This window comes from Drosophila eugracilis, unplaced genomic scaffold (genome assembly GCF_018153835.1).
Source record: "Drosophila eugracilis isolate 14026-0451.02 unplaced genomic scaffold, ASM1815383v1 contig_2154, whole genome shotgun sequence".
In the NCBI taxonomy this organism is placed as follows: domain Eukaryota; kingdom Metazoa; phylum Arthropoda; class Insecta; order Diptera; family Drosophilidae; genus Drosophila; species Drosophila eugracilis.
Window position 1 is genome coordinate 10,175,746 of NW_024573038.1, and position 69,451 is coordinate 10,245,196.

The 69,451-nt window shown below is 39.2% G+C and overlaps 10 protein-coding genes across 13 annotated transcripts; 6 read left to right on the forward strand and 4 right to left on the reverse strand.

Annotated features, from left to right (window-relative positions):
• Nucleotides 1-1,331: 1,331 nt before the first annotated feature.
• On the forward strand, nt 1,332-2,682 carry LOC108114336. Its single transcript, XM_017225262.1, has 5 exons — nt 1,332-1,484; nt 1,547-1,710; nt 2,124-2,257; nt 2,316-2,386; nt 2,445-2,682. Exons 1-5 carry the CDS (start codon nt 1,404-1,406, stop codon nt 2,535-2,537), a joined length of 543 nt encoding a protein of 180 aa, XP_017080751.1. The 5' UTR covers nt 1,332-1,403; the 3' UTR covers nt 2,538-2,682.
• A 37-nt stretch (nt 2,683-2,719) lies between these two features.
• Nucleotides 2,720-5,868, forward strand: LOC108114335 (dynein regulatory complex protein 11). Its single transcript, XM_017225261.2, has 8 exons — nt 2,720-3,467; nt 3,525-3,852; nt 3,905-4,194; nt 4,256-4,412; nt 4,483-4,746; nt 4,806-4,963; nt 5,023-5,606; nt 5,666-5,868. Exons 1-8 carry the CDS (start codon nt 2,732-2,734, stop codon nt 5,768-5,770), a joined length of 2,622 nt encoding a protein of 873 aa, XP_017080750.2. The 5' UTR covers nt 2,720-2,731; the 3' UTR covers nt 5,771-5,868.
• Nucleotides 5,867-23,775, reverse strand: LOC108114334 (fat-like cadherin-related tumor suppressor homolog). Of its 2 annotated transcripts, XM_017225258.1 has the most exons (22): nt 23,568-23,775; nt 18,141-21,593; nt 17,975-18,081; nt 17,710-17,917; nt 17,588-17,649; nt 17,371-17,526; nt 16,934-17,306; nt 15,862-16,870; nt 15,610-15,795; nt 15,376-15,550; nt 15,053-15,315; nt 14,261-14,990; nt 14,020-14,197; nt 13,519-13,959; nt 13,057-13,457; nt 12,695-13,003; nt 7,345-12,640; nt 6,999-7,280; nt 6,744-6,932; nt 6,445-6,474; nt 6,182-6,313; nt 5,867-6,120 (listed from the first exon to the last, which is right to left on the reverse strand). In XM_017225258.1, the coding sequence occupies exons 2-22, from the start codon at nt 21,565-21,567 to the stop codon at nt 5,984-5,986; spliced, it is 14,091 nt and encodes a 4,696-aa protein (XP_017080747.1). In that variant the 5' UTR covers nt 21,568-21,593; nt 23,568-23,775; the 3' UTR covers nt 5,867-5,983. The 2 variants fall into 2 exon arrangements, with proteins under 2 accessions (XP_017080747.1, XP_017080749.1); XM_017225260.1 differs by lacking the exon at nt 6,445-6,474.
• A 2,509-nt stretch (nt 23,776-26,284) lies between these two features.
• Nucleotides 26,285-27,838, reverse strand: LOC108113992 (gelsolin-related protein of 125 kDa). 2 transcript variants are annotated; one of them, XM_017224736.1, is made up of 3 exons: nt 27,637-27,838; nt 27,432-27,581; nt 26,285-27,362 (listed from the first exon to the last, which is right to left on the reverse strand). In XM_017224736.1, the coding sequence occupies exons 1-3, from the start codon at nt 27,700-27,702 to the stop codon at nt 26,481-26,483; spliced, it is 1,098 nt and encodes a 365-aa protein (XP_017080225.1). In that variant the 5' UTR covers nt 27,703-27,838; the 3' UTR covers nt 26,285-26,480. The 2 variants fall into 2 exon arrangements, with proteins under 2 accessions (XP_017080225.1, XP_017080224.1); XM_017224735.1 differs by having other exon boundaries at nt 26,285-27,581; nt 27,637-27,837.
• A 20,406-nt stretch (nt 27,839-48,244) lies between these two features.
• LOC108114738 lies at nt 48,245-52,424 on the forward strand. Its single transcript, XM_017225851.1, has one exon. It carries the CDS (start codon nt 48,252-48,254, stop codon nt 52,344-52,346), a length of 4,095 nt encoding a protein of 1,364 aa, XP_017081340.1. The 5' UTR covers nt 48,245-48,251; the 3' UTR covers nt 52,347-52,424.
• A 922-nt stretch (nt 52,425-53,346) lies between these two features.
• LOC108114088 (protein HUA2-LIKE 1) lies at nt 53,347-54,703 on the forward strand. 2 transcript variants are annotated; one of them, XM_017224844.1, is made up of 3 exons: nt 53,347-53,407; nt 53,467-53,595; nt 54,318-54,703. In XM_017224844.1, the coding sequence occupies exons 1-3, from the start codon at nt 53,347-53,349 to the stop codon at nt 54,701-54,703; spliced, it is 576 nt and encodes a 191-aa protein (XP_017080333.1). The 2 variants fall into 2 exon arrangements, with proteins under 2 accessions (XP_017080333.1, XP_017080332.1); XM_017224843.1 differs by lacking the exon at nt 54,318-54,703 and adding an exon at nt 53,690-54,213.
• A 131-nt stretch (nt 54,704-54,834) lies between these two features.
• On the forward strand, nt 54,835-55,377 carry LOC108113935 (homeobox protein 5-like). The gene has a single exon (XM_041818153.1). It carries the CDS (start codon nt 54,835-54,837, stop codon nt 55,375-55,377), a length of 543 nt encoding a protein of 180 aa, XP_041674087.1.
• Nucleotides 55,378-55,971: 594 nt separating this feature from the next.
• On the forward strand, nt 55,972-57,947 carry LOC108113960. The gene is made up of 2 exons (XM_017224674.1): nt 55,972-56,153; nt 56,684-57,947. Exons 1-2 carry the CDS (start codon nt 56,003-56,005, stop codon nt 57,853-57,855), a joined length of 1,323 nt encoding a protein of 440 aa, XP_017080163.1. The 5' UTR covers nt 55,972-56,002; the 3' UTR covers nt 57,856-57,947.
• Nucleotides 57,948-66,426: 8,479 nt separating this feature from the next.
• Nucleotides 66,427-67,917, reverse strand: LOC108113936. Its single transcript, XM_017224643.1, has 3 exons — nt 67,904-67,917; nt 67,147-67,631; nt 66,427-67,088 (listed from the first exon to the last, which is right to left on the reverse strand). Exons 1-3 carry the CDS (start codon nt 67,915-67,917, stop codon nt 66,427-66,429), a joined length of 1,161 nt encoding a protein of 386 aa, XP_017080132.1.
• Nucleotides 67,918-68,077: 160 nt separating this feature from the next.
• Nucleotides 68,078-68,887, reverse strand: LOC108114713. Its single transcript, XM_017225815.1, has one exon. It carries the CDS (start codon nt 68,835-68,837, stop codon nt 68,151-68,153), a length of 687 nt encoding a protein of 228 aa, XP_017081304.1. The 5' UTR covers nt 68,838-68,887; the 3' UTR covers nt 68,078-68,150.
• Between the last annotated feature and the right edge of the window lie 564 nt (nt 68,888-69,451).

Sequence of the window (69,451 nt, forward strand, 5' to 3'; positions counted from 1 at the left end):
TGTATTTTCTTGCCTAAAATCACCTGACAAGAAAGACCAAGTCACTCTGTAAGAGGTATGTAGATGAAACCTTATCCACCCTCTTTCACTTTTAATGATTTGCTTATCCTAACTGAAAATCTTTCTGTTAGCGTATCAGAAAATTACAATGGAACTTAGCGATTTCCAGATAACAAACCACAGACATATGCACGCCCTTAGATGTTGCTGATCGATATCCTTTGGGGGCCTTGCTCATGCGAAGGATAATTGAATTTGAAGTGAAGCTGCTCCTCGTGGCAGTTATGAAATTTCTGGTTCGACTTCCGTTGCCTCCGAACGGAAACAAAAGCGAGGCAAAATGAAGTTACAAGTTCCAAGCGAGTGTGAGAGTGCGTCTGCGGCGATTGATGGATATGGTACGAGTCTGGTGGCGGAGCAAAGGTTCAGGATGTGAGGAGGGGAGACACCGAAGCACACATCAGTGCTGACTGCCAGAAGAGTGTTTTATAAATCGAAAAGAAAAATATTTAATAATGTCTAATAAAAAGTTTGTCTTGTAAGCTATGGTTTTACTGGTATCAACTTTTCGATACCTATGTACTAAATGACTTTAATTCAAGATGAAAAACGACAAGAGCTAGAAAGAACTTAAAGTTGTAAGACAAAACGACAGCACTGATACACATGTTTCCCCGTCTTGCAACCTCGGCAATGAATTTGCGTTTCCGCCTCGGTGCTTTCGCCATCATGGTTAGCCGCATCGTTGATTTAAGGGCGTTCCTTGCGTGGTGCTGCTGTACGCATCCTTCGTCCCTTTTGGCGGGAGCGATACAATTAAAAATATGCAGCCCAATTCATTTGATTGGCACGAAGGAAGAGTCGAGATAAGCATCTTCCGTTGGCTGCAATTGTGACATCTTCATTAATCAATAATGTATATATTTTGATGGGCCTGTGGTTAAAGGAAATGGGAAACAGCAGAGAAAATGTTTTCAAAGGTATTATATATGGCATCCGAAAGCAACTTAATTTAATATACATATATTATCAGTTGAATATATTGCTTTTCCAATAATTAATAACAATATCTTTAAAAATAAAACAACAATTGCGTTAAACATTTTGTTAGCTTATATACTTTTTATAAATAAATAAACAAATAGAACAAATAGAGAAATAATTTAGTGCTTTTAAAAATTAAATATTTTTATACCAATTTAAATAATAAATTTAATTTTTGGCGCCAACAGCGCTGCATGAAAATCTTATCGATGAGACAAAAATTTTCGATAAGGTAACTCGATTCTATAGCTAATTTGACAACTCTGGCAACATCACTAATATCGAATAAACAATGATTTTTGTTCCATCTCTAGTGGAACTTGCATAAAAATAAGAACTATTGAACAATTGCATTTAAAATGGATTATGTGCACTCTGTTTGGAGCTATTTTGCCTCGATCTGCAACTGCTGGCAATGCACCGAGGACACAGGTGCACAGGTAACACATATATCTGTCTATCTAATGAGCAGGCACTATAGTATTGCGTGTTTTTATTGCAGCCCAATGAGCCGAATGAGAGGACACACCTTCTGGTGGATCCCGTGAACCATAGTCCTGCCCTTCGGAGGAGCAATTCCGATGGCCTCAGCAACGACTACGCCCACTCTCTTCCCAAGAAGGACGATCAAAACGCCCTATCCAGATTAGTGCAGAATACTGCGATGTACGTAGCCCCAATGGGTGTGTTTTGATAGGATTGACTTGCATACATGTATATGTATGCGATTACATCTGTTGCAACACTATCATATATATGAGTGCTTGTGTTACCTTTGTTATAATACACTATAAACAGTAGGTTGGAGTATCACAATCCTCTGAGGAGTAATAGCAACTGATACAATCTTAAGAGTAGGCCTTAGATATTTAAAGATTTGAAATTATAGGCAGACTCCAAATTGTAGGAAAAGATCTAGAATTCATCTATGCTGATAGTTGCAGTTATAAGTAAAGATAAGTAAATCATTTGGAAGTATTCAACATATTACAACGCAGATTACAGATTATCGGCACTCTATAGGATTCCCAGTTGATAACAAATCATTATATACACATACACACTCTTCTGCATTCCAGAAACATGATAAACGTTGGAGCCATGGACTGCCACAGCTTGGAGCACCAGGAGTATGCCGATAGAATAAGATTGTACTCGCAGCGGTTGCATCAGCAGTGGAGCAACGTCCAGCACCCCAGTATCTCACTGAAAGGTTGGTTTATATGATTTCTGATTATTTAATTAGTAACTAATAAATTGTCAAACTGCAGGTCTTCTAAAAGATGTACCAAGTCATCAATTCTATTTGTCCAAGCCCATTTCGCCTGAAGACACTGCTCAAGTGAGTTAAATATTTTTTATAAATACACAATTTAACCCGTCTTGAATTGCATTTCCAGATGAAACTATTTACCGAAAAAGCGCACATTAGTGTCTCGCACATACAAATCGATCACAAAGAAGCAGTGGTTGTGCCCTTCCGGATTCCCTGATTACCTTTATCATAAGTGAAATAAAGTGATAAATTTATATAAAATCAAAATCTATATTGGTACTAAGTAACCCTTGAATAATCAGGTAATCGACTTATTTTTATTTAGTGTACAGAAACAAATAAATAGAAACTATATTCTTAAATCGCTAGACTTTTCTTTTTTGCAAGGTACACAAAAATTTAAATTTCAATATGTCTTTCGACTTAAATCATAAATTTTGGGTCTCAACGCGAAAAGAAATCGGACAACTTATTAAGAAACAGAACCGCTTAAAGAAAATCGAACCTCCCCAGGAAAAAGCCATATCATTTAAAATTTTTGCAGAACTCTATGTACTATATGTGGAGCTGCTCGATAAGTTAAGTTTCATTTACCACAATACTTTTCAAGTACAAAAGCGGGAGATAATCCGCATTTTAGTAGAAAGCGCTACTCAACAGCTAATGCAACTCAAAGAGGAGTTGAAAAGTTTGGAATTGAGTGAATATGTATATATAGACAAAGCTTTGATCGCCAGGAAGATGACTCCTCAAAACTTGGTCATATGGAGATCACCACAGTTTCTATACCGCCGCCCATTGGAAATTCAAAATATATTGGCCGACAACCGGTTGTATATGAATGATGAGGAAAAAGAGGAGAAGGCGGCACAAGATTGGGTTCCGATCAGTGATGCCGTGAAGCTTATTCAAGCTCATGAGAGGGCACGGCGAGCTCGTGTTTATAAGTCCAACATTAAGTACGACAAGAAGAAATTCCTTAAAGTCCATCAAAGGAAGAAAATCAATTACAAATTCACCTTTAAACCTGATCAAGCCATGAGTATTCCCGTCAAGAGAACCATATTTTCCGCTGATTTCTTGAAACCCAACGAGTCGTGTGAAAACTTAAAGAACAGGGATGATGTAGCGGAAGTAATGGATGGTAGTAAGTATTTAAAATTACTAAAAGATTTTAATAGCACATTATTTTGAAAATCTTTAGTTGACGAAGAGGAACTACAGTTAAAGCGGCATAATGCTGCTTCTAAGATCCAAAGCTGGTGGCGAGGTTACAAGACAAGGAAAATAGTTAAGATCAAGAAGAGGTTTAAAGAAGAACTGTATGGTATGAAGAAGATAAGAAAACTGAGGCGACCAAACGAGAAAGCTAATGCCATCATGGATATGTACAAACATGAGATGCTAAAAAGAAAGCTGGATGAGGATTTCATTAATTTGATCAATGACGAACGCACTAGACTTCTGCAAGTCCGAAGTCCGTGGATGATGGAGGATATATCCGACCATATCCGGGATTGGTTCAGGGAATTGTAAGTTAATTGTTATAGAGGAGATATCACAGGTGTAACATATACTTTGCAGCTACGAAAAAACTGAAAACTTCCATCCTTATCCTGATCCTGTAAAAAAGGGCACAGTCTTGGTTGTCATTGACGAAACAATGACCCCAATGGAATTTCAGCAAACCTTAGGTAAAAAACCCTTGTCGAAGGCAGAGAAAAAGAAAATTCGTGATAAAGAAAAGAAAGACAAGAAAAAGAAGAAGGAGAAACTTAAAATGGTACTAATGAAGGAGGCGAAACGCAGAAAAAAATTAAGAGATGCTGGAATTATCGACATTGGCTTTGAGTTGAGTTCCAGCAAGGCCATAGGTAAGTTATTATATTTTATATAATATAGTTTGTAATCAGTTTAATGTTCTTTACTTTTTAGTAAAAATTGAGGAAACAATGAAGAGATATTCAAAGGACTGGAGAAATATTGATGAATATCTTAACAAAAATCATGACCCCATCAAAGATTGGGTCACTGAGGAGGAGTTGGCAAAGATTCATCAGGAACTTAGAGGCTTGGTCGACGAATACATGAGGTAAAACTAATTTATATCTTAAATTTCAATATTAATCTTACAAATTTGTTGTTAAATGTTAAAATACTAGGGTGGAATATGAGTTGCTTCGGGAGGCGTTGGCTAAAGATAACAATGAGAAATACAAAGCCCTTAAAGTAAAGTACCCAAAAAAAAAGAAGAAGAAGAAGAAGAGGGCTCCAAAGGACATGACTGGCGATAGAACTCTGGAGTCCTTGTACAACGAGCTTAAAGACGGCGGTATAATAGAGAAAGTTGCTTATAAAGACTTTGATGAATTTATTGCCGACTTTAACTTTGTGGCCGACGACACTCGAAATGAAGATGACTTGACGTGCGTATTTGTTTTTTAAACAACAATAAATTAATATTATTTATAACTTAATATTCCAGTACTGTGGGTCCAGCCAAAGGCGATATCAAAATGGTTATCCAAGAGTGTATGCTAGGAATGGGCGAATTCGACATACCAAAACCGAAGTCTCTCTTATTAATTGGACCCCTGAATTGCGGAAAAAAGTTATTGTGCCAAATAATTGCCTCAGAATTGGGTAAGCTAACCTTTTCCATGTTTTTAATTTATTGTTTTAACTTATAAACAATTATACAGATGCTGTGTTTATGAATCTGAGTCCCGAGAAGACCTACAAGTACGCCGATGACATGAAATATTTTCTTCATGTTATTCTAAAAGTGGCTAAGGCTTTTCAACCTACCATAATGTATTTTGAGGAAGCTCATCGATTATTTTGGAAAAAAATACCCCCAGAGGCCGTTGATATAAAACCAAGGCTTCTCGGATCCTACATATCCAGTAAAATATTAAAGCCCCTAAAGAAAAATGATAAAATTGTATTAATCGGCACAAGCAACATGCCCTGGGCTGCCAAAGGAGCCATAAAAAGAGCATTCCAAAAAGTCTTGCTTATACCAAAGTGCGATTACGGCACTAGCTTCTTACTTTGGCTAGAACTGATGACCGAAAATGCCCCAGATGATATGAACGAATATGCGTACTCTGCATTGGCAAGAGTCTTGCAGGCTTATACCTCCGGCGACATCGATGGCAATGTAAAACAGACTTTAAATATTGACCGTAAAATGCGACTTAAGAATGAGGCATTGGATCCCCATGAGTTCTTAGAATATTTCCTGAGCAAGAATGAACCTCCAATTTTCCCTCCAGAGGATAAGGTATACCTATAACTTAAATATGTTTAAGAATAAACTTATCTTATCTTATTCTTTTTCAGATCATGCAAAAGTTTGACAAGTGGTTCGCAAGATCTAACAAACTGAAAAAAATGAGAAATGCTTATGATGCTCAAAAGTTGGCCAAGGCAAGCAAACGAAAATAATGGGTAAATTTTGTAATATTTAACAAAAATGTAAACTTACCTTGGAAGTACAAAAATTATGATATATCATTTTAAATACATATCTTAAGACACGCCTATATTTATGTATTTTTTATTGAAAATATATAACCAAAGTTTTTCCTATGGAAAATAGTATCTAACGAAATCAAATAATTTTTGTAAAATATAGTTCTTAAATATTTAGCTTGTCATTTAATTGTTTGTTTGTGGTTGTGGTAAAAACTCTTCCAACTCAGAATCTTCAATTTCACACAGTCGAACCGAAATATTACTGTTGGAACCAATTTCTCCAACAGCGCATGGAAATAGGTATGCCTCCTCTGAATTTTCTAATAGGAAAATATATATTGTTATATTTATAAAACATAGCAAAACATTTCTTATGCATACCACTTATCGTCCTTCTGGTTTTCATTTCCTTCCTTGAAATCGGCCCCTCGGTCATAGAGCTTTCCCCATCCGTCTCACTTGGAAAATGCATCGTCGGTAAATACGAATCAGGATGTCTTAAATATACTTTGCCTGTTGATTAAAGAAAACAAAGTTTTGTTAAAGGTGTATAGACTTGTCAGGGTCCCAATAAAAGCAAAAAAAAGTATTTGTATATTGATAAGAGCCTTTTAAATATTACTTATGATGAATCAAGAACTTACACGAATGACTAACTTTCGACGGTAAAGGCACTGATTGCATGAAATCAAGTAGTTATATAGATTAGTATACATAGATGTTATGAAAGGGTTAGTATTCAGATAGAAAGTTATAAAGAGGATTTAAATTTATAAATTATTAATTTCCAAGTTTTATATTTCTAAAAAAAAATCAAGTTAGGACTGTATAACAACCGATTAGAATACATAAACAAAATATATTTAAATTAAATAGTTAATAAATTAAGCTTCCCAGTTTACTTAACATATACAAATATAAGATTAAAAACGATTTACGTTACCTGTATTTGATTTATAGTCTTCATTCTCGATATTATTAAAAGAACTCAGTCTTGAAAGTGGCTGATTACTTGATCTCGGCAACATAAACGGCTCCAAACAGCTCTCCGCTTCCGAATCCAAATACTCCGATCCGATATCCTCATTTAACGCAGCTATATCCCTCGTCGGATCAACACCTCCGTCTTCCCCTATTAATTGTTAAATAAGTTTTAATTAATCAAAAATTGGTATTCATATTTTTATTATTAACTTACTGTGGACGAAAAAGGCTTTCTTCGACTTGGACTCGTTGCTGTCGTTGCTATGTAAGCTCGACGAGTCAGCTATTTCGGCTCCAGGAACTTCGGTTATATCTGGCAAGGGGTTATGGCTTTTGCGAACCCAGTCGGAACAGTCCCAATGATATTGACCATTGGCAAGAGCTGAATAATCAACGAAGTTCGCACTGGAAGAGTGGCACACGTTTGGCATTTCAACTTGAATGAGTTTCCCAGTTGAAAAGCGACTTACAGATGGTCCGAAATCCCTTTTAAGTTCTGAAAATGGAAACAAGATTAGATATTTACTTTTAAAATCTTTAAATTAACATTCTATACTAACCATTGTTTAGTTTGTTCTCACTGAAGGTTCTTAACTGCATTTGCTCACACCATTCTTGTTTATAGGCATTATCAGCATCAGCGGGATGACAGGAGTTTATGTTTACATGCTGCTTATTTCGATTCACCTTCTGGTACTCAAATGGCACATTTTCTAGCTCATCGCCAGCCGAACCGTAGCTTCGCAAGATATCCAAATTATTTACAAAATTCCTATTGCTCATGAAGAGGTTATCATTTGGGGCTGCAGTATAGCTAATGGGCCGTTGATTAACTTCTAAGTTACTCAGTTTCACGTTAGGCTTGCAGTAATTGTCTTTGTCAACCAGCGAATTGAGATTTGCCTCCTTGTACGACGGCTTGTTCTTGTCCTTTTCCAGTCGATTCCTTCGTTTTGATGAGGAATTCCTTCGAATGACCACGCAACAGAGGACTAAACTAATAATTACAAGCACCACGGCTACTCCTGATATTATTCCACTTATGTGCTCCAGGGAAAAGTTCTTTAACTTTGTGGAAATAGAGTTGGAGTATAGGGGATCTCCGCAACTGGCTCCTGTGAGGTACGATGGGCATATGCACCGGAAGCTTCCAGGTTCGTTAATGCAAGTAGCTCCATTACCACACGGCTGGTTTTCGCACTCATCCACATCGATTTCACAAGTAGGCCCCGTATAGCCACGGCACATACAGTGCGATATTCCATCGCCTTCCTCGCAAATGCCACCGTTTTTGCACGGATTCGGAGTGCAGAATTTTCCATATTCACACCTTCTTCCTGACAAGTGAATCGGACATGTGCAGCTGTAGTTGTTGGGACCGTGATAGTCGCATCTTCCTCCAAACAGGCAGGGACCTGATGAGCAGGGATCCAAATCGATTTCACAATGCTTGCCAGTGTAACGGGGCTGACAGGCACATTCAAACACATCCGTATCGAGTTCCTTGCAGATACCACTATTGGCACACGGCTGGGATCCGCAAATACCCAGTCGCACCAAAACATTCGATGGATCGCACTTGAACTCAACATTTGTGAACCTCTTCAAAGCAGCAATGGTACTTCCGCCAGAAATGTACAATGGCAGTGATTCTTTGGCTATTTTGATGTTGGCCATGCAGCCGATGAAACCGCGCTGAATATCCTCATAGCCAATTATCGATGGATGGGGTCGAACTTCTGCGCCCACGAAGATATCATTCGACTGGATATTCAAGATGCCATTCACACCTGGAGCACTGCCATGGGAAACGTGTTTGTTATCCACCATTACTTTGGCACTGTTCAGAGATCGCTCCAGGCTGATTAAATGCCACTCGCCATCGGAGATATTAATGCTCGACACACTGATAACTCCCTCGCCGGAACCCAAATCGAATCTATACTGAACAGCTCCGTTTATGATTTCCAGGATGTTGTAATCCACCTTTCCACTGGCATATAGCAATGTTCCAGTTTGCTGCACAGTTCTTATCTGCAGAGAATAGGAAAATTCGTTTTCCAGCGTAAATTTGGCCTTGATTTTGTTTATCTTATAGTGAGCATAGCTCTTTCCGCCAAAAGAAACCGCAGTGAACAGGCCAATGTCACAGGATTCATTAGTACACTTCGATGACTTTCTCTCGCAATAGGTACCCGAAAATCCCTTGGGGCAAACACATTGGTAACCCAAAACCGATCCAGATGGCATACAGATCCTCTGCGGTGAACAAGGATCCGTGGAACATGCATTAACCGTCTCATTACAGTGCTTACCATCAAATCCTGGCCTGCAGACACATCTATTCACCTGATTGTAAGACGGAGCAGCAAAACTTATTACATCCGTAAAGGTAGTGGTAACGTTGTTCTTCAGGATCCGCAAAACCTGTTTGCATTCCCCGTGAACACAGGCGTTTTTGTTGCTCTGACAAGCGGATGGTAGTATATCCTCCACAACCAAATTGGTTTCATTCTCAATCTCGTTCTTTTTGTCTATTAGTGTTTGTCGAATTTCGTCACTGGTAAAGAATTCATCAGAATCGGGAATTATTTGCTGTTTTCGCACTGCAAAGACCACATTCAAGTTGGAATCAATGGATCTTGCATAACGGTTAGCCACCGAGTGTTTTGGTGCTTCCGTTTGAAGGGTTATGAGGATAACATCCTTCTGACGACAACGCATAATATTACGAATGGAGCGCATGAAGGTTTTCCTGTGACTGAGCAGAAACTCTGATGCTGAAATCCTGCTGAACTGAATGACAACGGATTCTTTGAGCATGTCATTGGTTACCAGTTCCACATTGATCTTGACAATCGAGAAAACATGAAATTTGCCATCCGACACTGACACATTAAGCTTATACAGACCAATATCTAGGTTAGATATAGCATAAATCTTCCCGGTTTTGTTAGAAATATTAAATAATTTAGAACTCTGGAACATATCATCGGGACTAGACACCAAACTGAAGCTCAGCTCGTCGTACTTGTCTTGATCGGAGGCATGGACTTTTCCAATAAAAGCGCCAGAGAAATCATCCTCAAAGGAATTAATAGTAACTTCCAGGGGCGTAACGATGGGTGGATATTGACTTTCCTCAATTATTTTCACAACCACCCAGGCATCGGAATATAATGGCGGTGTTCCATTGTCAAAAACTCTTACTTGTATCACGAACTCATCTTGAAGCTTGTGATTAAACCGCGAGGCAGTGCTCAGCGAACCATCTTGCTCCAGCCGGAAAAGTCCGCCCTCATTTCCCGACCTTATATCGAATGTATATGGTGTGGTGTTGGGTGATTCGTCTGCGTCTGATATCTTGAAAGTTAGGAATATATAGCCCAGAGGTCGGTTTTCCTGAAGGACAACACTATAATTGGCGCTTGAGAAGATTGGTGCATTGTCGTTGGTGTCCAAAATATTAATATTTACTGGCACACTGTTGCAACTCTGGGGATCTCCCTGATCACAGGCTTGAATCTCCAGGTTGTAGTGTGAAATAGTCTCGCGATCTAAAGGCCTTGATACGCTAATGGTTCCATTATTCAGATCTATAGAGAACTGGCCTATGTTATCACCCCTTTCAATGTTGTAAGTAACGAGTCCATTTATATCTGAGTCTTCATCCGTGGCCTTCACATCCAGAATCTTGGATCCCACGAAAATGTCTTCATTAACATTAACACGATACAAGTTTTGCAGGAATTTGGGGCTGTTGTCATTAATATCCAAAATAGATACGTTCACATAGGCATTGTTGATGAGTGGTGGAGTGCCTCCATCGATAGCTTGTATGGTCAAGAAGTAAAACTTGGACATTTCATAATCCAGAGTAGCATTCAACACCAAGTCGCCTGTCATAGAATCCATTTTAAATTTTCCTTGCTCGTTGCCACTCATTATAAAATAGTGAATATCGGCATTTACCCCAATATCTATAGAAGCGGCATAAACTTTGCAGACTTCAGTGCCATGGGTGGCATTTTCTAGAATCTTACAGGAATACTGTCTCATACTGAATTCCGGTGGATTGTCGTTGATATCCAATATGTTTACAGCTACTGTTGCAATGGAATGTAATTTTGGAATGCCGCAATCCTCAGCTTTGACAGTGAGGTTGAACAAAGGAATAGTTTCACGATCGAGATTTTTGTCCAGCTTGATAATACCAGTCGTTTTTGATATTTGGAAATACTCATGGTTTTCGCCCATTAAGGAATACTTGATTTGTCTATTGACGCCAAAGTCCTTATCCATCGCGTGAACTTTCGTGATCAAAGTATTCAATTGAGCATCCTCGGGTACGCTAACTCTATATTGAGCCATTGAGAAAACAGGAGTATTGTCATTTATGTCATTCACTGTGATGATTATTTCAGAGAAACATTCTTGCGTAAAGTCTTTGCCATCCTGAACATGGGCTACCAGTTTGTATTTAGGCGTTGTTTCCCTATCCAGTGTGTTTGCCACTTTTAAAATTCCACTTTCCTTACCAATAGCAAAGTCGTCGGCACCTTTGCCAGACAGATAGAAACGAAGTTTGCTTTGCAAATCGAAGTCAACGGCCTTGACCTCGACAAGTGTAGTACCGATGGGGATTGATTCATTAGTGGAGATATGATAGCGAGGTTTTAGGCAGTAAGGTGTATTGTCGTTAATGTCTTTAACATCTATTTCAACATTAGCTTTGGCAGTGAATTTTCCATCAGTTGCAATTATGCTTAGGTTGTAGAACATGATTTGTTCACGATCTAATGGTTTGGCAATGAATAGCTCTCCGCTTTTACCGATCTGGAACTGGGCTTGTTTATCGCCAGAAACAATGAAGAAATCCATTTCCTGTTTCTCGATATCCGGATCAATAAGAAGCAGGTTGATTAAAACTGTGCCAGGCAGTGCATTCTCGAAAACAGAAAGTCTTTCGATAGGTAATTTAAATGCTGGTGCGTTATCATTATAGTCTACAATTTTTATAGTTACAGGTACTTTAGCATCATGTTTCGGATGACCATTGTCGGCAGCAATGACTTTGAAATTATATTCAGATTGAACTTCTCTATCCAAGGAGGTTAGTAACGTGATCCAGCCAGAGTAAATGTCAATGTCAAAGATATTTTGAATGTTCTCGGTGTCACTTTCTAGGTAGTATCGAATGTCTCCATTTGGCCCAGTGTCCGCATCCGTCGCTGACACTTTAACCAACGATATAACCTTTTCGCTGTTTTCCGCAACATTGGCACTGTAGAAAGTGTTGTCAAATTTGGGGTAATTATCATTTTCATCCCTGACATCAATTAAGACATCAACATAGGCGTAAAGAACCGGGACCGTTGATGTCTCCGCCACCACAATCAAATTGTGCGACTCTTGCTGCTCCCTATCTAATGTCTGCTGAAGGATCAGTTCCCCACTGTCAGATATCATGAAATTGTCCTGAGCTGCTGCTATTGAAAATTTAAACGTAAAGTTTCCTATCGTGTGTAGTTTTGTGAGCACTGTTCCTGGTGGCGTTGACTCTATGATCTTAAGTAAAATTGAGGACTTGTTGAAAGTAGGAATGCTAGCATCAGTCTCAATTATTTCAACTGACACTGGAACTTCCGAATGGAATTGAGGTTCGCCGTGATCAGAAGCACGTACGAAAAATTGAAAGGACCCCACACCATAGGTTCCGGCATCTCGCTTAAGGACAATATCCCCAGTGATTTCATTGATTTCAATTACATCCTTTGATGACTCGTCAACAGACTTTTGAACAATTTGGTAGGAAATTAATCCGTTATCGCTAATATCGTCATCCTTGGCTTTTACCTAAAGAAATAATCATATTATAATGTTATTATAAATCGATTAATGTATCCTTACCGTTAAGATAGTTCTGTTCGCTTCCGTTGTTGTGCTGACAACAATCTTGTATTCCTTTAGCAGGAAGTAAGGAACGTTATCATTTACATCAGCTATTATGACCTTGAGGGACGCAAATCCGAATTTACCGCCACCATCGGACACCTTTAGGAGCACCACATACTCATCCTTTTTTTCGCGGTCGAAGGTTACCTTAGATGTTATAACACCAGTCGATCGGTCGATAAGAAAGTATTTTTTCATTTCTTCCGAAACTATTTCGTAATAGAGACTTGAATAGGTGCCAAAATCTCCATCCGTTGCTTTGACCTAAAATAAGAAACTCCTCTTAAACAAGTCCACTATCTGAGCAAATAACTTACTGTAATAATATTATGACCATGTAATAAATTTTCAGGAATTTTCGCCTCATAAGAGCTCTTTTCAAATTGTGGGCTATATACGTTTTCTGGTAGTAAGGATATTTTCAAACGGGCATATGCTGTATGAACGCCATCCGAAACAGAAATATTCAAGACTGTGCTACTTTTATCGGTAAAATTTAACATATTTTGAAGGGAGATCACTCCGGTTAGTTTATCAATATTATATGTTTGCAATTCATTCCCGTAAACAATTTTGTACTCCAGATTATCAGTGTCAGAAATATCTTTATCGTACGCCTTGGGTAAAGCCACAAATTGTCCACGAACAGCTGCGACTGAAAGTTTTGTGAAGTAAGAAGGTTCCACAAAACATGGAGCGTTGTCGTTTAAATCTTTAACTAAAATAAAATATTTTTAATTAAAATATTAGTTAAAATGTTATATTTTACTATTTATTACCTGTTATGAACACATTTGAACGAGAACTTAATGACGGCGATCCATGATCTTTTACGTTGACGACAATATGATGGTTTTTCATCTGCTCATAATCCAAGGGAGTCTTTAAATAAAGATTTCCATCTGTGACATCAATGTAAAACAGCTCTGAATTGTTTTGTCCATTTATGGATTCAATATAATACGAAAGTTTTGCATTCGCTCCGGAGTCTTTGTCAGTTGCATTAATCTTTAAAATTTGTGTTCCAAATGAAGAATTTTCCGGAATGGTTATGTTGTAAATATCACTTTCAATTTCTGGATAACAGTCATTGACATCGATAATGGAAACAGATAGAACGACTTCGGCATAAACTCCAGAAAGACTATCAGTCGCTCGGATTGAAACATCATGGGAATTCATTTGCTCATAATCCAGTTCATTTACAACAAAAATTGATCCTGGAAGAAGAACTTAAATATAGTAATTTCGATGATTTATTTAATTTTAATATAATATACCTGTATTGTAATCAATTTCAAACGACTGACTATCCGAAGATATTGTGTAAATTAAACTCCTTCCCAAGGGACTTTCAGCTTCAATGGATACGGAAAGGGCCGAGTACATTTCCACGTCTTCCTTGACGCTGACGGAGTAAAACTGCTTTTCAAAAACGGGCATCGAGCGATCAATTACCTAAAAAGTAATAAAGCTTTCGTTATTGAAGTTATTGTATTTATTTTTCTAGGATAAACTCACTTTAACTTGAAGAGGAGCTTCAGAGGAGCAAGGTGTAATGGCACCATCATAAGCAGCAACAGTTAGCTCATAATTCCGGTTATGTCCTTCCACATGCTGCTTAATGGATAATTCTCCAGTTTTGCGATCCAACTTGAACAGCTCACCATTTCCCTTCTTTAATTCATATCGAACCTCACCATTCTCAGCACTATCCAAATCAACAGCCTTAACTTGCATTATAATCGTGCCTTTCGGATCGTCTATCGAAACCGTGGCATAATATGGCATATTGACAAACAAAGGGCAGTTATCGTTCACATCCAATACAGATATATATACAGAGGTAACAGCCCTACGCACATTCGAATTCATGCCTTCAAATAACACTGACTTGGCTTCCACAAAGAGTCTGTATAAATCTTTTACTTCGCGGTCGAAAATAACTCCAGTAGTTTTTAGCGCTCCTGAACTGATTCCGATGTCAAATAATTGGGTGGGATTCAAGATACGGTACTCAACATTTTCGTTCAGCGAGTTTCCAACCACATTAACCATTCCAATCGTAGCCACCTTTGTGTTATTTTCAAAAGCCGAAAATCTATATGATTCTCGTTGGAAGGCAAAGTTCGAATCGATGGCTGATAAAACCTTAATCTTTACTATTAAAATTGCAGAGAATATTCCATCGGAAGCACGGACGTGCAAAGTATAGTCCTGGTCGTTATCATTATTTAATATTTCGAAATTTCTGAAAAACATTGCAATAATAAGATTGATTATTTCATAGAACAAACTCAACGCTAAACTTACCTTGTTGTTATAATGCCGGTGTACTTTTCAATTTGGAAACATTCATTGGTGTTTCCATCCACAATATCAAACCTTAACGTATCGTTATCAGCATCCTTGGCATTAATTTGTGCAACAAACACGTTTTCAAAAGTTGGAAGGAATAATGTTACATTGAGTTCTCTCTCATTAAATACTGGAGGACAATCGTTAACATTAATCACACGAATGGTAACGTGTGCAGTTGTAGTGGAATGTAGTTTTGGTTTTCCCATATCACTAACCTGGAATATATTTTTTTCAGTTATAAAGAATAAAGCCAATTAGGTTAATATGTTCTATACCGTAACATCAAAAGTATAGCCAGCATTCGTTTCATAGTCCAAATGCCGTAACAGTTCAATAGCGCCAGTGGTCGAATCTATTTTGAAAACGTTCTTGGCCATATCGTCGTTTATGTGGTACTCAACCATTCCATTGACTCCGACATCAGCATCCTTAACTTGTAATGTTAAATGGCTGAAGTGTAAAAAATAATATTAATGTTTAAGTTTTCAAGTGAAAGTATAAATACATACTCTTTTGATGAATCATGTACTTTTAGTACATAAGATCCAATTGCGGCCGATTCAGATAATGCTCCAACATATTCATTTTGAACGAAATACGGAATATTATCGTTAGCATCTAGGATATGTATGATTACATTTTGGCAGGACGACTCTGCTGCCATATTGGTTCCTTTAACCGTGAGATTGAATACTCTAGAGAAGGAAAATAGAGAAAACTTTGAGAAACTCCATTTTAGTAGATAAACTTATATTACTTACTTGATCATTTCGTAGTCAATATTTCCATTGATAACAATAACACCGGTGGAGGGGTTTATGCGGAAGCTTTCGTTTATGTTGCCGGAAATAATATTGAAAAATATAGATGATGAAGACCGAGCGCTGACTTGAGTAACAAAAGTTCCAACACCCAAGTTTTCGAATATTTCGATGGCAATGTTGTTGGTTGAGAACTTAGGGGGGTCGTTCTCAGACATGGTAACAATGATGTGAACAGGAATCTGCGATGACAGCGGAGGATTGCCTTGGTCTACTGCCTTGACTTGAAGCATATACTCTTGGATCTTGTTGATATTCAAGCTGCCAGCCAATGTGATTATACCAAAAGTCGGGTCAATCTCAAAAACACTACCCACGTTACCCGTAATGATCGAGTACTGAATTTCAGCATTGTGACCACTATCTCGATCTATGGCCCGCACTTCGGCCAACTTAGAGCCAATAGCTGCACTTTCGGGTACTTTACTTTGAATAATTTTCGCTGTGAACTCCGGATGATGATCATTGTGGTCATGCACATTAACAATGATCTTTGCATAGTTTCTTTTTCCGGGTGCTCCTTGATCTTTGACAAAAACGATGAGTATGTGCTGAGCTGTCTTTTCAAAATCCAATCTCTGAGTTACAATAACATTTCCGCTAATGGAGTCGATTCTGAACAAAGCAAGGGATGACGGATCCTGAGTGGCATGGAGATGATAGAATAGCTTCTTGTCTTCATCTCTGTCGGTGGCATGAAGTTGCATTATGACTGACTCTTCTTCAATATTTTCTGATATATTGACACGATAGACATCTTTAGCAAATTGAGGAGGATTGTCATTAATATCTATCACTTGAACCAAGAGATGGGTATACGATGTTAAAGTGCCATCAGTAACGCTTATGGTCAAATTATAAGATTTTTGAGTTTCGTAGTCCAAATATTTTGATAGCAAAATGTTTCCGTTATCTTGGCCAATGTAAAATGTGTTTTCTTCATTGCCATCTATTGAAGTGCAAAGAAAAATTTTATTAAATATTGAAATTATTGAATATTTATTAAACTTACTGGAAATATTGTACCAAAGCTGGTCGTTGTCATCATCGACAGCCAGAACTTGAGTAACCAAAAATCCTGGTTTGTCGTTTTCCGTGAGATCAACAACATTATCTGACGTCTTTTTCACTATCAGCGGTGCATTTTGGGAGTTAGGATTAACAGGAACTACAACTATATTAACTCTAGCAGTTTGACTTTTCTTAGGAATGCCGTTGTCTTCAGCCTTGATGTGGATTTCAAACTCATTATCGGATTCCAATGGCTTTGCTATATAAATGTGGCCCCTTTGACTGTCAATTCGAAATTTGTTTTTACCCTTTCCGGACTTAATCGAATAGGTTATTCGTCCATTTTCACCACTATCACTATCAATAGCATGAACCTGTTAAATGGTATATTAGTTACCTTTCTTGGTCGTACCTTAGATTTGTTAGCCTTGAACTTACCTGAAAAATAGATTGATTGACAGCGGCTGAAGACGGAACTTGCACCTTGTAAACGCGTTGGTCAAACTCTGGGCCATTATCGTTAATGTCTAGAACCGACACAACAATTCGCGAGGTTGACGATAGCACTGGAGTTCCATTATCTGATATAGCAACCTGGAAAAATAAAGCTTAAGTTAGTTTCAAAATTTTTAAAAATTATTTAATATTATATTACCTCCAAAATATGTTCTGCTTGATTTTCTCTATCCAGCTTACGTTCAGTCGTTTTAATCACTCCTAAGGTTACACAAAATAATATATTAATTAAGTTTCAATCTAATTTTTTAAGTTTATTACCTGTTTTGGAGTCAATTTGAAAATAGCCGACCAGATTTCCAGAAACTATGTTATACGTTATAGACTGTGTGGGATCGATATCTGGATCTACTGCATTCAAGGTGATGATCTCGACGTCTTCCGCACTCGCTTCTGTAACGTTTACATAATACACTGGTTTGTCCGTCAGAGGAATGTTATCGTTTTCGTTTTCGACTTTGATGTAAACCTAATAATGAAGTCAATGTATTAATTAGTTGAGGGAAATATAAAAATGTTTACTTACTTCCACACAATTACTCAGAGGAACTATGGCACAATCCTGTGCACAGAGAGTGAGCCAGTAAAAGTTTTTTGTCTCCGCATCGAGTTGTGACAGTGAAGTTATTGAACCTGCAAAATATATTGACATTAATCCGATAAAAATCTCATCAGAAATTGCCAGTACAAACCTTGGTCATTGACCGCAAATATTCCCAGCCCATCGCCACCTGTGATGGAATACGTGATTTTCGAGTTCAAATCAACTGTATCCAAATCCCGCGCAGTGACATTCATCACAAACGTCCCCTTGGGCTTGTTCTCCTCTATTTTTCCCTCATATACAAAGTCATCAAACTCGGGAGCAAATCGGTTCTCGTTCACATCAATAATCATTATAACTATGGACATATCCGATGTTAGAGAGGGATCTCCGCCATCAATGGCACTGACAATTAGGTTATGCACTTGTTTGTTCTCATAGTCCAAAAATCCTTGAGTTCGAATTGCACCTGTGTGTTTGTCGATCTTGAAAAGTTCCTCCTCCTGGTTCTCCTCTTTCAGGGAGAAGAGAATCTCGGCGTTTGGACCAATATCGTCGTCCACCGCTTCGATTACAGCCAACACTGTTCCACGAGGCAGATCTTCGCGCACTTTAAATATGTATTCTTGGACTCCGAAAACCGGGGCGTTGTCATTGACATCATCGACCAAGACGTAAACTAGAGCCTCCGAGGATAACATGGGATTTCCACCATCCTTTGCCGTAATGTGAATGGCATAATTATCCTGTTTCTCGCGATCAAGTGGTTTACTCAGACGAATACAGCCCGTGGTCTCATTGACTGTAAAGTCACTGCACTCAACTGATAGGGCATAAGTCACCTGGGCATTGATTCCTGAATCCGCGTCCGTGGCATGAACGCAGTGCACCACAGTTCCTATCCTGGCGCTTTCTGTCAATCGAAACGTGGCCAATGTCTTCTGTATAACAGGTCGATTATCGTTGACATCGAGGATAGTAATTGGCAACATTTTCGATGTTGATTTGGTTGGGGTACCCAGGTCGTAGACGGTGATATTTAGAACATATTCATTTTGACGTTCTCTATCCAAGTAACCAATTATCTGCAGTTCACCTCGATCGGGATCAATTCGAAAAACTGAATCGTAGTCCCCATCTGAAATCGCAAATACCAACTTTCCATTGTAGCCTAAGTCCCGGTCTTTGGCCTCGATCCAAGCAACTGTTTCGCCCAGTTGGACACTTTCATTGATGGCAAGTTCTTGAGGGAAGTTTATAAATTCAGGTCTGTGCACATTTTGCCCATATCGACTGGGTGTCAGGGATAAGTCACTGAAAACGGATGGAATGACACTTTTTACGTTGTTCTTTTCGGCCAATGTTAACGTTTCCGCCAATCTCCTGGCGACTCCGGTTTCACGACACTCAAAGGATCCATAACCGTGCAGAAGGCTGGCATCTCCACCCAAATCCTCAGGCATTAGATGCACATTGATGATCAAATCGTCAGAGAAATGAGTACCATCCGTGGCAGAAACTTTGAGAATACGATTTGTTAAGGAGGTCTTCTTCAGATCACAAGAAATAGACAGAGAACCGGTTGTGGGATCCAAGTTAAAGCAGCCATCCTCGTTGCCCTCGCTCAATCGGTATGAAATTATATCGCCAGCATCAAAATCAATGGCTGAGGTAATGAAAACTTCAGTACCCATCGGTGCGGACTTGGTGACCTTACCATAACAGTTTACCCGTTCAAACTGGGGTCTGTTATCGTTAATATCCTTGACCACAATCGAGAGTTTAACTTCTGTCTGCCTTCGGTAAGGAAGTCCCCAATCTGATGCCCGAATTATTAATTCATAATTCCGCTTCATTGTCTCATAATCAATAAGAGATGTAGTCTTAACTATACCGCTGAAGTGGTCGATTTCAAAGGGAACAGTATTCAGATTGGCAATACTATAAGATATGTACGAGTTTTCTCCAGAGTCCCTGTCTTTGGCTGTGAGTTTAACAACAAACGAGCCAGCCAAATTGTTTTCATTAATGCTGATGATCTTATTTACATTCTCAAAAATGGGATCATTGTCATTCATATCCTGTACACTTATTTTCACCTTGGCTGATGATTGTTTTCGAGATCCAACGTTTGCCTGATCAATGGCCGAGACGGTTAAGGTATAACTTGATTTCTTTTCGGCATCAAGCTGCTTGGCTGTGTACAACATTCCGGAATCAGGATTAATACGAAACTCATCGCCCTCGTTTCCACCCACAATTTCCAAATAGACCAATGCATTTTTACCCAAATCTGGATCACTCACTTTCAGCCTTATCACTGGCATATTAATGGGCGCCGTTTCTGGAATGGAGACTTCATATATCTCTTGCGTGAATATGGGTATATTCTTGCTCTCTGGCTTTATTTGTATCGCTACGGACTTATAGGAGAATCTACGGGGAGTCCCGAGATCTTCGGCGCGTAAAGTTAGATTATAAATAAAATGTTGTTGGCTTAAATGCGCGAACTCATTTAATTCGATATAGTATTCGTCTTTAGTCTCTGCTGCTTTCAAAAGAAACGTGCCATCCGGATTTCCATCGACGATTTCCAACTGTCCAATATTACCATTAATCCCAGTATCTTTGTCATTAACTCGGACAATTCCGTAAATCAAAGGATTTGAAGTTGGCGTTACACTCGAAAAGGTTTTTGTGAAAATTTCTGGAGCATAAAAGTTAACCTGTTTCACCGAAATGCTGACTTTGGCTTTGCTCGCCTGATGGTTCTGATGGTTTACCCAGGATCCCCGATCATAGGCCAATACCGTGAGCTCAAAGTGTGAGTTCTCTGCATACTGAAGCTGCTGCAGTAGGGTAATTTCACCTGTGGTTGGGTGAATAGCAAAATATTCACTATCTATCAGAAGACTATAGTAGATTTCTCCATTGATGCCTAGATCAGCATCATCAGCGGTAACCTTTAGAATACTTTGATATTTTGGAGTATCCTCTGGAATAACTACATTATACTGGGTTGGATAAAATAATGGACTTAAGTCGTTTCGATCCAATACTTTAATGTGAATATTCGCCTCCGTTTCATAGCTTGATATATTTCGGTCGTGCAAATGTACATGTGCTTTTACTCTTATTACGTATTCCTCAGTTTTCTCTCTGTTTAGCACAACGTTATTTGTTCGAGTTCGAATAGCTAAGAAGGCAAAGTCTCCGACCAGTTTTTCCTCAGCTTTAAATAGCTTCTCCTTATCGCCACTTATTATCCTATACTTAACCTCTGAGTTCAAGCCAACTCTCATGCCGGCCAGTCTTTCATGCAATACTCCCTTAGCGTAAGTCTTTCCCAGACTGTTTTCTGGTATCGTAACATTATATACATTATGGCTAAACCTATATAGATTCTCCAATTGGTTCTCTAGTCTATATTCGAGGGTCGATGTGTGTCTTTCATCGGATTTGCTTTGTACAGTTGGGATTAACCATAGACTACACAGCAGTGAAATCCATTGGAATATGTTGAAAGCTTTTCTTTTTACAGGAGTTACATATTTTTTAATCTTCATAGTAAACATATACTGCTCTTATTTCACATAATATCCTGTAAATAAAAAGAAATAAAATAAAATAAATATTTTATTGTCTTACAATATAAAAATCAAAGCAAAAAAATCGTTCAAAACTAATGAAACCCCAAAAAACAATCTAGAACTAATAGAATAAAATAGAATGCAAAGAACTGCTAAAACTTGGAATTGGTAATAATTTATTTCTTTTTATTAACCGTTCTAAACTGCTCCAAAATTATTATATCTAACAACAATAGTATCCTATTATACTCGTATAAGCAGTATCTCATTTAATTTCGGCGAAGAGAAAATTCACAGAGGAGTCTCTTTTTATTAAGCTGACAATAGCTTTTCATAATCACTGGGTCACAGACACTTTTGTCCAAAATTATATTAGCATTTTCTAATGCACATGAATTTAATCTAATCTAATATGAATAAACATTGTATAATCCATTAAAAAAGAATAATCTGATAATAATATAATTTTATTTTAAGTTTCGTCTAATGAAAATCTGCAAATCTCTATATCGTAAATTAAATATATTTTTGTCAAATGTTTGTGTCTTTGTGTTTTTATAAAAAAGTTAAATGAATTACAAAATTAAAGTAATAATAAATTCTCCATATTTTGGCTTATTTAAATTTTACAATTATTTTCCATCAAAAAACTATAAACCCCGAAACTAATTTGACCTAGATTTTACATTAAAGGGCCACAGACACCTTATCAACCAATGTTTTGTTCCATTTAGTAAGAGGCTTTAATTTTCAGCTTGCTTCCAATTTATGCTTAATTTAGCAGTTAAACGTTGTTTTAATTACATCAGTTTGTAAATTATATGCATTTTTTGTATTATTAATTTTATACATTTTTTCCTATACTTTATTGCTCCGTACAAAAAAATTTATAATATACTTAAAAATTGTCCGACAAAAAAAAATAAAATTTTACAAAAATATTTCTGGTGTCTAGTGTCTTTGAGATAACCTGACAAATTCAACTTATTTTTAACATCGGCACATCACATTTTTGATTATTTTTTAATATTTAACTATGTAATTTATTTAACAGTATAATTAGAGTGTTAATGCAAGATTTTCAAAATGTAAACGTTCATTATAAAGAGAATTTCACTATAACTTGATATTTAACCACTTAGGCTTATAACAATGCCTTTTTCCTAACACCTTCAACAGATAAGAAAAACTAATAAACCAAAAGTGTGAAAAGTAGGGCTTCATTTCCCTTTAGAAGATCTAAGGGACACATTGTTTGAGCATTTTCTTCAACTCTCTTTTTTAAAGATGATTTATTATTGTTAAAATGATTTTATATATATAATTTTAAATTGATTGGGTTTAGGAAGATTCATCAAGCATAATATTTGTCACTATAATCACTCTATTGAAGAACCACTTGTTGGCAGAAGAAATTTCGAAACGATTCATGAAAATGTGAAGGTTGCGAAATTGGTGCGGCGCGTAGGTAATTATGAGTAATAAAGCCCATAATATATATACATATGAGTATGTATATAAGCAAATAAGAAGTTGAAACGGGCTGACATGCTTAGAATATATGAATCAGTTAGGGATTTGAGTTAAAGAAGGAAATTTTCACATTTAATATTGAATCACAGATGTCGCAATATTAGAAAACCCTTTTTAACTTGTCTGGTTTCTCACTCCGAAAAAATCAGTTCACAAAGTCACAATTACGACCACTAACTCCAGTTTTCATATGGGAGTGCAGCATTTACATAGGTATGTAAGCCATACATATGTACATCGGTGTACACAGATAACATGTGTCTCTTTTTCCGTGGGCCTAATTTTCCGATAAGGTAAGTAAACACACACTATTAACCGTCGTGATAAACTTCGTGTAGGCAACCAGCTCATAAAATATATAGAAATGCACAATCCACAGTTAAATCTCTTTGAAAATGTTTGACCAACATACAAGCGAGCGTAGGTAGGCACATAGATATGTGTGTGTATACCTTTATATTTCAAAGTTGATCTAAACAACTTTGCTGGAACTCGCTAATACTCGATGGTTTTCGTTGGTTGTTCGTTAATTCAGGTGCGATCACTTTCATCGGCTTTAAATTTCATTCATCACCGATTTCTGGAGCACTTTTCGCGCATTACACATTAATTGCCAGCTGCATGTATGCACCATTAACTACGATCCTCGATAACTCCGCCCGCAATAGCTCTCTCTCTCCACGAAAATGCCATCATCGATTACAACAACTGTTTTGTTTTGAGAAATCGAATATCATTGGACTATCGAATTTAATGAAAATCGATTATTTAGGAATCGATCAAGAAAATAGGCGGGAACCATAAACAAATTCAAATCTGATATAATCTTTTTTTTTAAGGAAAATTTTAAAGAAACCTAGGTATTAAACTTTATATATTAGAACGGATAGCATTTTTTGGCCTTCATTTTCTACATATTATTCTGTGACACAAACAATTTGTTTATTTAATTTCCTTTTAAAAACTCTGTTTCTTTTTTCTCTTAATGGGAATTGATGTATTCAAATCAAAAAAATACTCTTTGACTATTCGCAAATTTGGCCAAAAGCCAAGACACAAAATATTTAAACATTTTTTAAGTTAATAAATAGCCAGTAGAGAAGTAATAAAATTAATAAAAAATTGTCTGTCCATAAATTAGATTCTTGCAAAAATTTTAAAATTAACAGTAAAGCAATTGTATATCATTTAAATTAAAAATGTTCTCATAATTTATGAAGTGGCGTTGATTCATTTAAATAATTATATTTAGCCTAGTGAAATATGTTTTAGTTTAAAATGCATCGTTTCAAAAAAAGTTCGTAAAAATAGTTTTGAATTTCAAACCCGTCCCGAAGTTGGCTAGGTAAAAAGCTTGTCTTCTTTATGAAATATTTTTCATTGTATAAAGCATATACATATATTAAATAAGTTAGATCCTGAAGGGAACCCGAAACAAAATTCATTCCCCATAATCCGCATTGCAATGGCTTCGCAATTTAAGAAATGTAACCCACTCAGTTGGGGGAAGTTTCCTTCGAAAAGGTGTTTTTGGTAGCTTATTCCACTGATATTTGTTATGATATATTCCGTTTGAAATCTGCTTCACCACATGGGGTTATGCAACCTTTAATCACTGTTACACTTGTTTATAAAACAATATTAATATGTTAAGCCTTCGACATGAACGTATTTTTTACGCATACGTACATATTTTTGCATTTTATAGACGAACATCACTAGCACTGGGAATGCGTATTGGCGTGGAAATATTTATTGAATCGCATTTCGTCGCTTATACTCGCAGTCGTATTAAAAGGGCACCGCGACTTTCGATTGAAACATACTTTTCCCTCATTCAATTTCAGACTACCGACGAACGAATTACACCGAGTCCTTAACCAATATAAACCGCAGTCAATGAGAACAGAAATTCAACTGATTGGACTTTCTGTCACTGCGACTAGCAGGTCCTTAGATGTTGGATGATATTTGAAAGCAACATCAAACTGAAACATTGAGCAAACACATGACCTGGAAGGTTTGAAACAACCACTATTTCCCCTGAAAATTACAGTCACACCCTTATGTTATTATGTCCTTTTACTTTTCTATCAAATATCCCAGTTTTTTAGCATAGGTCAGTTCTGTATCTCAGAATGCGGACAAAGAAGGAATATGTTATTTAAAATATGTTACAGTTGCATATATCCTGAATTTCCCCAGATGTACAAAACATTTCCCTTGCTTAATGTTTCCTTTTTATTTAACAGAGGAAATTTCTTCACTATTCACCGTGCAAGCTTTGCCGTATAGCTATTATGTTTATATTTTTTATAAAAAAAAGTTCTCATGGCCCTTTTTTTGTGAGGACTTAAGAATTTTGCAAAGATTTTAAATAATATATGTAAAATATATAATTTCCAAAGAAGTTATAAATTAGACTTGCCCAACTCATGAAAAGGAAATCATACCATAAAAAGTATTTTTACGATATATCCTAAATTCCTATTTTAGGTGTCGTAGAGCTCAGCTAATTGTCATTAGGTGGCGACATCCGGCGAGATTTCTTACCAACTTTTCCGTGAGGGATATTATGAACTCGAGGTAAAAACCTAGTTTTCTGAAATGCTATAAAATACTTGGAAATGTAAGGATCAGAGAACGGCAAGGGTACACCCAGACAATGAGTGCACCAGAGAACGGCAAGGGTACACCCAGACAATGAGTGCACTCGAATCATGTGTGCCTTTTCGGCACTCAGAGTGTGATCGGCACCCTAAAATAAGGGTGTGTGCCTTGCACAAGCTCATTTCGAATGTGCACTTGCGCACCCAGTACTCTTTTCAACAGACACCCGACACACTCATAGCAAATGAAGCGAGTGTCTGAGACACCCATGTTTTTGGGAAAAGTGAGTCGGGTGTCTTGAAAATGAGTCGAGTGTCTTGAAATGAGTCGGGTGTTTCGGGTGTCTTCGACTGATCTGAGTGTTTCGGGTGTCTTCAGCTGTATTGCATGAGCAGGTCATTGAGGGTTGACCGAATAATTTTACATGAAAGGAAGGAAGGAAACTATCGCAAGATGGCGCCATCTTCCCTACAAAAGGCTAGCGTGTATAAAATCCTTTTTACGGTCAAAAATTATGGTTGTGAAAAAACCTAAGGGATTTTCAGTGAAACTCGGCTAATGAGGTACGAGACGAATTTAAGCAGCGTCTCCGAATTACGATATTAAATATTCAGGTAATTCAATTTTTATTTATTGCACTTTTAAATATAAAATATTTGACTTTAATTACATTTTTCTTAGAATCGTGAGTATAGAGTATTAGTATGAAACTTAAAAAAAGTTTATAATTTGTATCCTGATTTCTTGCTTATTTTTTATATCCCCTGAGGAAGAGGTTGATCGATTACATTGCCAATCAGTTCATTCAAAAGTTCATCTTTTTCCTTGACTTTCAACGTCTTCAAATTCAGATCCAACTCTAAAAGGGTTGTATGATGCTCTTTCTCCACTATCTGAGCCTTAAGTGATGCCACAAGTTCCTCTTTTTCCATATCGATTTGATCTTTCTCCTTTATCTGAGTCTTGAGGGAATCAATTTGATCTTTTAAATCTTTTTGTTTTTCATTTTTCTGATTTATCTGATTCTTGAGAGAAGCTATAACACTTTTGTTTTCGATATCTTCTTCATTTTTCTTAACTATCAGACTGTTTAGGGAATCTATAAGGCTTTTATTTTTATTTTCATTTATTTTCTTCTTACTTAACTGAGCTTTGAGAGAAGCTACGAGATCTTTATTTTCTTCCATTTTTTCAGTTTTCTGTTTTAGCTGATTCTTCAGATTAGCTATAAGTTCATTATTTTCCCTCTCTGTTTCAATTTTCTTTTTGATTTCTTCCTTTAAAGCAGCAATGCCATTGTTGTTTTGTTTTTCTTTAACACTTTTCTCCTTTATCTGATCCTCCAGAGAATCTTTAAGATCACGATTTTGCTCTTGCACTTTAGCGATCTCGCTTTGATGATAGTTTAATACAAAAACAAGGTATTTTTCTCGCTCCTCTTTAAATTTTAACTGAGTTTCAAGCGTATTTATAAGTGTTTTACTTTCGTTTTCAGCTTGCTTCATAGAACGAATTGTGGATTGTAGTTTTTTCACTATTGCGTTATCATTGACAGATTTTTCGTTTTCCTCCCCATTGGTTAACTTTTCTTGATTCAGTTTGGCCAGCTCCTCCTCCAAATCTCTAATTCTGTTTGCCTGCGAATCAATCTTATCTTTGTAATCCGATTTATTGAGATTGTTGGACACTTTTAGAACTTCGATTACTTCGTTTTTGTCCTTAATTTTCTCATCGAACATTGCAATTCTTTCGTTGGAAATTTCCAAATCCATTTCAGCCTTTCGCAACTTTAATTCAAGTTCGAGCATTCTGGTATCAATTCTATCGTCCAGTCCATTACAGTCAAAACAGCTGGCCTAAGGTGGGATAAACTTAACAAGTAATTTGGTTTGAATAATAATTATTTCGTACCTTCAAAGAGGATCTGTCCTTATCTGACCCAGAATACAGGGTTATGCTTTTGCTTCTTGAATTCATAATGCTAGAGCGTAGACAGACCGCATTGATTGACGGAGAGCAGTTAACTAAATGGTTTACTAAGGCAGGCTTACTGATAGACTACCAGGAAATTAACCTTATCTTAAGGTAACCGAACATTAAATACTCTTTCTGTAAGCACTTTCATTGCAAATTGTAAAAGAGTATTGCAATTTATTGCATTTATCGTATATTTTATACAGATTTTAATACATTTTTATTGATTGGTTATGAATGTATGCATACCCTTTGTTAGAGTAGAAGAAATGTATTATCTTATCAAAAGACAGATTAGATGTTGTACAACCAATAAGGTATTGACTTCAATTCATTCAAAAGAAAATGATTCAGTGTCACATTTCTTTGCTGTTTCTTAAATTTCATTTCCTACCTCTCCTTTCCCCGACTTCTTTCGAATTTAGCTATTTAAATGTAAATTTAAATGAATTAATATAAAAAATTTGGTTTCTTCTTTAATTACGAACGCAACGCCGGGGCATGCTGGAAAATGAATACAAATTGAATCAATTAGACGGAATCCGCCTGGAAATGAAAACCCAGAGATAAAGCCTTGGGAAAACGGGGCCGATTGGCTTTGGCCAAATGCAAATTTATTTATTCTTTCTTCACGTTCTTTTCGGCATTTTGTTTCTTTGTAAAATCAATGGGCGGCGTTTTCCCATTTGGCAAGTGGCAAGGAAAATTGGCAGGGAAAACAGGTTAAGTCGAGAGGACGAGGCTCAACAACAAAGTAGGCAATTAAATTTATTTTACATTCTCCTCTCCCTTCTCCCTCTTCGCTTCTAGGGGCGGCTTAAGGAAATGTTGGAAAATGCGCGTTTTGCCGGACGAAGCCTAGCGGAAGCGATAGGGAAATTTTGCTGCACCACCCACCTACATAGAAGAGCACCGCCCACTTCCCCTTTTCGAATCCTTTTCCTTTGCATAGATAGCGGAAGTGCTTGGCCCTGTTTTTTCGGCCCCTGCCGATTGCATATGAAGCTACTTTTATCGATTGCAGTTGCAGTTCCCACTTTGCTTTTCTCTCTATATTTAGGCCTCGTCCTGCCGGTCTGCTTGGTCCTCCTCCAATGCAATGTCATTGTCCCTGGGCGACTATTAACCCTCTGTGCAGTGAAGACTAAAAAGGGGAGTTCCCCTGAAACGGTCTATACGTAAGGCCAATGAACCATAGGCAAGTGATTCATATACAGGCATTATCATTTGGAATGATTTGATAATTAAGTTAAGATTATTTGGAACTGATAAGGCTATTTGCCAGGAAGTTAAGGTAAGGTAGGTAGATAGTAGCTTATGTTTAATATTTTTATTATTTAACTTAAGACATAGTCCAGTGTGCTAGCCAAGTTACTGTAAGAATAGTTAAGCATTTTTATTGCTTAAAATGTTAAATTTATAAACTATTTATGTCAAAAGATTGCAAAAAACATTCTCCACTATCCCTAACTTAAATAGTAAATCAAATGTAGGCGATTGCAATTTTGGTTCATCCTTCAGAACTTTCTCCAAAGGACAAATGTTTGCCGACTTCTAATGACAACTTAGACTCCCTTGAAGAACATCCAACTGAAACTGAATTTTGCACCACGTTCAGCATTTTGGAAGGGCTTCTTCCGCCACATAAATTCCCTTCGAATGGAGGCCACAGGCTAAGGGTAGGGTTATGGTGGCAAAAAGGACGTTGCAGTCTCCACGGCTCGTTGAGGGGCAGCAAAAACAAGAGTGGAGCCAGGCAGAAGAGCAGCAGCAAACTACTTCTAATAACAACAATCAACGCTCTCGCCTCGACTCTTCGGGTTGTTTGGGTGCTGTGTAATTACATGACAGCAACAGCAGCAGACAGCAGCAGCAACAACAACAACAACAACAGCAGCAGCAACATTACGAATTACGATAATAATTTCCATTTCTAATTTCCTTGCCACGCAAAAGGCCTTTGCACTTGCCGAGGTTGCCAAGCTGCCGGGCTCAACTGCAAGCACCCACCCAACACCTAACACCCATTACCCATTGCACAGCCACCACCCCCAGCAATTCCCAGAACCACCCACAAATTCACCGCCCTCTTTCCGGCTACAACAGGCTAAACAGACGGACAAAACACTTGGATAGAAAATGATGTTATTATGGAATATCTTTTGATTAATTAAGGGAAAGATGAGTTCTATTTAAAGTTTAGATTGTATATTATTATTAATATTTTGTTTATATTTTTTAAGATCTGTTAGGAATGTGAAAATACAAAATTAGGTAAAGGTTTCTTCTTAAGACTTATAAATGCATTTCTTTAGACCTTTAAAGTTTGTTTTCAAAATTGAAAATGGTTACATTTTATTTCAGTGTACACAAAAGGGGCGGTGATTGCCGAAGAGCCAGGGCCAGACGTTGGCATAATTTCGATGCAGAAATCTAACAGAATGCAAATGCAATCATTGACTTTTTAGCTTATAACGAAATAAGCGTCGTGTTTATTGGTTGGCTGAACGAGCACCAGAGACTCGAATCCTTCGCCTCCTTTCCAACCTTCTGGGAAAATGGGTAAATAGGAGAACATTGCCGGAACTATGGGGAGTGCACTTATAAATTCAAAACCTCGTTGGGGCTACTAAGTGGGTGGTAACGACGGGTGGGAAGAAGAATTGCACACAAACTAAGCCTAAGATGGCTGAAATGTTGGCTGAAACAGTTTGGATATTTGGAATTAGAGTTGCTCTTTAAAATATGTAAGAGTTGCTATAAATCATACAACTTATCAGTAAATAAACTTTAAAATATTTTTATTTTTATTTTAAGTTAATAAATTTTTGGAAAATGTGCAGGGAAACTACTTAAATACTCAAAGAGAGGCCACCGCTTATAGCTTTTCCCTGGTATTCGGCTTAAGTCTTTGTATTACCCTTAAAGCCTTCAAGCCAGTAAGATATCTGGCATGAATCTGCTCAGTCACTTTAAGCTATATCTCGCCCACACTTCGCTGGTATCTGCTCGACTTAAATGGGCTGAGCTTGCCACTGCCACATGGCAGTGCCAATCGAGGATATGCGTTGTCGGTTGTCATCGGCCAGGTGGAAGGAAGTTTCATCCTTTTCTTTTTGCCTTCTCCAACCGCAGGAGCCGCAAAGGGAAATTTTCTTTTATGCCGCCACGCCCCAGAATCTCTGAGGATGTGTTGCCTTTGTTTTTGTAATTTGATAATGCATTTGATTAAGGAAATGAAATTTTTATTAAGGCTGTTTGCTCATTCGCGTCGCTGCCATCGCGCCTTTCTTTTATGATTTTCCCTCCCCCCAAACTTTCTGTGTGTGTGTGTGTGTGTGTTTGCCCTTTTTCCGCATTTTCCCTTTTTTGGGGGACGGTAGACGGGCTGTGTTTTGTTTCCCCACTTGTACGAATTTTCCTTAACCCGGCAGTTTTGTTTTCGCATAATTTCCTTGAGTGCGGTTTGGATCCTCGGCATTTTTACGATGCGCCAGGAAAATGGCTGCTACCTGGTCGCTTTTCCTTTCCTTTTATTCACTCCGAAACAGAAATTTGCATTGCAATGGTTAGATATATTATTTAATTTTTCCCACACACTGCCATTGTATTTGCTTTCCTTCTTTCCTGTTTTTGGTTATGACTTTGTTATCCTTTGTTTGGATTCCCGAAGGTGAGTGGGTGGGTGTTTAGTTAATGTGTTGATGGACAGATTGACAGCAAATAAATAATGAATGTCCCCAAGGGTATCGTGAATAATATAAAATCAGGCATTGTAATTGCATTTCCCCACCGCGAATAACAAGCCGCACAAAAATGATTGTCTTCTTGGCGTTCCACATTTGTCCCAGCGGACGCGAAAATTTATCACATTTCTTTTTTTGTTTTTCGCGGCCTGAAACATGTCACGAAATAAGGGGGGTTGGGGGGTGTAGGGAGGAGGCCGCGAAGAGCGCTTTTCAACAGCGAAGAGTGCAATGGAATTCGCATTCAACACCATGGAAAACCCTTCGTGCGCTAACTAAGTGCGCTCATTCAACTCCGAAAAACAAACTTTTGCTATTGTTATTACATTTTTTCCACATTTTGTTTCTCGCGAATAGAATGAAGGGGGTGTGGTGGTGGTTTGGGGTGTTTGGGAAAATCCTCGGCTGGTCATTGACTTTCCAGCAACTTTCCGCTTGACATTTAACGAGCATGTTAAGTGCTAGAATGAAGCCTACTTTTGTGCGTTGTTTACATTATTTTGTTGTTGTTGCCGAAAAGCCACCTACCCACTCCCGCCAGACATTGTCCTCGGACAAGAAAAGTTGTGTTGCCGTCGTTATTCATCCCTTCTTAAAGCGGCTAAAAACTTTCAGCTGTTAGCCGAAAATCTGTTAGATTTAAGCCAGGCCAATGCCTTGGCACATTGCAACATCGGAATGTGGGTCATTGGCTGTAATGTTGTTTTAAAGAGGTGGCCACATTTATTATTAAAATTTAATCAAGGAAAACTGTTTGTTAAGGCAGCCAGATCGAATCGAACAGGTAATGCGAGGTAGCTACTACCCGTAAATAAGGGTCTTTAAAGGGATTAAGGGGGTTTCATGTTGTGATAAGTTAGGGTATGTGAATGTGTCAGGTGATTAATCTAAAAAAAATTAATAAATTTACAAAAAGAAATATTAAACATATGTTAAATATGTTTAAGAATTGATATGAAGCTACTTTTTATGGTTATATTTTATATAGGATGATTATTTTGCGTTTTGTTTACTAATAATAGTTAACATTTATGCATTTTTTCAAGATTTTTTAAATAAATAAAATTGATTAGTGATTTTTATAATATTTTCTACATTATTAAGCTAAAAAGTGCTTTTTGGTTTTGAGAAACTTAATATTCACTGCTTTATTTTTGCCATAAGCGGACTTTAAATTTAGCTGTTAAAAATGTGTAAAAAACACCAACAATATTATTATAAATAACACAAAAACTAAAATTAATATTTAACAAATGTTGAACAGAATTCATGTAGTAAACACAACAAGGACATTCAACCTGCAACCTGTTAGGACAATACAGGTTCCCCCATCTCATCGAACATGTTAGCCCATCCCCAGTCCCCAGGCTAACAGAGAAGCTTCCCCTGCAACTCAAACAAGCTTGAGCTCTTTCCCATCGAACCCAAACACGCATGAAGCTAGATGGTTGAAAGAAAGTGTTCCCATTCAACTTCAATTCAACGTTCAATTTGAATTATGGTCGCTGAAGAAATTTCGTAAATTTCGCCGAGGACACAAAGAGAAAGTCCAACGGGCGTGTTTGCATTGGACCTACCTCAAAGTCAGTCATTTGGAATAGACAATGGCCCGCAATTACAGGCACGCCGTTCCGTTCCCCTTGCATTTGCTCTTGTTGTTTTTTGGCAACAACTGGGGTTAAGAGTGGTGAAAGGGTTAAGGGTTAAGGGGCTTTTGCGCCATGCTGTGCCATCCAAAAGCAAACACACATGCGTGAGTGGAAAGTTTACTGCGTTTGAATCCGAATGGTTAGGGGCAGCAGGTAGCAGGCAGCAAGTAGCAACTTTGTCTCATTGTCCCTTAGCCAGAGGATACAGCGCGGTGGATACACCGGAAACGGGATCGGCATGCAGCGGATATGGGAAATTATTCACCCTTTTGCCGTTCAGTTCCAACCGGAAACGTTGCTATCCCTGGATTGGGAATCGCTTTCATTTATTCCCTTTCAGCTCCTCGATTTTGCGGTTGCCCATTTGCCCATCTGCCCACCTGCCAACTTGGCCAGCCACCTGGTCATTGCCAATGGCATTGCCAACTAAGCGATTTATAAACGATTTGCCAAACTTCGTTTCGACCTTTTCGGGGTTTTCTGGCTGCGGCTTTACAGCTGCTGTCTTTCGTCCTTCAGAAGCCGAGTGTTAAGTGTTTTTCTCTCTTTTTTTTGGTTTAGGTTTTAACCATTTTTCAGGTGGCTGAGACTGTGAGTAGGCCAAATATTTGCTAATGAGTTCTGCTCTTCTATTTATATATGCCAGGAAGAACATTTGTGACCTTTTTTGAGGTGGGCGGAACGAAATATATAATATTTACCTATGCAAATGAGAATTTTCGGTTCGGTTTGGTCTCTTTGTATTGATTTTTGAAGATTGTTAGGGGAGGGTTTCATATTTTGTGGTGTTTACTCATGAAGAGATGTGAAATTAAACTTCATTTTAAGATTTTGTAAAGTCTTAAGTTCATCTGTAAGTGTAGCTTAAACAAATTTGAAATCAAAAAGTTGTATGAAGTTCAGACTGAAGCTCCTTTCTTGATTTCCAAACTTCAATTCATTACATTAAATTAGTTAAAAATACAGAAAATGACTTTAAAATGGCAAACTTGTACTGACCAAGCTTAATTAAAAATCAAAGGCATCTTGTAACGCTTGAACTTCTGAAAAAGAAATCATTTTTTTGGCTTAAATGTCTGTTGTAATCGATGTTGTTGCTGTGCCGTCAAAAGCTTCAGCTTTTTTCTGTTTTGATTGCTATTTGGCTCTGTGATTGTTTCCGGCCGAGCGACAAAACACGAATTGCAAATTTCAGCCACGCATCATTGATAGCTCGTCATTGGAATTCAATTTGCATTGTTCATGGGCGCTGGCCAATCCGCCGACAAATGGCCGCAATGCTGGTCAGGGTATGAGGGAAAACAGGGAGTTGGAGGTTCTCTATATGAATCCTGGGCTTTCGTCTTTTGGCCTGTTTGTGGTTCTGTTTGCGGTTTTACCAGTGGCCTATGGCTATCAATTTCCATCAACGCAAGTATATATCTATGAATTTACATATCAATATATATATATATGTTAAGCCTTAATGTGACTGCAACAGATTTCATTTATATGCATTTGATAATATGTTGCGTAATTAATTTAAATCACTGCGCATAACAGGCCTATGCCACGTGTCATTATTATTATTTAAAAGAGATTTTTTTCTACTATAAGTTGTGAAAGTTTCCATAATGATTTCATCGCTTCTTTCTTTCTCAATTTGTTGTTGCATTTAATGCGAAATTTAAACTTGAAATGGTTTTTTACTTCCATTAATTAAGGTGCCCTGTCACCTTGACAGCTCATTTCAAACTTTGCAATTATAATTAAATAATAAAAGCGAATGCCTAATGCGAAAAAGCATAAACTAGGTCACAGGACAGTGTTTTAGGTGAAGGGAATTAATTATTTAAGGGGCAGCTAAAATCAATCGATGCTTGCGAAGCTTTACATAATTTTATTTTATTTTATTTTATTAATAATTAAGCTGCTTTCACACATTTTGGCAAGGCCTAAAGTTTATATATCTCGGCCACTTTCCAAAATACATTTTTAATAAGTTCTTTGCCTTGGTGCGACACAGTTTAATACTCACTCTTTGCCCTGGGAAAAGCAATTCAACCTGAGGCTTTTTCGGTCAGAGAAAATCGAATTCCCATGAAGGCATTGCAAATTGATTTTTAATACAATTTAACCGCAGGCAGAAAAGGGCGTGAAATGGGAGAAGCCAATGCTATTTTAAACTCGTATATAAGTGTTGTTAAGTATATACATATATATATTGCAGGATTGGCCTCTCTCTCTCCATCCACTCTGCTTTGGAGTGTTGTGTTTCTGGAGGATTTATCGCACTTGGTCTGCCCGCGTGCCCAACGCTTTGTTTGCGGCTCAGCTTTGGACTGACATGAAAATCCTGGCAGGGCCATTGTCCAAGTTGAATAAAAAAAAGAAAAAAAAATATATAAAGAATAGAAGAAAAACTGCAGCCACATGTTGGTGCTGTCGCAGGCTGTCCCCGCTCTCTAACATGGCTTTGTGGCCACCTTTTTTGGACCCTGTTTAAGCCCCTTTGAAGCTTCTCCCCCACCACCCTCTCTCTTTTTGGGGAATAGTGCTCTGATGGAATCCTTTGCCTCTGGCTAACTGCTTGTTTTAATTGCATTTCTGTTGGGCTTGAAAATTGCATGTCATTTGTCACGACGGCCATTTGCATTTGGCTAAGCCATATAAATGAGTTGGCCATTGAAAGCGATGAGTTTGCGGCGGAAATGCAGTTCAAGTTGCTCATTATGCGGATCACATTAAGCCCGCCGTCGCACACAATGCCAACGCCTTCCCAAGGACAAAGGACGAGCTGAATGAAAATCAAATTTGACATTATCCAATTTCCAGTGGTATTTAAAGGCTTTTCCTAATTCAATCAACTCAAATGTGTCATGCAGAGACAGAGAAGTTAGTTTTGGGTATAAAGTTGCATCTTAAGAAATTTAAGTTAAACATTAAGTATTTATTAAATTATAATAAGTTGGGTTTGTAATAAGAAATGGGAATGGAACTAAAAGCTAGCAAGATGCTTTAAAGTAATCATAAACTAAAAAATATAAAGAGCGGAAGAAGTTTTTGTTTAATAAGAGTTAAATTCAGCAATAATCTGATCTTTAATATCAAGATTCCCCTGCTATCACCCTTCTTATCCCTCTATAAAAATCCTTAAAAATACACTAAGATTAAGTTCTTAAATAAATGTCTCATTTTTTAATTTATCATCGTTTCCAGCTTAAGTTCAGCTTATCCAAGTCTCAACAGCCATCGAGAATCACCAGCAAAAAATCCAAAAAAAAAAAAGGAGGGACAACAAAATGAATGCCAATCTATGGGGCCGGGGAAAAAGCCACCGCATTGCGGGTCCAACAAATAATTAAATTTATTTCAACTTTTGTCGCTGCCAGCACAGAAAGCGACCAAAAGCGCGGTTCGCCGACAAAATTGTAATTTGCATAGGAAATAAAAAAGAGAAAGAAAGAGAGACAGAGAGAGAGAGAGAGAGAGAGAGGGAAGAAAAGAATGGAAGGTCGACAACAACTGGACCGTGGGAATCGGAATTGCTGGATTAGGGGACTTGGTGGATGCTTCTCCGCCCTGGTGCTTCGTCCTGGTACTCCTCCATCTCGTCAAGTGGCAATTAATCAGTTTGTCCGAGCGAAGGAGTCAGAATTTGTCCAACTAAAGTTATTTTCCTTATGGCCACATCCGCTCTGCGGGCTCTCATTTATATGGCTTCGATTTTTATGGCCCTTCGAATGTTGCAAGAATGTGTGTTCTCCTACCCCACCCCTCCCCCTCTAGTTTATGGCGGTCAGATTTCCCTCTGCACTCTTGGCCACTTTTTGCTTTGGCATAAAAATATTTGAGGTCATAAATATGTTGCACGGAATTGGCCTAATTGAGTGTATTACATGTTGGCCAACCAAATATGGACCATACTATAGCTCTGGGACCGCCCAGGGTGGCAAATTTATTTATTTTTCATAGCTGCCTCATGCTGGCTTGATTTGTAAAAGCGTATAAATTCGGCTCAGTGCCAAATTTTATGTTTTTTTCTCTTACATTTATTTGAGGCTGCTCGAGGAAATCGAACCCTCTTGATGTTTTAGTGATTGATTTCCCAATACTTTTCCTTGGCTTTCTTAAAACGTTTTAGTGTTGAAATTCTTTTAGTTTTTCGTGGGTAACGAAGGGAAAACCCTCTTGCTTCTGGTATTCCCCAGCCACTTAGATGTGTTTTCCTTTTGGCCAAGTTTGTCTTAGACCTTCTCCCCTGTTTTGTTTTGTGTTTCCTTAGTTGGACAAGTAATAAATGAATATTGACAGGAGGCGGTCCTGCCATCGAAACTTGCAGCCTACCGACATAAAAACTTAACTAATCGCCCAGTTATCGACTTAATGCTCGATTTTTCATGCCTCAACCGTGCCAAAAGAAAAAACATCAAAAAATAACAAAAATAAAGAAAATACCCCTATTGAAAGGACCCCTGACAGGCGCACACGCACACACTCACTAACACACACATATGGCTCTAAGTGGCACTTGACAGGACAAGGCGGTGGCGGTGACCTCGAATCAGGAATCAGTAGCAGTCCAGCCGAGCCTTTGAACTGCAAGCCAAGTCAAATGAAAAACCCGACCGGAGGCAAGCTCAGGCCCAAACAGAAAATGGCAAATGCTTGCCCCTTGGCCAGAACTTGCCAGTGGGCCAAAGTGAAGACGAAAAAAAAAAAAACAGTAGAATATATGGGGAAGGGAGGGGAGGGTTTTCAGAGACTATAAATAAAAATTTGCCCGCTATTGATTTTTTTTTGGTCTAAAGAGCAGAAACGGAACCCATGAGTGTTTGTCTTTTGCTTGTTTGCCTTTCGTTTCGGTTTGGTTTCGATTCTCTCGATTCTTGATGTCTTCGGACTTGCTCCTTGGCCCCATGTAGTCCTATGAGTTCTGCTAGCCCTGCCCCTGCCCCTGCCCCATCTAATGGAGAAAAATTGACTTTTAATGAGTCGACAATTTCATCTGCTCCGTTGCTCTTCAACTTTGACAAGCTTCAATTAATTCTTTTTTGTTTCGCTGTTTTCGTTTTTTTTTTTTTTTAATATTTGTTAATTAAATGTAATTATTTTTTGTTAGGCAGGGCACAGGAATGGAATTTTCTTAAGCTATCCACTTTGATGTGAATGTAATTGTAGTTGATGAGATTTTATTTATGTTTAGGAATTGGGAAACTTTAATATTCGGATTTTTTTCTGTTTTTTTTCTTTGGCTTACTTGTCGTATGAGTGATGTTTTAACCTATACCCCCTAGAACCCCTATATAATTCTAGTAACACATTTTCTAAGTTCTTTCTTATCTTTTTAATGATTTTAGAATTGATATTCCTTTCCTTAAAGTTACGAAATCCAATCGAAGATATACAATCCTTTAAGTTCAAGCACTTTCGAGTGAATCAACTCTTTAAAATGATGACCAGTTAGTTACTTCCAACTTAAACCTTTAAGATAAGTATTCCACTTAAGAGAAACAATATGAAATTCAAGTTAAACACAATCATTACAACCTATCTATTCCCAATTTCGCCTTACTATATCCCCCTTCCTACTATATTCGAAACGATCTAAACTGAATTGTACAAATTCAGATGGTCAAAATAAAATTCCAGTTATTTCGGCTCAGTTGTGCGATGAAATCTGCTGATTCCCATCGTGGGTGTCCGCCCGTTCAGTGGGCGTGGTGGGTGCATCATAAATATGCGTGCATATGTATGGCATGCAAGGGCTAACGGAAGGGAAGCGTCTCTGTGTATGTGTGTGTTCGCTCCATTTGCTTTACGACTCCATTTTGTGAGCTTTTCATTTCCATTTCTCTCACATTTTTTATTTTTTTTTTGCGTTTTGTTTACTCAATTTTTTGTTTTGTTTGTCCCCAGGACCCGGTCCACTTTCAATTTGTTTTACTTTGCTTGCCATGTTTGAGCGATTTATGGAGGCTGGACAACTGAAAAAGTTACGAAAAATGGAAGGAAAAACCCTCAAACACACACACACACAGACAGACCATAGGAATGTGTTCCGCCTGCGATAGATAAACGTCTTTCCTGCCTGCCTACAAATTGTTTTCCCAATCGATTCACCCCTAAAATTTAAAGCATTCAAGGTCGTTTAAAGTGTGTGTGTGTGTAAATCCATTAGTGGGTTATGTTATATATATAGAGAGAAGCCTACCATCCTACCCCGGAAAGCTAGTCTTCTAAGCGTGGAGTTGAAAGTTCATTAGTAAGCCATAAAGTAGGCTATAAATTCTTGCGGCCCACACAGGGCACATATGTGATAAGTATCCGCCCACTTACCCACACACACACACACACACACACACACACTTGGAGAATGGCTCATTATCAACACGCAGACAGCCAAACATAAAAAGAAAGAAAGAGAGAGAAAGTGCCAGCGATTCTGCTAAGCTCTAAGCACAAGGATCTACCAGCTGGTGCCCGCAACAACAGTTTGAGTGGCTGTTTCCTTTCGCCAACTAGCGTTGATGGCTACACTGCTAGAAAAATGTTAAAGAATATATGAAAATATTGGAATATATTAGGAAGTTTCAGAAGTTAAAAATTATTTAAGTAATATCTCGCAGGTAGAAAGTCTAACTAATATTCAAAATATTCAAAAATATTTAAATTTCCATACCTTCGCTGCCCAATAAATTTCTCTCTCTGCACTTAGTGTGGGTGTGGCACATCTCTAGGCGCTAACCAAACCGCACATCCACATTTAAATTATGCAAGTCCTTGTCTAGGCTGTTCCATTACATCTGTCTGTGAGTCGGTTTGTTTGCTTAGCCGCCCGTGTCTTTGACCCAGAAGCACACATTTCGCGTTTTATGTTCCGCTCTATATAAAAAACATATATATATATATATACTAACATCTGTGGTATATATATAAACATACCTTCAATGGGCCCACACATTCGGAATGGCTCAGGTTTTTGTGTTTGTCAATTTGGGCAATGCCTGCAAACGATTTTTATTTGGGTCTCTGGCTGCTGTTTATTTGTTTAAATTTAACGCATCAACGTACCCAACCACCCAGCAGGCATTTTTCCTCCCATTTTTTGTTTGCCTTTCTATTATTTTCCATACACGGTTTTCGCTTTTGGCTTTTGCAGGCCAAAACAGTTTACAATTTTTGACTGCGCTGCAAAGTATGCAGCAAAACTTAAATTAGAAATATGTAAGGAAAAGGTCACAAGCCTAAAATTATTTTTAAGGAATTTGTCATTGCCTGCAAAAATTAATTAAATTAAAATTATAATGTATTAAAGAAGTCTGGCATATGTTTCCCCCCTTGATTAGGCTTTTTTGTAAATTTTAATATTAAATATAGAAATTTATTACTCAAATCCAAGTTTTTAATCACTTCAAAGTTTATCTACCTTTTCCGGATTTATTTCCTTATCTTTTAGACAAAATCGATTTGATCAATTTTCGTCTGGTCATCAGCGTGTGTATTCATCTATTTTTCATTTCAGATCTGATTTTCCTCTGGCCTGCCTCTTTCGGATTATTTTCTTTTGCAGTTTCGGTTCATTTAATTTCAACGTTTACCAAATATTTTCCTACACGGCTTTTACCTTTTCTCTCCGCGTTCAATTTCGCTTTTCTTTATATATATTTTCTCTGTGCTTGTGGACATTGCGAGCTTCGCTTTCAATTTTCATTCAATGTTATCGTGTCGTGGCACAAAGTTTTTTTTTTCGCCTTTCTTTTTAGAGAACATTTTCTATTTTCCTTTTTTCGGCTTTATTTTTATTTCGTTTGAGGGGTTCGACCAGTCGCCCCTCGGGTTCTGCGTTGCGTGAAATCGCATCAATTGTACAAACTTTAGGCGCGTTATTTAATTTGCCATTGAGGCAGTCCGCTCCATTTATTCGCCTGTCCAGTCTGTCCAGGCTGGCAGGAACTCGGCTTCTTAATTGTTTGGCCAAGACCGTGCGAATATTTTTGCAGGCAAGGATTTTGTGAGGGAAAATTTAATTACAGTGGAATACGAAATCCCGAAAATCATTCCGACCTTGGCCAAATTCAATTCAATCAGCAGAATTTCATTCCTTGAGACCCCCAACATGTCCCTGGGTGGCTGCTTCAGCTTCAGCACCATCTCCAGCTCCAAGCTGTTCGACATGACCCAGTTCGATGCTGTTTGAATAATTGATCAGTTGCCCTGCTGCCAACGTCAACGGCCTGGCCTGGTCGTCCTTTCTTATTTTTTTTTTTTTGGGCTTGGTTTGGGCTGTAATTGAGCCGCCGGCTTGTTATTGAACCCGCCCAAGATGTGTGAGGCTGGCGAAAATCGGAAAAATGTCACGGATCTTTAATTATTTTCTTAAAGTAATTGATAGTCTGTTGTGAAAATAATGCCGTTCGGTGTGGCAGCTGGGCTCTGTTGACAAGGGATGCCGTCGAAGATGCCGTACAAATTCAATTTTTGGGGAAAATATTAAAGGATTAAGCTAAGTTTATATTCATTTTTGTGAGGCTACTATAAATCTAGGCCTAATACTTTATCTTACACATTAAATTTGACTTAATTTTCTTTAAATTGTGTTGAAATTATTAAGAAAAATTTAATTTTCTCTTATTTTAAGGCTCTACACAAAAACTTAATGACCTTTAATGGCTTGGCTTCATCCAACTTGACCCTTAATTAATAACTTAAAAAAAAGCAGGACAAGCATGTAGTGCTGTGTGAAACTTTTTTGTCAAGTACACAATTGGGCCAAAAACCAACTAAATTTCGTTGGGGAAGCCGGCACCCGTTGAACTTTGGCCAAGTTGTAAAAAGGTCTCCGCCTGCTCTGCCTGCAGCCTTCGCCGCATATGAGCTGTGATCATTTAGTTAGCTTCAAGGTTGATGAAATTTAAATTTCCAACTTTCCTCATTTAATATTGATTTAATGATGTTGTTCTTGGCCCAAACTTTTTCCAAACCAGCAGAATGTTCGCTCTTTGAGTTTGCTTTTTTCTCATATTTTTCTTTGGACTAGACATGATGTAAATAACCCAACGCCAGCTTGAAATTTCGATGGTTTAATAAGCGGTTTTTCATACGAAATTTGCTTTAATTTAAAATGTTAATTTAAGTTTTATAATTAGCCATATTTGCTGTATAAAAATCTCAAATTTTATTAGAAATCATATTCACCTTTGGGCTAAATTGGGTTAAGATCTACTCAACCCTAAGACTAAGTATAAGCCAACCAACCATAAAAGTTAACCAAAAGTTTGGCCTCTATCATTGGCTGACCTTTCGTGTTTTGCCAGCAACATAATTTATGGGAAAAATTACTTATCGTTGCCCCCGGCATATGTGTTAGCCACAAAAACTCATAAATAATTAATGGTTAAGAGTAACTAAAGCGATAGAAGTTCAAGGCTAAGTCAGGGTAGACTCATATGTAACTAGTTTGGGGAAAGTAGTCAAACTAAAAGGTTGAAAAGGTAAGGCTAGGATGATTCGGTACCAGATTAGACAAATAAGAAGGAACAGATTGGGTTTGGTAAGTAGATTTGGGATTGGTTTAGCTTAGTGTTAGGGATTTTGTGTAGATTTGTTATACTTGATATACCAAAAGAAATCAAGCAAACTTGTTTGAAAATATTTTGATTTTAATTTGAATAATTTTACATAATTTTTAAACAATAATTAATTGACTTAAACAATTTCCCTTCATATAGGCACACCCACTCTTCGAACCAATGGAAAATCTGAAAGATTGACGAGCCGTGATGTGTGAAATGAGGATGTGAAAACACACGATAATAATGACATTGCCCATGAATGATGCCTGTAACTGTTGCATTGTTTTCCCATTTCAGCTCAGCGCACAAAAGGCTGCAACACTATCGCTGCTTGTTTGCTACAATTTAAACATTTGTTGTTTCCCAGGCCAGAACGGTCTTTAGCACGTTTACATTGAATTAAACGCTAGAGGGTGAGCTGGAACAGCAGATAGCAACTGCAAGAGCAGCAGCAACTGCAGCAGCAGAAACAACAACAACAACAACAATTTGCCGGCAAACAACAAGTGCAAGTGCAGTGGAACATGGCCAACAGAAAATCAACAGACAGACAATGTTGCCTGGAATCAGGATCGGGCTAGGAGGGAAACTTGGTCCAGAAAAGAGAACCCAGAAAACCAGTAGACCAGTAGACCCACGGGCAGAGCCGGAAAGTGAAACAAGCTCAGCTGAAGTGAAAGAAAAACAGACAACAGTCAACGAAACAATGGCAACAATGCGCTCGAGAAAATTCTGATATTACTGCCAGTACTTTGTTCTCAATTTTGTTCAGCCACGGCTCTCCAGCATATTATTTATTATTATTTTGTATTTTTTATTTTTTGGTAGGGCCATTATATATATTTATGTATATAGTATGTACGTGCAGTTCCACTTGCTTCGCCAACCGATATGCTAATTGAAATGTTAAAACGAGGAATGAAAATTCTCAAGAATCCTTATCGTGCCAGAGGGGAAAACAAAAGAGGCTGTGCTCCAGAAAACTGAATGAAAATGAGCGCGCGGCTTCTCAATAAATTGAATTATCAAGAACGGACTCTTAATGAAATGCATTAACAAGGGAAATACAATGGTTAATTTATTGAGCTGAAATGCGGGCAGCCTCGTTATTATGAGAACTGCAAGAAATGTGATTAAATATAAAGAATTTTGATAAAAATAATATATTTATGGGGAAAAAAGATATATAGTTGATAACTTTTGTTGTTACCAATCATATTTTCTTTATATATATATATAGATGTATAGCCTGATTTATGGCTACTTCACAGTAGAAAGTATCTCACCTTTCCTTCAATTTATAATTTTAAACTTATAACTTAATAGAATGACTTATTTCCTATTCACCCAACGAAACTTAAAAAAGTTAACTTAAAAATTCTTATTTCTTCCAGAATGTTTAATTAAATATAAACAAAATATAAATATTCTTACTCCCCAAGTGATATTCCCGCTATGAACCGACTCCCCCGAAGTATTCCCTTCAGAACTGCGCTGGCCTAAAGTGCCGATGAAGGGGCCGTAAATATTTTATCACAACGCGTGTGTCCGCACATTATTCATTAAAATTTGCTTCATCAACGGCGAGGAATGCCCATCGACCAAAAAAAAAAATATATATATATACAAAAAAAGAGCCGACTCAGAGTCAGAACGCGAAATTGAAGCAAACGAGGCAGCAGTAAAAACTTCCAATTACTCAGGCGCGTCCTTGTCCGCAGCAGTTTCAAGTGGAGTGGGCCCATAAAAGGGATACAGCGTTCAGTACATGTGTATGCATGCATGTAGTTGTGCGGATCTGTGTGCTTTTAATATCCTTTTCTTTGAATAATTCATGCAGAGAGCGAGCTGACCACCACCATTACCCCGAATCTGAATCCGAATCCGAAACTCTTCAGCGGCAATCAGATGGGTTGACGAGGGCTGCCCGCAAGGGGTTGCCATTCATTCATACCAAAGGCAAACTTATTAATTGGCACTTGAGCTGTGGTTACCACAGGCTCCTCGTTATCACCTCTTTCCATCCCCCCTCCCATATGAGCCTGTCCATCCCTTTTCCAAAAAAACCCATATCTCCCATTTGTACAACCCCCAACGTCATTCAACTCTTTTTGAGCGGGCATAATTTAACAGCGTTTCAGAATTTTTTCCCTTCGCGTTTGTCAACTGAATGCTGGCCCAAGGACCCCTTTGGATATTGCTGGTAATCCACTTGGACAACAACAACAACAACAACAGCCCATGGCTGACCATGGGGTCCAAAAACATGCTCCAAAGGGCTCTGAATACCCTGCAGCCCAGCCTGCGAAATTAAATCACTTTGAGTTCCAAATTATTGGGGTATCTGGAAGGGCTTAAGGTGTTCCTTTGAATGCACTTTTTAAAGGCATTTTTCATTAAGTTTTCTATAGATATCTTCCATAACTTAACTTCAAGATGCACTTTACTCCAAACACGTTCTGCTTAATATAATTTATGGCAGGAACTTTCTTAATTTCCATATAAAAGCCACCGCAAATCTCTCTCATTTTGCATAAAATAACTTTTAGGCTAGGAACTACATATTTCCCCGGAGCTCCGGAGACTAGAAGTCTGTGGACTCGTCACTTGTTTCTTGTTTCGCATAGGGTATATGTTAAAATTTGACTGACAGCGCGACACATGAGACAACCTCATATCCTCAGACTCGGGCCGGGCGCCATTGTCACGTTTCAACATTTAAATTAAAATGTTTCGGCTAAAAGGACGGCTGGCAAGCTGCGAAACTTTCCTTGCGTTCGGCGGCGAGTAAAACCGCAGTGAACAAAAAAAAAATCTCAGGCATATCCATTTAAATATGGCCCAGAAAAAAAAATAACAACAAAAAACAGAAAAAAATACCGAGAAATACGCTTAAAAAATGCCTTGGTTGCGCTTTTTTTCGCTGGTCGCTGTCTTTTGCAGTTGGCGGTGCTTGTTTGGCGTTCTGCACTTGAGAGAGCCGCCTGGTTGTTTGTGTTTTTCTTGTTGTTGTTGTTGCTGCTGAGAACGGGTGTGTTTGTGTGTGTGTGTGGGTGGCAAGTGGGTGTGGGCCATCCAACTAGCCAACCATCCAACATCCACTATCCGCCATTGCCAGTGGCAGCTTCGTTTTGACCAGCTCCATTGCCGTCGCCTGCACTCGTCTTCATTTATTCAATGCCGCATCGGCTTTGGGCCACACGGCGTATGCGTGCTCTGCGAAATTCCATACAAGAAACTTTTTCGTTTCGAAAAAGGCAGAAAAAGAAAACAAGAAACACTGAGGTGGCACAAAACAAGCATGTTCGCATTTTTACCAACAGCTTGTTCTTAAAGAGTTCAGCCGGATTTTTCGAGGATTAAACTTGTGTGAGCCAAATTGCTGTCTTTCCAATATACGGCTCTTTGGAATAAGGGGGAATATATTAAAAATGTATGTTAGATTTCATATTTATAACCTTCTAAAACCAATCATCATCCTGGCTTAAGTATAAGTATCTTCCTCCTATCTTATCTCTCTCAAAAATCAATTATTTCCCCTTCACTGGCCTCCATCTCAGTGAACTTTTGCCCTAAACATCATTCAGCCCTTGCTGCAGTGACCCTGTGGAATTATGCACTTTCATTAAGTAACTGCAATCAGGCGAATAAAAATCCTTTCGAGAGCAATCTGTTGGCTTGGCTGGGTGCCTGTGCCTTAACCTTGTGTCTGGCTGAGCGTAGCTTAATGCACTTTTAATTGAGCTGAGCACATCCTGCTAGCGAGGGGAAATTGAAAAGAAGTGTAAATGGAAAATTATAATTAACATTGCCAGATGCTTATGCACCAGCACCATACCCTAGCACCCTTAAACCAGCCACCCAACCACCCAGCTAGCTTGCCATCTCTTTAATTGCAATTTTGCAATGGCTGCAAGGTGAGCACATCTAACATTGCGCATACGCCATGTGTTTTCCATTAGTTGCCATAAATTATTGAAAATCAGGATTTATGCCCAAATTGTCACGTTCATGCGCCCAACTAACACCTAGCCCAGCATTGTAATTGATTAATGCGAGTCTCTTGTTGGCATGTCCATGCCAGGGAAGAAAAAAGTGCCCTGGAAATTTGCATATTTGAAATTATGACAATTACATGATATTGTCGTTGTGCATATGCCGAATCAAGTTTGATAAATAACAACGAACATCGTAATTTTATGCTTAAATTTAAAGGTTATTTTGGATTTATTTAATATCTGCAGAATGTTCTGTTAAGAAGAGAAGAGATTTATGGAAATTTGTTAAACAAAAGGCCTCCCCAAAGACTATTAAAATATTGAATTTTCCAGAGAATTAGATGCTTTTCCTATTGTACCATTCGTTTGGCTTAGTTTTTCTCTTGCACATAATTTGATGGCAACATTTCCATTCGATTCGCATAACATTTGCCTACACATATATTGCATTTCATTCGACAGGCCTCCTGTTTGTAGCAGCTGTCAGCTGTGCCAATTCGAATGCGAATAAATTGTATTTTTCGTAACCAAATTCAATTACCTAATGATTTGTTTTACAAGCAGCAGCTTTTTGTGTTGTTCGTTTCCAGAGAAACACAGAACAGACATCCTCTGGCCAAAGGAATTGCGAGGAGAAAGGAAGCCGAAATTCACACGCACGAACAGTGCTGCAAATTAGTCAGTGGCCATGTCTATCTATATATTTAGTATATTTCTAACCACTCGACAGTGGCCATCAGTTGACCCAACATTTATTTGATTTGGTCAATATGAACGTTGCCAGTCTCGGCCTGCCTCTGATGTTGATTGAGTGCATTTTGTTTCCGAGTTTAAGCCAACTGACTCGCTCCCCCAAACATTGGCTTTCAATAGCAAATGTTGCTTTAGCTAAATAAGTTAATTAATTTGAAAAATATGTGACATGGAAGGCTAACTATCAATCAATTAAAAATCGGAAGAGCCTGAAGCTCAATGAATTTCTCATAAATTTCCTTCATTCATTTTTTCATTTGATTTTTCAATTAATTGCAAATTTAATAAATTTATTACCAGCTAATAATAGTACAAATACGGCAAGCAATTAACTTTATGGTAAATAGATTATGGCTTATTATGTCTGAGCAATTTTACGGTTTATGGCCTAATGAAAGGCGAATGATAAGTTTGTAGCTTTCTTAGAACTTACTATTTCCCTGCCACCCGATTAATTGATTGAGATAACAGGCTAACTGAAACTGTTTTATGGTAAAGTTCCTTAACTAACATTCCATGGCAAATGACTTTTAGTCAAATTAGAGCAAGTATTTAGCACAGAAATGGCAAATCCATGTGTTTCACATCGATAATTACGTGTCCGAATTAACGAAAGGAGATTACCCATGATGCGATCGGTTGAAAACTGAAGTGGCTTTCAGAAGTTGTTGACGTTATCGGCAGTTTAGCATTGATTGGGTTTGTATTCGGTTCTTAACTTTGTGATATTTACGGTTTCATTTATAATCGGCGGTCATAAAAAAAACGTACGTAATATAGACGATAAGTTGGGCATATAAGAAGGCATGACGCCTGTCCCAAATTTGGCATTACGCGCAGTGAAACGTCGCGATGTGGAGCAATCGCTGCTCAATTTTTATACTGGCGCTGCTGGTCGCCAGCAATGCGGGAAAAGTATCCGGACGATTGCCAAGAATCCTGCCGGAAGCCTTGGCCGAAGGCGATGAAGGTGTTCCAGTGCGCGGAGATTGTGAATTTTTGGTCAACGGTGACCTGACTGACCCCGCACCGCTTTTCTCGCGACACAGTTCCTACGAGATTATAGTGCCAGATCCCACGGACACAGTGCGTTTGGTTAATGGAGAACTTTTGGATATGTTCTGCCCGGGTGTGGGCTTTGCAGCCCCATTCGCGAATCGATCCCAGGTGACGGCCACGTGTCTGCAGAACAAGTACTTCCTGGTCGATGATCTCATCTATCCGTTTGCCGACTTCTCCTGTACCAGTTGGCCCATATTCAACGCCCTTCGAACGGGCAAGGATTGTAATGGAGGCACGGATCTTGTCCAGGTGGGCTTCGAAGTGGAGGATGGCGGATTCCTGCAGTCCTACGAACTTTGTCACGATGCCGAGGCGGAAGCTACGCGATATGTACATCATGTGCTCTACCCATCGAGCTACGATTATCAGCATGGAGTGGCGCGACCAGGCTTTATCGAACTTGATTTCTATGGCGGAAGGGATGTGAATACGAAGTACACTCAAGTACAGCAGAACATCACTATCAGCAACATACTCGGAATGGATGCCTCGCCATATTTCAATTACAGTGATGATCGCATTTTGGCTCGTGGCCATATGATTGCCAAAACGGATCAGATCTTTGGTGCAGCTCAGCACTCGACCTTCCTGTTCATTAATGTGGCACCTCAGTGGCAGACCTTCAACGGCGGCAACTGGGAGAAAGTGGAGACCAGTGTTCGAAAGTTCGTGGCCGATCGTAATATCACCACTGATTGCTATACCGGCACTTGGGGTGTGTCCACCCTTCCCGATGTGGATGGCGTCGAGAGGGAGCTGTATCTGGACTTCGATGAGAACAACAATGGCTTGATTCCTGTTCCGAAAATCTATTACCGCGTTGTCATCGATCGGGAGACTCGCGAAGGCATTGTCCTTATTGGCATTAACAATCCTTACTTGACGCTCGAGCAAATCCTAAAGGATTACATTCTGTGCCAGGACATTGGCCATCGGCTTAGCTGGCTGACCTGGTACAAGGAGGATCTGCACGAGGGTTATTCTTATGCCTGCACCGTGGAGGACTTTATCGAAGTGGTCACGGACTTGCCTCTGGAAGATCTACACACAAATGGCGTTCTTGGACTAGATGATGAGACGACCACTGTTGCGCCTTCTTCTACTACTGAAGAGCCAACAACATCTACGACCACTGGAGTGTCATCAACCACTGAACCTGCAACTACATCAAGTTCCACAACTACTGAAGAGCCAAGCACATCTACTGCTTCATCCACCACTGAGCAACCTTCGTCTACAACTGAACCCACCACTGAACCAAGTTCTTCCACTACCTCGGAACCGACCTCAACTACTGTTTCCTCCACTGAAGAACCAAGTTCATCCAGCACTTTGGAACCAACTACTTCTTCATCTACAGTAGAACCAAGTTCATCCAGCACTTTGGAACCAACAACTTCTTCATCTACAGTAGAACCTAGTTCCTCTACCACTTCAGAACCAACTACTTCTTCATCTACAGTAGAACCTAGTTCCTCCACCACTTCAGAACCAACTACATCTTCAACCACAGTAGAACCTTCTTCATCTTCTTCGGCATCTCCTCCGGTGACCACCCCCTCACCCATCGTAAGTCCCTGTACCTTCAACATAAATGGTGGCCTCAAGGACCCCGCTCCACTTCTAACGCCGCAAGGAGCTCTTAGCTGGCTTCTGCCCGATGAAAATGGTACCTACACAGTGGAAGAGGGATCTGCCATTGATCTGCATTGTACTGGAGCTCTGGCCTCACCTTTCAATAGGTATACAGCTCTGACTGCTCGTTGTGTTGCTGATCAACTCTACGAGGCTGAGGGAGAGCAGGTTAATATACGAGGATTCGTCTGTCAGAGTTGGCCCACCTATGTGGCACTTCGATCTGGAGAAGCCTGCGAGGGTGGTACGGATCTGGTGCAGATTGGCTTCGATGTGGCCGCTGGTTTCCTTAGCCATGTGGAGCTCTGCTACGATCAGCAGGAACAGATCTCGAGATATGCTCGCTATGAACTGACACCGGCTAATGTGGCCTATCAGAGAGGAGTTGCCCAACCTGGTTATCTCCGATCTGATTTCTATACAGGAGAAGATGTCAATGTTCTGTATGGTCAATCCCATCAGTTGGAGGCATTTAATACAGCTCTGGGTGTGGATGCCAGTCAGTATTTCGACAGCTCTAAAGATCTCTATCTGACGCGAGGACAACTGGCTGCCCGTCTTGATTTTGTCCATAGTTCAGCCCAGAGAGCCACCCACTTCTATATCAATGCAGTTCCTCAATGGAGAAGCGTCAATATTGGTAATTGGCTGGCAGTGGAAACCAGCTTACGGCAATTTGTGGCGGACGAGGCACTCAATGTGAGTGTCCATTCAGGCAGCTATGATGTTTCAACTCTACCCAATTCCCAAGGAATCCAGACTCCTCTGTACCTCAATGCTGAAACCAAACAGCTACCCGTAGCTAAGATACTCTATCGCATAGTTATCGATCAGGAAAGTCGCAAGGGTATTGTCTTGGTTGTGGTTAACAACCCACACATAACCCTGGCAGAGACTCTGCAGGATTATGTGATTTGTGAGGATATTGGAGCACAGTTGGATTGGTTGGACTGGGACAAGACGGACTTGCAGAAGGGTTACTCCTATGCCTGCTCTGTTGAAGATTTCATCGAAGTGGTTAAGGACCTGCCCACGGACCAGCTGGAGACTACTGGCATTCTTGGTCTGAGCCAGAGTTTGGAAAATGAGGTGTGTTCCTTTCAAGTGAACGGAGATCTCAAGGATCCAGCTCCATTGTTTGTGGTGAGAACTGAGTTGGGTCATGCTAGGTACCTAGAACCGGACCATGAAGGTGTAGTCCAGCTGAAACATGGAGAAGCTTTGGAGTTCCACTGCATCAAGTCCTTCACAGGATTATTCTCTGGCTATACCTTCGTGAATTCAACCTGCTGGCAGCAGAAGACATTCCTGGCCATGGGCGGCTTATATGATCTGCAGGACTTTGTCTGCACCTCCTGGCCAACCTACACAGCTCGTCGGACTAGTCGTCCTTGTAATGGAGGTACTGATCTTCTCGAAGTGGGCTTCCAGCTCTCCGACTCCACATTCGATGACTTCCTGCAGACCTACGATGTCTGTCATAATGAACTGTCGGAGGTAACGCGCTATGTCCATCATGTTCTGCATCCGGGTAGTGCCCAATATCAGAGATCTGTGTCCAGGCCTAGCTTTATTCCTGGCGACTTTTACGGCGGCAAGGATGTGAATACTCTGTATACCCAAATCCAACAAAATATCACGATTTCGGAGATCCTGGGCATGGATGCCTCGCCCTACTTTAATATTAGTGGCAATGTCTACTTGGCTCGCGGTCACATGTCCGCCAAAACCGACTTTGTCTTTGGGGCAGCTCAGCAGGCCTCCTTCTTCTTTGTGAATGTGGCACCTCAGTGGCAGACATTCAATGGCGGAAACTGGGAACGAGTCGAGGATAGTGTGAGGAAGTTCGTGGCCGATGAAAATATCACTGCAGATTGCTATACGGGAACTTGGGGTGTGTCCACCCTTCCCGATGTGGATGGCGTCGAGAGGGAGCTGTATCTGGACTTCGATGAGAACAACAATGGCTTGATCCCAGTGCCCAAGCTGTACTACCGAGTGGTAATCGATCGCGAGAGCAGGAAGGGCATCGTTCTACTGGGAGTTAACAATCCCCATGCTGATCTGGAGCAGATCGAAAAGGACTATATCATCTGCAACGATATTGGTGAGCAGCTAAGTTGGGTCAGCTGGACCAAGGAGGACCTGAAGAAGGGCTATTCATATGCCTGTACGGTGGAAGACTTTACGGCTGTGGTTAAGGACCTGCCACTTGATGACCTTCTGGTTGATGGAGTGCTGGGCATTTAAGGCTAGATTTTGTGTGTCAACAAAGTCCAAATAATACGAATTTCTTAATTTAAAACCAATAAAAAACAAGTTACCCAATCGCCAAGTTGTTTTTCTGCGAGGGAAAGCCCAAGCTAAAGGCGCTAGAAGCACGTTTAAATTTAGTTCTTATGAGCCATAAAACTGAGAAATCACGTTTCGTTTTTTGTTCCTTTTTGGATTTTATTGCATGTTGGACATCTATTGATAAGAAGTATGGTTATCAAATGCTTGGCGTTATCGTTTATGGCCGGAGCCGAGCTATTTATTTACCCTGCCATTGGACTATTTGCTCACGTGCCGCACGTTTTCCAGTGTCGGTCTCGTTGGCTTTTCCTTCTGCTGTTCCAGTGGCCCAAAGGGCAGTGCCATGGCCTGAATCGAAGTCCCCATGGCAGTGACTTTCACATTACTTATCAACGCAAGGGAATTACCTTGTATTACTTGTGCGATTTCTTTTGTTTATCTTATCGTCCCACAGCGTATTAAGTATACGCCTGCTGGGTTAATGATTATAATGGACTTTTTTTCAGGAGGTAAACAAAAGACATAGAACAAGGGAGATAGAACTCTACACGCATGTCTTGATTTATATTTGTCGAGTAATCATTCAAGTACTTCAGCTTAACTCTGCCTTTTGGTTTAATTAATCAGTAACATCAAGGCTTCAAATTTATATTAATTTATTAGTCACTGCTTGTTAATGCCTTGAACTTTGTGGAGTTCAAAAAACGTTTGATGGACTACATTTTGTAACCTAAAGCTAAAATGTTAATATTAATAATAATAATACTTAACTTTTAATTAGAACAATTTAATGAACTTTTAGCTTTATTAAAAAGAGTCAATGTTTATATTTAATTTAGCAAATACCAATTATTGCAGATTTTCAAGCATAAACTTTGAGCCTATATAAATTAGAGGGCTTTTTTGGTGAAGAGTTTAGTTGATTTCACAATTTTTAAACCACAACTGGAAAGCAATGGAATATTTTGGAATATATTTAATACTAGCCACAGCAGTCCTTGCCCAGGAATACAGAAGTAAGTCAGTGAATGAGGATAAAGGAAGCTTATAATAAACATTCTCACTACCGGAACAGAATTTGGCCTAAACTGTGAGGATATAGCCTGCAAGTCCGGCCAAAAGTGCATCATATCCAGAGTTCCCTGCAACAGTCCACACCAACGAGAGGGAGAGCAATGTGGAACGTATCCGGAATGCGAAACAGGTTCGTCGGAGTTTTTGTTTTATTTTCCATTGCGAATTCATCGTTCATTCACACTGAAATCTGGCTCTCTTAATCTGGCTCTGATCCATTTCAGATCAGCTGGCCAGCGATTTCTCCATCGACACCACACTGACCATCGCCAACACCCGCAGCAGCATCATCATACCCAGCACAGTCACGAATCGTAATCGGACTTATAGGGATAATGAGATTGAACTGCTGACCGATTTCAGTAATGTCGATAAATTTGCCACCCATGCTGGGCAACGGCAGGCCAATGTTTTGGTTATTGTCCAGGATGGTTCCCAGCAACCACAACAACTAAATCCTTGGCTGAATCGAGGACAAAGTACCCCTCCATGTACAGTCAATCCCCTCTATCCGTATTCCTGTAATTATCCAGGTTATGCTCCAAATTCGGGTTCGGGTTTATCTTCTTACCCGCAGGCCAGATCGCCCAGGGTGCCACAGTTAGTTCCGCCCACTCCGCCTTGCTATTACAATTGCTATCCCATGGTTAGGTCGAGTCCATACGGTCAATATGGCTATCCTCTTGCTAGATCAGCCAATCCCTCATCCACAAATAATTATTTAATCTATCTAACATTAGCTGGCTAGGAATTAGAGGACACATAAGACTTTAGGTTATCCCAAAATTATGTAGAGAATAAAAACTTATTAATGATGGAATCAAAATGGGCTTTTTTCTATATACTCACCAGATCTGCTACGCTTTCGGCGATCTCCTCAAATGCCATATCAGCCTGTGGGAGTGCCAGCTCCAATGCCACCTGGCTATCCACCTCCACGTCCATTTCCTATGCAGAAGCAGCAACGTCAAGCTGTCCCACAGTATGCGCTTCCACCTCCTCAACCCAATCCGCAATATGCAGCTCAATATCAGGCCATTAACCAATACGCCATGCAAGGACAAGGCGACCCAGCTAATCCTCAACTCCTCTTCTCAGTTGGGATGTCCTATCCATCGTATATGAACTATTACAGCAGTTCTGCTGGAAATCCTTCGACATCTTTCTACAGTCCTTACTTACCAAATTATAACTATTATTATTATAATGTAAACTTACCATTCTTGGGGGGATCTTAGGAAGAAATGTAATCTGAAGGACGCCTATTTTTGAGACACAACTTCATTTCCTGTCCATAACTACCAAATTTATCAATAAACTTAATATTTCCCAAAAACTTTCCCTTTATTTGTCAGCTTTTCCTGGAAAAATGTTAGCCGATTCCAAGAAAGATTCTGAGATATCATTTTCCCCTGTTCACAATCGATCGACTCGTCAGATTCCCATGTCACCAATGCCCGGACCGATGCCTATGCCTGGTCCAGTTCCCATGAATGTACCAGGTCCTGGTCGTGGGTATTATCCCCAGTATATGGGACAACCTTACATGGGACAAGGCATGCCGATGGCTACACCCATTCAAGGTCCGATGGGCATGATGCCAATGATGCAGCAGGGTGGACCCGGAATGCCAATGGGAGGTGGAGCTGTGGGTGGAACCAGCATTATTGTGGAACCTTTGGTAATACTGCCAATGGGCATTGGTGGAGCAACTGGTACTGGAGCTAATCCCAATCAGTATTACGGAGCAAATGGTGCATATCCCACTTACAGCAACTACAATCCCTACAATGCGTACACCACAGAACGGCCTAACTATGACTACAACAATTATAACAATAATAATAATAATAACTATAATAATTACAACAATAATACTGGCAATAATAATTACAACGATTACAACGGTTAAAGAATTTGTTTACTGCAAAGTGAAATAAAATGTGCGTTTAAACTATTAAATTGATTGCTGAAATTTAATTAGCTTAATGAAACGCGGAGGCTGGAAGAGTTTAAAAGCTCTCTATTGTTAACGAATCACAATGTTTATGGATCTCTATGTGTTTATTTTATTTATTTTAAAGCACCAAAAGATCAAGTGTGAGTAAAATGTCAGAAATAATTAATGATCTTTATCAAGAAAGATGTAAGCAATAATTTATTTAAGAATAAGAGCATGAGATAAATCTCTTCTTTTATTTAACTTAAAAACAAAGTTGACATAAAAAAGAACTGATTATAACCTAGACCTGAATCTATATAAAGAAATCGGAAGTACTTTTACACAAGATAAAACAAATAAAAGCTAAGAGAGTGTTAAATATTATCACTGCCTTATTTTCTCTGAGAGTATCTTCTTACAAATCTCACACAGCTGAGGAAAAGAGAGAGAGGGTGTGAGAGAGAGTGTGAGAGTGAGAGAGAGAGGAGAAGTGAAAATCAAGAGCACCAGCTGAGACTATAAAAGCACCTGCTCCCCCAGCCAATTCTTCAGTCGGCGGTTGGTCAGCAACCGCGTCGGTTGGGTTCCGAGTGAAATGTACGAATTCCAATTTTTTGGCCTGATTTTGGTGATCGTGATTCTGAGAGAGATTCGGGCACGTGAGGCTATCAGCTTGATTCCAGATGTGGGTCAAATCATCAAAGACCTCGATGGACTGCACATCGATGGAGCAACATACGAAAGGGGTAAGTGAACTTGAAAGTTAATAATATTATACTTAAGCAGATCTGATTTGGCTTTCACTAAGCTGTAGAATTCTCTTCCGTAGTATTTTAAACAAAGAAACAAACTTCGCGACTTGTTAGCCAAACAGCAAAACACCTGTTTTAATAAGTCAAAGCTGCTAATATAATTTTGTTACAGTAAAAGCTGAAACTAAAAGTATTTTCTTTTACAAACAAACAACTGAAGTTAAATATGGTAATAACACAGTTTGACCTTTCGTATGTACACTTCCTCTTAAACTTTGTTGCTTAATAATTTGTATTTTTCAAATGTAAAAGTGAATCATTTATTACTTATTTATATTGCTCAAGATTAATCTTTATCATCATTGTCTTTATAAAATCTAATATTAAATAGTAATTAAGGTTTAGTACAAGATTTACTAAGTCTATCAACCACCGGAAGGTATCAACAATGATTATATTTTGTCGCCAAAAAGTATACCAACGAAATTCAGCCAACACCTTAACACATAGCTTCCCAATTTCAGGTGCTCCCTGCAGATTGGATGTGCAAAAGGATCTGCCACGTCCGGACCAAGTTCAGCCACTATACCTTCGCCCCGGCACGAATCTCTACTGGCTACCGAACGCTGATGGACAGCTAGAGATACCCCACGGTGCCAGCATCGAGCTGTACTGCAGCCATCCGTTTTCCCCAGTGCTTGGAGAGTCCTTGGATGAGGAACTTCGTTCGCTTCGGGTGAAGTGTGTTCAGGATACCACCTTCGAGTGGACAGGGATGAAAATCAAATTCCGCGACTTTGTCTGCAGTCACTCCATACCCTACACAGTGGAACGTTTGGACACACCTTGTGGGGATGTCACCTCGAGTCCGCCAACGTCGTACTTGTATCGCGTGGGCTACGACACCGGAGATGGCAGATTTGTGGCCACCATGGAGCTATGCCATGACCCAGTTCACCTGCGCACCCACTACGCCCGACATCAGCTGACACCGGCCAATGTGCACTTTCAGAAAAACGTAAAACGCCTGAAGTTCAGCACCGCTGGCCATTTCACGGGCTTTGACATGACCGGGATTTATTCGCACAAGAGGCAAGAGAACGTAATGGCCCCTGGTCTCATAGACGTCAAGAGTGGTTTGTTTCTGGCCCGCGGACATCTGGCGGCCAAGGCGGATCTGATCTATGCCAGTCAGCAGAGAAGCAGCTTTAACTACATGAACGTTGCGCCGCAATGGCAGAGTTTCAATGGGGGTCAGTGGGCCGTCCTAGAGGATTCCACCCGTCGATATGTGTCCAGTTCTGGGATCTCGGCCAGTGTCTATACGGGCATCTATGGGGAAATGAAGGTGGCTGGCAGCAAAAGCCTTCACATGACCACCGATGCCAATAACAACGGTGTAATGGCCGTTCCCCAGCTTTTCTATCGCGTCCTCATCGACAATGGAAATTCGACCCGCGGAATCGCTTTGCTGGGTGTCAACAATCCATATGCCACCCTCGCCCAGATTCACGAGTCCTATATCATTTGTGATCCCGTCGAGGACCAGGTGAAATGGCTGAGCTGGCTACGCAAAGGACAAGCCAAGGGTAACCCGAAGAAGGGCTATCTATATGCCTGTTCTGTGGCGGATTTGGCCCGGGTTGTCGAACAGTTGCCACGCCCCCTTCTCTATGTGGATGAGCTGCTGACATAAATGCGGGCGTTTGCGGTTTGGGCTTAGGTTTACTTTTAAGTGAGTGCAATAAAGACTGATTGGATTGTGGGTCAGAACTTTAATTAGTAAAAGAACCAACTTTTTTTTTCAACTCCAATCCTTCATAATCGATCCTATATCTCATATTTTAAGATTCAAATTGAATCCAAACCAAAGCCATCTTCAGATTTCCCAAGTCTAACAAGTTAATTTCCATGAAGGAGTTGTCCTGGCTCATTCTTTTACCATCCATCCATGTGCCAGTTTCATGTGTGCTCCGATTATTAACGCTCGTGTGAGCTTCACGCCATCAAAATCAAATGGGACATCGTGTTTGTGTGTGTGTGGTCATGTCGGGTAGGGAAGGCGGGGGCCACACCCACTCTCGAATCGGAAATGCTATACCCTCGTTATGGGTTTGCCTTGTTGGCGGCAGAGCAAAATCGGTGGAAGAAACGAGGATATCAAATACGGCTCGGCTGCATTACCTTCATGCCGTTCACAAAACACAATTTGTTCCACAACATTGATTTAATCCTTTTTCTTCTGGGCCACGCACACAAATGCTCATTTATATATATACGCAAACACACACACACACACACACGACACAAAAAGGCAGTCGTGAAGAATTTTCTTAAATTTTCCGCTGGGTTTTTTCATGGCATTTCCCGTCGTGAAGCTGTGTCCTTGGCATTATCATGAATATTTCTTCCCTCCTCGCCATTCCATTCTTTGCTTTCGATACATTTCCATTTGCTGATTTGAAGCGCACTTTCCACTCTGCTCCCCAACTCGCTTCCGCTTTTCCGATTTTCCGTTCCGTTTTCCGCTCGCTTAGGTCAGAGTCGACGCTTTGGAAAGGGGGCAAGCCGAAATTATGTTTTTATGCTACGTTGTGCGGTAAGCAATATTTGCTTTGCTCAAGTATCCCTTACAGACTGTTGGCCAGTAATCATCAAATGGGCTCACAATCTTGGCCAATTTCACTCGTTTGGGCATCAAGGAAAAACAGGCTACGAAAATTATAAGAAAAGCCTTATGTTTTAGGGACACAATAACCACAAGATGTTAGATAAACCTATTTTCAAGGCCTTTTCTTTTTAAAGCTTATTACTTTTTTTGTATTTTTGATAAGGGGTAACATTATCTCTTTTTACAAGAAAAACGGCCAGCAATTGAATTTTCCGGGTTTTCCCATTCATAGAGAAGATAAACTTCATAACTTTAACTTATCAAAGTCGATGTATAGCTCCATGTGAAGAAGGACAACTTATTTTTGCGATCATGAAAGACCAGCCAAAGCTTTAGTTAAAGGCCAAAATGGTCAAGGAGTATGGGCTTTTACATCAGGCAAAACTTTAAAAAATTAGTCATTTTATACAAATTATATAACTAATATGAATTTTTACGTTATCAATGGCAATTTTGATAAAATTTTTATAATTAATTTTAACGAGAAATTCAAATTTTAACGACAATTTTTGAAAAATTTGTGTATTAAAAAATCGACGGAAAATTTGAATTTTAACAGAATAGTAACATTTGAATGTTAACGACTATGTAAATATGAATTTCTAATGTTAACGGATATGTTATGTTAACTTACTGTTAATCGAAATTTTTTGAATTTCGAGGTACTTATAACTCCCAACTGGTATTAGTCCATTTGTACACGACTAGGGCTCTGCTGGCCACCACTAATCAGTCAAGTCATTTCAAAGTGTATGCGTGTGTGTGCAAGTTAAAGTGTAAACAAGCGATATAATGAAACACCAGTACATTGGTGGTACGTGGACCCCAGGCGGATGCAGTGCACCATGGATGTTTTCCGGAAATACGTTTTCTGGAATTCTAGTTACGTGGAAGCTGGATATATAAGACGATACCTATAGCCCCGAAAATTTACTACGCCGAGCAGCAGATCAAGGTAAGTGGCCATGTTTTAATTTTTTATTGCATAAGCCTAGGGGCATATTTGCCTCGCATTGGCAATGATCTTCCTTATCTGATCTTCTAAAATAAGTTAAGTTAAGTTTGTCATACTGCGATCTCTCTTAGTCCGTCCAGTTATGGTTACCAGCTGCCCACTGCTTTTATTGTTCTTTTTTTTGGTCTACTGCCCCTGGGATTTTATGGACCAGCCACTCGGAGATACTTTGCTTGTTGGGAATAAATCTCTCTACTCTACATCTCTGCCCTGGAATCCGAGGCCTTCATCATCCGAAGCCATATCTCGAAAGTATTCCAAATGTAAGATATTTATCTTTTATTTTAATGCCACCATACGATAGTTTTATATTGAAAGAAGAATCAAGACTAGTTGACAGGAATATCAGTAATGTATATAGCTCAGTGGTATGTATTGCTCTGATCTTGGCTTAAAGCCTCCAATCATTTATATTAATGTTATTTAAAACCTCCTAAAAATGCAACAAAATAACCAATTAAAAACTGATTTCTATGCAAATTAATTTCCACCCTCAAAGAAAACAATAAAAACTTGAAACTTTTCAGAAAATTCTCTGGAAATTGAATGCTTTTCTTTTTGCTAGCTGCCAAGCATTTGTTACAATTGTATACCGCTTAAGGATACAGAATGGAGTGCAGTACGAAGTCCAAAGTCCAGACGACTTTCCTTTAGTGGCAATAACATTTCCCTTAGAATTTTCCCAAATAAAAAAAAAAATAACAAACAACAAATTGGTTTGTTGTTGTTTGTGTCGTTGCTTTCGCTGACTTGATGAAAGTTTATCTGCTCCATGGAGATTGTGAGCTGGCGGCCAAAAAGGAGCTGCAAGGACACAACCGAGCAAAGGCAAAAAAGTCGAATAATTGAACGCACTTCACGCAGATGTTGTCGGGATTGTTTTTTATGTCATTGCCGGTGGTGGTGGAGGTGGTGGTGTTGGTGGTGGTGGTGGCCAGAAGGATATGTTGTGTGTCCTGTGGCCTCCAGCGGAAATTATAATTTATATTTGGGTTTTCGCTCGGCCTCTGTGTATATTTTAATATTGCCACCTCTTGGTTGTAGGCCAGCTTCAGCCGGCTTCTTTTTTATTTTGATTAAAATGCATATTAAATATTTGGCAAGCAAACAAAAAAAAAAAAAAAAATATAAAAACAACTGAAATGTATCAAATAAAATGATAAAAAGAAAAAATACTCAGCAATATACATAAAAAATATAATATAAATAATTTCCTGCTACCATCTGAATTTATTTCCCGCTGTGGGTCTTGCTTCCTTCCGTCCTGGCGATAAACTATATACATACCCAACAAATATATATACATTTTGAGCTACGATCTGACCCGAACTTGCTGCAAATCCTTCGCCACGCATGCAGGGGCATAAAAAAATAAACAAACAATGAAAATGTTCCCCTGCTTTTGGGTTTATTTACATGTGCGTAAAGGGCATTGGATGAGATTGGGGACACACACAGAGAGAACCTTCAGGACCTACAGGAAGCCGTAAACGTTTTGATTTATATTGGAAATTGAGGTTCCCTTTTTTCTCTTTGACCGCCCCAATTTGGGGCTTTGTTTCTTTAATCGATATGTGATGAAGGGGCGGCCAAGTTTATTTTAGATTAATGCAAAAATAAACAAAGCAATAAGCAATAATTTAAAACGAATTATTTGTTGTACAAAACTGTCTTTCCTTTAAAAGCATTTCTTTCTTAGTTCGCTCACTTGAATTGGATTTTGATATCCTCAATTTGAGCAACAATTTCGTTCATTTTGACCAGCTTTTCATTTTTGGTCTGGCATAAAAAGCGAAACAACGAGCAGAAGGGAATAAAGTACGTGCTCTCAATTCAAATGAAATAAGAGGAAAATATGAAAATTGGAGAATGCAGGAATGCAAAGTGGATAGTGGAGGGCCAAGCGAATGGAGGGCATGGAGTGAGGAAATTCCGTTTCATTTTACTGGAAATTACTGTGGAGAATGTTTCCACAGCAAGACAAGACGACGTTGACATCCAATATCCTTATTGTTGGCCAGCGGAATTTATGGCTAACAAAGTCGTTAAGTAGGCTAAAGTGTGTGGCTGGCTGTGTGGAATCTGCAACGGCAAACGGCAACTGCAAGTGAGTGGAAAATGGCCAAGTCAGGGCCGCACCAAGTCATCGCAACTTGAAGCTAATGAGGTCATCAACGTCCCCTCTGGCCAGTGGCCACAAAATCCCGACCGCATCTGCATGCATCTACAACATCACTGACGTGGTTTGCGAAATTGAATTTTGAGTACTGCCAAAGTGCGGCCAGGTAGTACCTGATTGAGGTGTTTGATTAATGGCTGAACTGGGCTCTATCCCGTTCCGAAACTTGTTATTTGGCCCCCCAACTAGCCACTAGATAACCAGAGATCTGATTTCCATTCCGATTACAGGACGAGAACTTCATTTAGGATTGCAATAAATTGGAACTTCAGTCGTAGCTTTCTCTAGTTTAATCCGCTTAGCTTTCTCTTTCAAAGTATTTAAGACTTTGATGGAAAATGTGTTTTTTTATATAGAATTTCTACATTTTTGGTTCTCGTTTCTAGCCAATTGATATTTTAAGCGACCAATTTCATTAGTTCAACTATTTTTTGGCCCCAAGCAGAGTTGCCTTAGACCTTGGTAATAATAAAATGGTACCTTTTCTGCCTTTCCCAACGATGGCCGATGAGCTGCCTTCTCCTAATATTCTATTATTCTCTTGTTTATGACTTGACTTTAAAGGCTGGCCCCCACTCGACCGAAAGATGCCAGAGGATCAGGATGTTGAGCAGGAACAGGAAGAGGATGGGCAAATAAATTGGTTTCTGGTATAAAGGCATAAAACCATTAGAGATGCCAGCCCTACAGCCCACACAGGAAGGGTGCCACAGCCAGGCTCACAGCCTCAATTTGAATATGTGCGAATATTTATGTATACATACTCGCAGTACCTTCGTCTGAAAACATTTCATAACCCTTAACCATAAAAAGCAACGACAATTTCGTCCTTTACCTGCAGTCGTCGTCAGGGGAGATCAAAGGGTTTTCGCCATTGTCCTCGACGCCGTCAAGTCACATGAAAGTTTATGAATTCAGGCTTAAAGTGTGATTCTAATTAAGCGACGGCAATGACCTAAAAGCGAAACATCATTTGATATAGTTTTGGATTGTTTTGGATTAGATTGGGAATTAATTCGCGAGCTCAACGAGGTAAAGCACTTCATATTGTGACTATTTTTTGACCATTTTTGAGATCGATTTGACAAAAGTTATAATGCCTAGCGGCTAACTCAAGACTAAGACTTTAAAACCAAACTCTTTAAAGACTTTAAAATATGTAAAATATTTCTTAAAGATTCATGTAGACATTTCTGAACACTATAAAGTCATTTTTCTTTTGTGAAAAGTAAAATGATTGCGGGCAATCAAGTGGGACGAGGAAAGGGCCGTAAAAAGAACGTAAAACACTGGCTGCTAAAATATGTAAGAAACCGCAGCAGAAACAACAACAACTGCCAGCCAAATGGGTTAACACTCAGTTTTGCAACAAACCGTGTTTCGTGGAGGAGCATTCGGCGTTCCTGCGCTTTTTATCATCTTTTCTGGCCCGCCCAAAAGTCCCGCCGTCTTGGCCACAATTGGCATGTCGGTGTGCGGTTGCAGGATGTAGACCATAGCCTGTGGCATGTAGCCGGCGGCAGCCATGTGGGCCACCAAAATGCGGTAAAAAGATTACCCAAAAAGCGAGCGTGCTGCAAGACGTCGAAACGAGCAACGATGAGGTAACAACCGCTGGTGGCTTGGAAACGACTTTGCCATGCAAACCAAAATGTTATCATTCAGTTTCATTGTGGTGCTCCACGGCAAGTGGAGAACTTTAAGACTGGATAGCTCCTGGGGTAATTTCCATTTGAATCAGAGAAATGGAGAAATCTCATCAGTTAGCTTAAAAGGATTCACCTTAAATTTAGTTGTTAGTTTTTGAAGTCAAAGCTTGGGTTAGGTTTTAGAACTTTTCGGAAGAAAATGCTTAGAACAGGGGTGGTCAGAATTTGTTTTGTGGCCGAGCATTTACTAACACAAAAACCAGAAATCGTGCACATATTAAGTGACGCCTTTGTTTTGGTTTGCAGTTGTGCACTGAGAAAAAAAAACACTTTTTTTGATACTACGATGGTCCTCTGCGAAATAAACTCGAAAGCGCAAACATAAGTTATACAGAATGAATTCCAGTGCAAGTGTTCGATGATGGAAAGGAAGGAAAAAACAAGAACAAAATATATTACAGTTGGCGACGAAATGAGGCGGAAAGAAGAAAACGAAAAATTGTTAGTGGAATAGCAAGGATTTTGAGGGACGATCGAGGAAGAAACAAGAACAAATTATACTGCAGTTGGCGACGGAATGAGGTAAAAGAGGAAAACGAAAAATTGTAAGTTGGGCGAGGAAGCTCATAGGCGTTGAGGCACCCCTGCTTTAGAATAAACATATTTTGGTCTTCTATACCTAGCTCATAATCTATTTAATACCTAAAAGTTAATCAAATAATTGTAATTGATTTGTTTGTTATTGGCAATCGTATTAACCCAAAGATATGCGTCAATAAAATGCCATTCATCTGATAATCTGGTGGGCCAAAGAGGGCATTTTAAAGGCAAACTCGAATGATTTTCACTTCACAGTTCAATGAACTGGGCATAGTTCGATTGCTGGAGAAGGGAAACTTGAGGTTTCCGAAGCGACAAAATAGGAAAAGCGTTTGCCCGAGACACTTCAAGTGTAAATTTGATGGCCTCGAGGCGTTCGTATAACTGCAATCAATGATAAATCTACACGCAACAATGCGAATGGGAAAGTGTAAATATATATATATATATATATAGGCCAAGCTGTATAAATCTATATAAAGAACATGTGTGAGTGGTGCTGTGGCCCTCCAATTTTATCGCTTTCGTTACTGGAAATCAATTGAATTGAAGCGTTCCACAAAGGCGAATCGAATGGATACGTTTGTCGGGGCAATCTCGGAAGACGGATATCGGAAGTGAATGCTCCGGTTGTTCGGTGCCAGCAAACACCCTACAATGGTGGTCATTAGAACGCCTTAAAGCAGAACATATATAGTATATATATATATATCCGAACAATGTCTGGGGATTTTGCTTTCCATTCCCACTCAGTCAGATTATCGCTCGGCTGACAAATTGCCGGCCAGACAACGACTTCTGATGCCGCCAAATCCCCTCTGGAGCAGACTTTAATTCTCAATGAAGTCCAAGTGAAATAAAAAAGAGAAGAAGAAGAATGAAAACCCTGAAAACCCAGAAACATAAAAGCGAAAATGTATTTCAATCTATTTGGCGCAGTCTATAGGTGGCGACTGCTGGCCAGAAAAGATTTATGGCCCGCTCTCGTTAAACGCTCTGTCAGGAGACAACAAACAAAAGGGCTTTAACCGATGGCAGGGATATGGATATTTTAACTGAAAAGGGGTGAAAGCAACAGCTGAATTATTCAGCCGATTTCGAAATGGAAATTTAAACTGCAGTTGTAGGTTGAAATCAATACACTTCGATTTCGATGTTTTCGAATTATGGGAAACAAATTGCCACTTTCTACAGGGTTTCAAGTCTGAAAGTCGACTAATTTTACATTTATTTATAAAATATCTATTGAAAATATATAAAGTTTACAGAAATAATAATAATAAAACCAACTAACCAAGCACTTTATATAGCAGTTACCGAGAGACAGGGTTGGCATTTTCCGAACACGAAATCTCACGAATAATGTGTATGTGACAGGAATATAAATTCATATTACAGCAAATGTGTGTACAAATTCAGCCAGAACCACGCCCATTTTGGCCTGAGGGTCGGAAGTATAACGAGCTGCCCCCCTTTCACATCCCTTCCCAAAAAAGAGGAGACTCTAATGTGACATTTATAAGTGCCGGGCGACGGATGGGCGACGTTGCATGTGCCACACTGACGAGCAAAGTGCATTTTTCATCATTCTCCCAGAAGGGCCAAACTACTTGCACAACTATTTTTGAGATACTCATATCATGTTCTTGCTTTGGCACTTGAGTATGCCAAATTTGCGACATACTTTTAAAGTTCTTTGAAGGCGGGGCTAAGATGGAAAGACTTCAGGAATATTAGGTTCAGCCCAGGCAATATGAATTAAGTTTGATAAGTTTAAGTTCTGAATTAGCAATTTTAGCAACTGAAGTTGTTACTTCGAAGTGTATTTCACTAGCTCGTCTTTGTAGTCGTCACAATCTGTTCGGTTGTCCAAAACGAACTGTTCTTTATTTCTCTTTCTTATTCTGTCCTAGCATAAATTATACATGGATTGGTATCGTGCGAATAGGACACACATACTCTATGTTAGCATGATCTTTAAGTAAACGAAAGGGAGGGGAATACATTGTGCTTACTGTTTGTCACTTATGCTAGTGTGACCGCCTGCTACAAATGCTTAAATCACTCAATTAAAACTCTGTTTAAATGAGATTTATTATCTAATAATTATCACTCTTTTTTTGTATGCTTAGCCAAGATAAATATAAACTAGCTTAACTAACTTTATCTACTACCAAGACTATATCACTACCTTCTTTAAGTCTAATAGCATCATTTAGAATCTTTGTATTTACATTACCAGCTGCGATTCTTAGAAGTTTCAGTTTGTTACACCTCGCAATGACTGCCAATAAGGAATGGGATATATCCAGTGGGGAAAACATCGAGATACACACCTCCTCCAGATTCGCTAGACTGCCCAGCATTTCCACATAATCCGTCGTTGAAAAGAAGCCCTTGAAGTACCTTAAGCTCTGGATTCGTACTAACTGAGAGGTCTCCTGCAGAGTAAGACTTCCGCCATCGATGGACAGGTGCGTCAACTGTGATTTGGCCGCCAAAGCTGAGAGAAGTGGCTCAAAGGAGCCGCTCCTACGAATCCCAAAGTAAGAGAGTTCCCTAAGCTTGGGAAGCCTGGCCAACGGCAAGTAATCCGAAGAATTCGAAGACATACCAAACTTAAGGACCTCCAGATTCTTGCAGTGGGGCACTATGTCACCCAGGTTTTTCTGAATACAGGCATAGCCAATATGAAGGCTACCAAGCTTTCCATTGGATTTACAGGTTTTCACCAGAGTTGCAAGTGGAATTTTTGGTACAAGGATCTGAAGGTTTTCAAGATGCTGAAGCTGACTTAGACGTTCCAAGCTGCAGTCTAATAAATAAGGCAGAAATTTATCACTTCTGTTAGATTTCAAGATTCTTTTGCTTACCATCTCTAGCATGCAGTTTCAAACTTCTTAGACTCGGCAAATATCTAACAGCTGTCAGAATTCGATCGAAGGGCTTCTCAATGGGTGTGATCAGCATGGACAGCTGCTTCACTACCAACTGCTGCAACCCAACCATTCCGAGCAAAGTCTGACAGAGAACTTCAAAACAGTTTTTTGGAGCTATGCATCCATAGTTTCGAAAGCATCTGGCCGTATCAAAATGATCCAGATCGATGGTTAAAGACTCAACCGCCTCCCGACAGATGCAAAATTTGATAAGCTCCAGTCTCGTACAGTAACTTTCGAGGATATATTCGCGGAATTTACCACACCATTTAGTTATTAAAAGCTGTCGAAATCTTTGGCATACTTGGGCAAAACTAATGCTGTCTTCAGTGGGCAAATATTCCAATATATAGTAGAGGCAATCCTCATTGAGATCTTCCATATTTGCGGAATTAATTTCAGAAGCGTTCGAAACAAAACTGAAATTGAAATCCCCATTCTAATCGAAGGCAGGCTAAAGACACGTCGACACTTTGTTATGAGTAATTTAATGTTATTTTCGCTCAGAACAGATACGTTTTCGTCAGCAATTGAATGGCAAACCAGTTTATTTGGTGCTGACCTAGGCCAACGTGTGCAATGTAAATGGGATTTAAAGCTGCGTCAGCTGATTCGAAAGTAAAGAGCTTTTTCTTTATTTGCGTCATTAAGATTTTAGCTAGAAAAAGCTTTATAAAGAAGATAATTATACTCTTTAATCGTCATGTTAATAGGAATACTTGTTGGACTTGTCCTTTTGTCCTATTTTCTGTATAGCAGCTATAATCTCAGGAACTTTGTGTGGTCAAAAGTTGAGGTAAAACATGCAAATTCTATCTATAGCTTTATTCTTGCTTTTAGTTTTCTTTATTATTAATCAGAATCATTACAGAAACCACATGCCATTTATTTTAACACTTAAATACCAACAGATAATGAAAAAATAATATCTTTAACATTTATGGCCTTAGGAATTTCGACATTCTCTGATCTCCGGCTCCGAAATGAGTGCTTTTCGCCTGATTAGGAAAGTTCTTTCGTTTCTTTGGCATGGTCTTTGCACTGTTTGACACTTTCACTGGCAAATTTTTAGCCATGGCCTTCGAAGTTGGAGCAGGATGAAACCGTTGACAGTCATCCTTGGCTGGTTGGATTGCTAGGATTTGGGGTCTAGAACTTAGACAAGAACCCTGCAGCAGTTCCGCGGCAGTGACACGTTTCATGGCTATGTAGTGACCGCAAATTTGTGGCAAAAATATCTCCGATTCGAGGACCTCACATTCCACCAGCACCACATTGACATTAGAGATTAGTTTGAGAGAAAATTGTTGGCATTTGGGACCATCATCTGCGGGACTGGTGAAAGAACCTCCATTGATAGACGGGGTCCAGGGCGCTAGACCAGCCGTTGCCGTTGTCGCTCGCTGCTTAATATATGGACGCTGAATGATCCGGCCTTGATCTTGACCCTGGCTTGACTCCTCGTTACCTTCCAGTTCCCAATTTGGCCTACGATTTTGTATAACATTTCTCAGCACAATGCAATTGTTGCAGACATGAGGCAGAAAGATCTCAGATTCGTGACCAGGAGCCGCCACGAGAACAACATTTTTGTCAGACAGCAGTTGAATGTGAAAGCTTGCCATGGCAAATAATATTTTAAAATCATACGAAAAATTTAGATAACTATTTTAAGTTGTTTATATTTATTACTTTGATTACTTTTTCTAGGAAATAATTAGGCCCTAAAGTGAAAAACTTTCAAAATACTTTTGCTATATTTGAGTCAAAGTTTAACCATCCTTTCAAGGTTTTCCTTAAAACATTTCTATAGCATGATTATTACTCCTTAAGATCCATTTAGTTCTATATACTGATAATAAACAAAGAACTATTGACCAGTTGTGGGCACGCCCAAACTATTATAAAAAGCTTATAATTGAATTTTTTACAAAGTGCTGTGCTGGTTAAACGACTTACCTTTAGCAAAGTGGCCATGCCTTCGGACACATCGTGGCTAGCCATTTTTTTGGTCATAAAATACGAGTACCAGCCACTGAAGGAGCTGGAACCTTTAATAGTTGGGACCATAAATTCGCTAGCCCTGTTCCGCAATTACGGGGCTATTGGTTTCTGGTACATCGCTGATAGCTGGCTCGAAGTCCTTGCCTTTGTCTTGTCTTTTTATTGGCGACTTTCAGGAAAGTTGACGCAAATTGGTAGCATTAAATTGGTCGGGCTAAATGGAAGGAAATGGTTA

Bases quoted from the DNA above. Each gene is read 5' to 3' on its own strand.
- LOC108114336 (XM_017225262.1), top strand. From the start codon at position 1,404: ATGGATTATGTGCACTCTGTTTGGAGCTATTTTGCCTCGATCTGCAAC. The intron at 2,258-2,315 runs GTTGGTTTATAT...GTCAAACTGCAG, and splicing joins CCCCAGTATCTCACTGAAAG to GTCTTCTAAAAGATGTACCA. The intron at 2,387-2,444 runs GTGAGTTAAATA...TTGCATTTCCAG, and splicing joins CGCCTGAAGACACTGCTCAA to ATGAAACTATTTACCGAAAA.
- LOC108114335 (XM_017225261.2), top strand. From the start codon at position 2,732: ATGTCTTTCGACTTAAATCATAAATTTTGGGTCTCAACGCGAAAAGAA. The intron at 3,468-3,524 runs GTAAGTATTTAA...GAAAATCTTTAG, and splicing joins AGCGGAAGTAATGGATGGTA to TTGACGAAGAGGAACTACAG. The intron at 5,607-5,665 runs GTATACCTATAA...ATTCTTTTTCAG, and splicing joins TTTTCCCTCCAGAGGATAAG to ATCATGCAAAAGTTTGACAA.
- LOC108114334 (XM_017225258.1), bottom strand. From the start codon at position 21,567: ATGTTTACTATGAAGATTAAAAAATATGTAACTCCTGTAAAAAGAAAA. The intron at 17,527-17,587 runs GTAATATAATAT...TTATTTTTCCAG, and splicing joins AAGCAGAACATATTTTGGAG to GTTGCTATATCAGATAATGG. The intron at 17,307-17,370 runs GTAAGTTCAAGG...ACCATTTAACAG, and splicing joins TCAATCAATCTATTTTTCAG to GTTCATGCTATTGATAGTGA.
- LOC108113992 (XM_017224735.1), bottom strand. From the start codon at position 27,702: ATGAATTCAAGAAGCAAAAGCATAACCCTGTATTCTGGGTCAGATAAG. The intron at 27,582-27,636 runs GTACGAAATAAT...ATCCCACCTTAG, and splicing joins AGGACAGATCCTCTTTGAAG to GCCAGCTGTTTTGACTGTAA.
- LOC108114738 (XM_017225851.1), top strand. From the start codon at position 48,252: ATGTGGAGCAATCGCTGCTCAATTTTTATACTGGCGCTGCTGGTCGCC.
- LOC108114088 (XM_017224843.1), top strand. From the start codon at position 53,347: ATGGAATATTTTGGAATATATTTAATACTAGCCACAGCAGTCCTTGCC. The intron at 53,408-53,466 runs GTAAGTCAGTGA...CTACCGGAACAG, and splicing joins CCTTGCCCAGGAATACAGAA to AATTTGGCCTAAACTGTGAG. The intron at 53,596-53,689 runs GTTCGTCGGAGT...GATCCATTTCAG, and splicing joins GTATCCGGAATGCGAAACAG to ATCAGCTGGCCAGCGATTTC.
- LOC108113935 (XM_041818153.1), top strand. From the start codon at position 54,835: ATGTTAGCCGATTCCAAGAAAGATTCTGAGATATCATTTTCCCCTGTT.
- LOC108113960 (XM_017224674.1), top strand. From the start codon at position 56,003: ATGTACGAATTCCAATTTTTTGGCCTGATTTTGGTGATCGTGATTCTG. The intron at 56,154-56,683 runs GTAAGTGAACTT...TCCCAATTTCAG, and splicing joins TGGAGCAACATACGAAAGGG to GTGCTCCCTGCAGATTGGAT.
- LOC108113936 (XM_017224643.1), bottom strand. The intron at 67,089-67,146 runs GTAAGCAAAAGA...CTTATTTATTAG, and splicing joins GAAACTGCATGCTAGAGATG to ACTGCAGCTTGGAACGTCTA.
- LOC108114713 (XM_017225815.1), bottom strand. From the start codon at position 68,837: ATGGCAAGCTTTCACATTCAACTGCTGTCTGACAAAAATGTTGTTCTC.